Raw genomic sequence first — 72,089 nt, 5'->3', positions numbered from 1 at the left:
CCCCCCCCTGTCGTATAGTAATTTTTTTTTAAATACTTTTTTTTATATATATACTTAAAAGCCCCAGCCACCCTGGGCCGGGCGCAGCAGCAGCCGACAGCTACAGGGTGCCGCTGTCATGGCCTAATATGACGCCAGAGTCGGACACCACCGGGTTTCTCATCCCTAGGACCCGTCCCGGCCTGTGTGGGTGACGTCATGATGCTGCGTCGCCCGCGCGTCTGCTGCAGAGGGAAGAGCAGCGCTGGGAGGAGATGTAGGCGAGGCAGGCAGCCGCGGCGCTGGAAAATGGGAGAGCCGGCAGCCGCAGCACTGGCCAGCAGCCTTGGAGGACCCGAACTGTGACAATCGTGCATTCTGAGTCCGCTCCCCCCAGTGACAACCAGTGATGATAGCATGGCTATCAGAGGAGGCCCGGGGTGGTGAGTCTTACTGGGGAAATTGTGTCAGCAACACTACAGGGGGCAATACTGGTGCTGCTGACACAGAATGCCCCCAATAGCAGCACCGCTATTGGGGGCATTCTGTGTCAGCAGCACCAGTATTGGGGGCATTCTGTGTCAGCAGCACCACTTTTGGGGGGCATTCTGTGTCGGCAGCACCACTATTGGGGGCATTCTGTGTCAGCAGCACCACTTTTGGGGGGCATTCTGTGTTGGCAGCACCACTATTGGGGGGCATTCTGTGTCGGCAGCACCACTATTGAAGGCATTATGTGTCGGAGCACAACTATTGGGGGCATTCTGTGTCGGCAGCACCATTATTGGGGGGCATTCTGTGTCGGCAGCACCACTTTTGGCAGCATTCTGTGTTGGCAGCACCACTATTGGCGGGCATTCTGTGTCACAGCACCGCTATTGGGGGCATTTTGTGTTGGCAGCACCACTATTGGGGGCATTTTGTGTTGGCAGCACCACTATTGGGGGCATTTTGTGTCGGCAGCACCACTATTGGGGGCATTTTATGTCGGCAATATTGGAGGCATTCTGTGTCACAGCACCACTATTGGGGCAATCTTTGTCAGCAGCACCATTATTGGGGCATTCTGTGTCACAGCACCACTATTGGGGCATTCTGTGTCGGCAGCACCACTATTGGGGGCATTCTGTGTATAAGTGACACCTCAGGGAGCATTCTGCAAATAACACTACTCTGGCCATTATGTGTAAGTGGCACTATTACCAGCATTATGTGTAAGAGTCACTACTCTGGGCATTATGTGTATCCTGCAGTAGTCTGGGCATTATGTATATATGGTATTATTGTGGGCATTTTTTATAAGCAGCGTACTGTGAGCATTACTGTGAATATGTGTAAAAGGCACTACTACTGTTGGCATTATGTGTATAAGGGGCATTACTGTGTGGTGTAATGTATATAAGGGGTACTACTGTCTGAAGTAACATAAATAATGGGCTCTATTGTGTGGTGTAACATGAATAAGGGACACTAGTGTGTGTGTGTGTGTGTAAATAAGAAGCACTACATGATGAAATGTAAATAACACTGTGCTACAGGCCCTTATTCAGATCTGATCGCAGTACAAATTTGTTCAGAAAATGGGCTAAACCATGTGCACGGCAGGTGGGGCAGATGTAACCTGTATAGAGAGAGTGAGATTTGTGTGAGTTATTTTGTTTCTGTGCAGGGTAAATACTGGCTGCATTATTTTTACACTGCAATTAAGATTTCAGTTTTAACTCAGCCCACCCAAATCTAACTCTCTCTGCACATGTTACTTCTGCCCCACCTGCCGTGCACATGGTTTTGCCCATTTTCCTAACAAATTTGAACTGCGATCAGATCTGAATAAGGGCCACTGTGTGTTATAATTTTAGAACACACTCCTAGTGAGAATACACCCCTTTTTTGTGGAACATGCCTCTGGATGTGTAGTGGGCATTATGGCATGTGCCATAATGTGTAGTGGGCATTATGGAGTGTGACATAATGTGAAGTGGGTATTACGGCATGTGGCATAATGTGTAGTGGCCATTATGGCAGGTGGCATAATACGTAATGGACATTATGTTTTGTGGCATAAAGTGTAATGGGCATTATGTTTTGTGGCATAATGTGTAATGGGCATAATGTGTAAGAATCATTATGGCGTGGAACATAATGTGTAATGGGCATTACTGTTTGTGGCATAATGTGTAAGATTGATTTCGGTGTGTGTGGCATAATGTGGCCATGCCCCTATTTTAATGTAACCACTCCTCTAGTTTCATTATAACCACACCTCCTCAAAACAAGTGACCACGCCCAATTTTGGGGCGCGCGCCTGCGGCGCACGCTATTAGTACAACCAGGGCTATTTTTCAGCAGGCTCCAGCAGAAACAGAGGCCCTTATTCTAGTTCACTCTTTCTGACAAAATATTTCTTATATGGACAAAACCATGTGCACTGCAGATGAGGCAGGTGTAAAACCCCACCCAAATCTAATTATCTCTGCACAAGTAACATCTGCCTCACCTGTAGTCCACATGGTTTTGTCCATCTAAGAAATATTTTGTCAGAAAGAGTGAACTAGAATAAGGGCCTCAGTTCCTGCTGGAGCCTGCTGAAAAATAGCCCTGAGTACAACTAAAATTTAGTTTTAAACTTGCCTCACTGGGTACAGCATTCCCTTTTGAGGCCACAGCCATGTTTTATTAGGCCATATACTCTTTACTAGAAACCTGCTCACACAACAACACTTCCCTTTATTAATTGTGGTGCCCCCCCTGTCATTTTTTCCTGGATCCGCCCCTGCCTGTAGGCGCCTGTAGCCTGTAACCAATGCCTGGTCATTCAGGTTGCAAAAGTGTGATGCAAGGTAATTGTTTTCCTCCTAGACCCCGCCCTTAGATTAAGCCACACCCCTTTTTAGAATTAAGCCACACACCCTATTTCGGCGCTGTTGTGTATTTCTGTGTGTGTGAGGGGGGGGGGGCGCATTTTTTTTTTCTTCGCCCTGGGTGCTAAATTGTCTAGAAACGGCCCTGTGTCTAGGTATCGTGTGGACTTATCTGCTATCACTGCTGTGTGGAATAAGTGATAGTTGTTATTTGGACTGTGATGCTACAAGGACTTTGCTACCCGGATGTTTTTATGCTACCATTTGAATCTTGTTCCTGTCTTTATCTACATGTGTGTGCTGTGATAAAAATAAATCATATTTTGGTTTCATCTGCTCGGTGTCTGAGTGATTGAGGAACCCCGTATCTTCACATTTGGCGGCAGCGACAGTGGGATCATTCAGACACCAACCATCGAGCACAGAAAGCACAGAGAACAGAGGATCAGACCATATGTAAGGAAACGGAAAATGCAATAAGGTGATGTTCAGCAAGTGAGCAGGTGTCAGTCCTGTGAACGGGAAAATGTTTCCAAGGAAAGAAAATCGATGCCTCAAGACCCCTGCAGCAGAGGAGCTCAGGGACGGAGGTTCTTCAGTGTATCGGCAGGCTGGGAAGCCGGATCTGTTATTTATTGTCAGGAAAATGCAGTATATCTGGGAGTACTGGGAAGAAGCTCAGCAGATGATCAGTGGGTGGAGAGTATCCAGCATACAGGACAAGTTGTGTTACCTGGGGGATGCATTCCTGCACTGTAAAGGTGAGGCCACCTCGTGGAATCTGCTGGGGGAGCCAGAGTTTGTAGAATTTACAGAGGAAGTGATTGCTACAGTTACCCAGATGCTACAAAGAGGACAATATTCTGAGGCTGAAGGACAAGTCCAGAATAAATTGATGCCCCAGATAGAACCAGAGGAAGGGTCTAGAAGGGGGCTACTGCAATCTGGGCAGACAACCGAGGGGTCTGCCACGGAATTAATTGTTACCGCAAGAGAAGGGTCGTTGTCAGGGGGGCCCCTAACTGCCCTAGAAGAAATGAGTATGGAGGAGCTGATAGCAGAATGTCAGCTGCGAGGTATACCCATCCAATCCTGCACTCGCGGGGAAATCCTTCAGCAGATCCTTCACGATCAGGGAGATCCTACAAATGCATTTGCTGATTATCGGCCATGGATCCTCCATTTCGGTGCACAGTTGAGTGTGTGGGAACAATTGCAGTGTCTGGAGGAGTGCTTCGTGGTGGCAGAGGAAGAGGCGATTGATCGCGGGCTCCTGGATACCCCAGCATGGCAAGATCAGTGTCGCAGGGGGCGTGATGAAAGGCACCGTTTGCAACTGCTTCTCCCCCATCCTAGGGAGGAAGCTGCTCAGTGTTCTCTGCAGGGGGAGGTTATCCCCAACGTGAAGGAAGTGAGGCCTCTGAGCCAGGCACCCCGGGAGGAGCTGCACTACAGCTTCCCTTTTGCTGAGGTGGGAGATGCAGAATTATTAACCTGCTGCCAGGGGATCTATGAGGACTGCGTCCAGGAGGAGATCACCGTGGTTAGAGGAGTATCCGACAACATCCAGGCCACAAGCATACCAGTCGCAGATGATGTCGTGCTTCAGGCTGCCCAGCATACTCAGCTGGGGAAGGTGGTTATCCTGGAGACTGAGGACTGCGCAGAGGAAGCGGCAGGTGAGACCCAGGCTTTTGAGGGGGTAGGACTGGCCTTGGACCAGCCTGCCCTGCAGCCACCAGCGGAATTGTTCCTGATGGAGGGTCCCTTCTCAGCCCTGGGCATTGAGACCAAATGCTGTACTGAAATTTGCCATGCCCCTAGTTTGGGTTTGAGGGAGGAAGGACTTGACATAGTGGCGGAAGTGCCAGGGCCAGAGCTCCGATATTGGGCTGCCGATTGGCAGATGTTCCTTGGGCAAGAGGGGGAGGTGGAAACTGCTCCCTGCCCCATTGTGCCAGAGGCAAAAGTATTAGCACACCCTATAGGTGTGCCCGGTGTGAAAGTTTACGATGTTGCAGAGGGGGGGTACCCAACATTTGAGGACGGGGGATTGCTAACTCACTTGTTAGTTAACATGCATAACTTATATTGTGATATTGCCCTTGCTGCTTCTGCAAACCAGCCGCCTTTTACAAGATGGGTTTGGTATGATGTCACTCTGTGGGACTCAGGTGGTAGATCCAAACCTCAGATTCTCTGCTCTGCATCCCACTACAGGTTGTTATTGGTTCCAGAACAACTTGGTACAGGAACTAAAATAGTAGGGGAAGGAATGTGAGGTTAGCAAACTGACCGTAAGACTGTAATTATGATATTTTATTAGGTGTAGTAATTAATGTACTATTTTAGTCCGTCTGTACCCTCTTATTCTCCATAGATGTTTCTATCCCCCAAATCTGTGTGTATTTCCAGATCATATAGTATTAGGCTGTAGAACTCCACAGTAATTAATGTACATTTTAGGCCTCTTGTTCTCTGCAGATGTTTCTATTCCCCATATCTGTGTGTACCATAGTGTTAGACTGTATATTGCCAAATATGGGGCCTTATTTTGGTTCATTCTTTCTGCCAAAATCCTTCTTAGATGGACAAAACCATGTGCACTGCAGGGGGGGCAGATGTAACATGTGCAGAGAGAATTAGATTTGGGTGAGTAATTTTGTTTCTGTGCAGGGAAAATACTGACTGCTTTATTTTTACACTGCAATATAGATCTCACTTTAATTAAAACCCCACCCAAATCTAATTCTCTCTGCACACGTAACACCTGCCCCACCTGCAGTGCACATGGTTTTGCCCATCTAAGAAGGATTTTGTCAGAAAGAATGAACCAAAATAAGGCCCATGGTCTGACAGGAAATAGCCAGGAAAGAACATTGCATGGATTCACCCATATGTTATGTCCACAGGGGGTGATCCAATTCCCCTGCTATCAACAGGAAATGTTCACAGGGGGTAATCAGGACATAACCAAATTACCTTAATTGTATTTACACTCCTTTGTGCCTTTCTGGACTCTAGTAGACTCTTTGGGGCCTGACCCAGCAGGGGGGGCAGCAGCAGTACCTGGGAGGGGGGATAAACCTGACTCTTGAATCCACCAATCGAGATCGAGTGCAAGCCCACTGATGGTATGGAGACGCGTGGGAATTTAGAAGTTTTTAAAATGACTGGCACACAAGCCAGGAGGGAGATTTTTTTGGACTGTCCTGGACTAAGAGGTTATGCTCTGTCTAGGTATCGTGTGGACTTATCTGCTATCACTGCTGTGTGGAATAAGTGATAGTTTCGTTATTTGGACTGTGATGCTACAAGGACTTTGCTACCCGGATGTATTTATGCTACCATTTGAATCTTGTTCCTGTCTTTATCTACATGTGTGTGCTGTGATAAAAATAAACCATATTTTGGTTTCATCTGCTCGGTGTCTGAGTGATTGAGGAACCCCGTATCTTCACAGTCATTACTAACTTTCACATTTCCCAGACCTCCTAGTTGGTGCACAGGTTCAGTCATTACTAACTGTCACATTTCCCAGACCTCCTAGCTGGTGCACAGGTGTAGTCATTACTAACTGTCTCATTTCCCAGACCTCCTAGTTGGTGCACAGGTTCAGTCATTACTAACGGTCACATTTCCCAGACTCCCTAGCTGGTGCACATGTGCAGTCATTACTAACGGTTACATTTCCCAGATTCCCTAGCTGGTGCACAGGTGCAGTCATTACTAACGGTCACATTTCCCAGACTCCTTAGCTGGTGCACAGGTGCAGTCATTACTAACGGTCACATTTCCCAGACTCTCCAGCTGGTGCACAGGTGCAGTCATTGCTAACGGTCACTTTACCCAGACTCCATAGTTGGAGCACAGCTGTATTTCTTACTAACTGTCACATTGTCAAACCTGCTGCAGTCATTCCTACTATAGATCCACAGGTGGCCTGACACAAATGAACTGGTGGTAGATCTTGAGGACAAGTTTGGCCACCCCTGGTCTAAAGTAAGTGGTTCTTATCTTCCACCATAATCTGTTGTTACTTTTTAATTATTGGGTTTAATAATTAGCATTTCGTATAGCCACTTATCCTGACAATAAGAGATTTGGGGAAACATGTATCAAACCATGGAGAGAGATAAAGTATGAACTAATTAGCTCATCATGTAGAGTTAATAGCTGTGTGGTTGGTACTTTATCTCTTCTTAAGGTTGGATACCTCTCCCCCTAATGGAGTGAATCACAGGGCGGTCTATTGCAGTAGTGTCTGCATCTTTATGCTAATACCTCAGACAATGGCTGCCCATTTGTTTATGCCCATTCACAGCGGCACAAATCCACAGATGTGAGTACGAAGATGATCTATTAGCGCCCCTGCTCTATGGCAACGCACAACATCCAACTGACCAAGGCTGTCAGTGTTATTCACTCTTAAGATGCAGTTGTTGACACTGACATGAATGCGAAACCTGCAGGTCTGGTAATCGCCCCCCAGTTACCACCCAGGAACACTCATGGATACCGCAAGTGTCTGAATACCATATATATCAATCTGAATCTGTATGTAACCATCGGGGTGCAGTGGAGCTCGGGAGAATGTACAGTATACTTACCGGACCCCTGTCATAACTCAAACCTTCGGGATGCCAGCATCGGCGTCAGCATCCTCAATGCCAGTCAAAAAAGCGGGCAACGAAGATAGTCAAGGACCAACTACATCCTGGCCATGGCTTGCTTAACCTGCTGCCATCAGGCAAACACTACAGGGCTATTCCCACCAGGTCCACCAGAAGCCTAAAAAGTTTCTTCCCTCAAGCGGTTCGCCTGTTGACACGTGAACTCATGAACTCCTCACTGTCTAGTCGCGCCATAACCCTTTGCACATAATCTTACACGGTGTCCCCTCGGAATAACTTTCTATATGACTGTACATGTTCCCCCACCTGGTTATATTGTTTATTGTTTATACTATATGCTGTTTACTTGTTACCCTCCTGGGTGCTGCACAGCAAACCGAAAACAAATTCGTAGTAGACGCAAATATACCTGGCCAATAAAGCTGATTCTGATTTGCATGTAATCCCCGCAGAAGAGTTTCACTTACAGTACCTGCCGGAATTGCCGGAATCTTAAGAATTAGATGAAACACTGGAAGAATAAGATCCATCCTTTCATACAGATCTTCACATTCTAATGATTGTTCTCACGCTTCTGCCCAACCGGTATTCAATTAACCTCTTAATTACATTTCCTAATCTATAACCTTTTACTTAGTTAAGACAGAGCCTCTGGCTAGACCCGTTGCATTAGTTTCTGTATTATATTAGCTGCTTAATATTTCCATTGGTATTTAAAACGGAACAAAGTTTCTGTTAAAAAGAAGGAAAATGGGACAGCAGCTAAAGGTGATAAGAGAACGCGAAGCTGAAATATTAATCAGTAATCATCAAATGGCTGTTTAAATTCTTGTGTCATGCATCCTACACTGCCCTTTACCATACCATACATATTCATGCAGTCATATCAATCACGTCTGTCTGGATAAAGCCGGCTGCATCTTAAACATATTTTGAAATAAATTGTTATTCATCGGGTCAAAAGGACTGTTCTCTTGCTTTTTCTAAAGTACAGTAATGCAAAGACTGTTAAAAGAGCCACATATATATAAATGATCCTGGAAACAAGTGTAATTTCGGAGGTGCAGAAGAGATGCAGAGTTCAAGTCATTGATTTTTTTACACTGATTTCCCCGAATGTGCTCCTGTCACATGTGTACTGTTGTGTTTAATCATGTTGTGCCGTGAAATATTGTTTCATTGAATGCAACCTTTCAGTTCACTAGACATCACTGACACCGCTGAGCATTCAACCGGCAGTTGCTGAGCATGCAACCGGCAAGTTCCCTTAGAGCCGGTGGTGATCACTGAGAAGGCAGTAACTGTCTACATACTGTATGCTCTAGTACCTGGTGGCAGCACACAGGCTGCAGCCAATTCAAGCACTAGAAACCAGTGACATCACAAAGAACGCAGGCTATCTATTCACTGGGTACAGATGGAGCGCCTCTCAGCCAGCGTCGAGGCTCGGTAGAATGCCCCCACTGGCGAGATGGCGCGTCCCAGTTTCCAGGCAGCGGGGGATGCAAACTCTGTCCTTCTCTGCTTCATGGAGATGGGCAGGGTTGGGGGGGGGGGTGTTTGCGGGGAGGTGTGGTTCATCGGCGTTCATCGGCCATTGGAAGGGGATGCCCACGGCTGGTGGGGGCTGGGGGTTGGCGATCCGACCGCCAGACCCCCACTGGATGAAGCACGCTCCAGTGACATCACTAAGAAAGCAGGGTTTCCCTTCAATAGAAACCAGTGACTGAATCGGGCTCATAGTGCAAATTAATAATACAATCTTCAACCTGCTATGCTAAGGTAGTAAGCAAGAGAAAGTCCACATTTTACATACATGCTTCAGCAACTAGACAAATACAGTATACAAGCCATGAAATGGAGAGAGGATAGAGAAAGTGTAACACATTCAGTGCAGGCATGCGCCTATCAGACTACTGGAAAAGCAGCTGGAGAAACTGAAAAAGGCACGGGCATATGTGTAATGGGTGAAAAGTGTACAGTAAGTTACAGTAACATGAGTGAGTGGGGGGGTGCTTGGCACACCGCACACCCAGCTTCAATAGACTATACTTACCTATGCACTGAACTTGGCTGGTCACATTACCTTCTGCTGGGCCAGGTACCAGCCTGGGCCAATTTATAAGTCTATTCATCTGTTTGCTGCAGTTACCAGAATTTGGTTCTATTAGCTGGGAGCAGGGGTGGGCCGTGTAGAGGCAAAGAGCCCAATTCAGACTTGGTCGCAGGCCCGTTAGTGGGCGTGCTCAAAAAACGCTAGTTGTGCCTAGCAAAATGCTGGGAGTGTCAGGGAAGACACAAGCGTGCCAAGCTGGCTTAGGGGAGGGTTTGTGACATCAGCTCCAGCTTGGGTATACCTGTATTCATTGCAGCCACCGAGTAAGCCTCTGGCTAGGATGACTGGATCCCTATGTAAAAGGCAGGCTTTCACTCCAGTGGGGCAGCGTTTAAACTGAACACTGGCTGTGCAAATTCAAGGTCATTAGATCAGGTCTGAATCGGGCCCAAAGCCTTATTTATGACCATCAAAGCTAGTTCTATCCTCCCCATTGAGGATAAGGGGAAAGCTCATTGCACTCCTTCCTCTGGTTGGCTGGATCCCATCGCTATTTTGTACATAGGGGTCTTCTCTGTCTTATTCTCTGCTTCGTTTCTGAGCAAGTCTAGATGGCCTTGGGGAGAAGGAGGCCGCTGCTGATGTCAGTGATCCTCCCGTCCAGCGGCTGGACGCCGCCTGCCTTTCCATGGGCACTCCCACAAATGGCCTCTGGCTTTCAATCTTCTTGCCAACAGCCCGTTGCTGGCTTGGTTTGCAGGGGGAACTTGCGCAGGCATTCAACCCACCACACGCATGCGCAGTTGTTCCATAATTGCTCAGTCTGCGAATTTTCAGCAAATGTCTCTGAATCGGGCCCATAGTACGGCTGCTGCTTATATTATGTATCACTGCATGTGCCCATTGCTATATAATTCCTGTAAAGCAATTGCAGTTTTATAACACTATTTGGAATTAGCACAGCCCCGACAAATGATGTTATTGCTTCACATTATATTTTCTGTTATTCGTTACATGGGCCAATGGTTGGAAGTAATCTGCCTACTACAGTATAGGGTGATGTTTGCAGACTGTGAAATGAAGAACATTTGTCGTACAGTACTGTAAGTCTATGTACATAAGGTCCTGGTATATATCTGTCAGGTATCTGCACACGTTTTTTTCCTGGTTATTGAGTATAGAATGTTTATCCAAGTTAATAATAAGTTGAATGCATTCCCCATCTCCGTTATATATCTATGAATTTTGTGTGTTCCAGGTAACGAGAGTATTGTCAGTGTTAGACAAACACCAGGAAATAATCATCATTATTTTGGTCTTCAATCTGTTTGAATCGCTCTCCTGCGCATTCACATTTCTGCGCATGTGCAGCCTCTTTGTTTGAACGGGCGCGGCCAATTAATCATTCACCTGCCCATTCGCACAGAGCAGTGCGGCAGGGGGCGGCGGTCATGAGTTGCACCCATGGGAATGCCTAGTGGCGTAACAAAAGCGCCGCAGACCCCGCGGTGGTGGGGAGGTGCCAAGTAAGTGTGGGCGCCAGGGGCTATTGTTACTCTGCCACTACCTGAAGGGTACCTGTCCCAGCCGCCACGCTGTGTCCGCCGGCCGGGAGCCACAGATCTACTAGTCCGGCGCTCCTCCTGGCTCCATATGACAAAATGTAATTCACAAAATGGCCGCGCCCTTAGAGCAGACAGTTTTTTTTAAGATGCTAGAGGAGGCAGCGGCGGCCTTCTCTAGCATCCTTAAAAACGGCCATTTTGTGATGCATATTTTGTCATAGGGAGCCAGGAGGAGCGCTGGTCTGCTAGTAGATCTGCGGCTCCCGGCCAGCAGACACAGCATGACGGCTGGGGCAGGTAATGTAAGACAGGGGGGACGCATGGTTAAATTTAGGGGGAGGGGGGGGCGCCGATACTTTCCCTTGGGTGGGCACAAAAATTTACGCTACGCCACTGGGAATGCCCAGCGTTTCATGGGTGTTCCCTTGAAAATGCTGGGTGTTCCCATGGTAATTCGCCCATGATGCGGGTGCCAGGGACAGGCAGCTGACATCTCTGGCTGTCAGCTGCCCGCCCTTGCATGGGATGGCGCAGCAGATCTAAGTCAGGCACTGACTTAGATTTGCGAACGCTTGAGAAATCATTAGATGGTCTGCGACATAGGTCGACATGAACACCGTATAAGTGTACCGCGCCCCTCGCAAGGCTTGTTGTGCTCGCCATGCTTCGGGCACTATATTATTCGCCCTCTATGTACATTGGGATGGTAAGTTACGAACAAGCCACTTCCTTGTCACTTCCTACCAGGTTCCCATCGATCTTTAGCTTGTATCAATCTTTTGTTGCTGTAGATGCAGGTGCCTATTTATATGCGTCCAATAACGCGTTCAGGAATTAGTGCTTGACCACATGACTGTCGATCTATACAGCGTTGATCCGTTCGACCGGGGACGGTGACGCCACTAATGCTCACTACTTTGATGCAGAAGCAACGAAAGTCCTTGGTTTTTACAGCAACAAAATACTTTTTTTTTCAGGAGCTGAAAAACAAAAAGGCATTTTTAGCACCCTGACATTTTCCGCACCCTGTATTTTCAGCACCCTGTATATTCAGCACCCTGTATTTTTTCCACTTGCTGGTACTGCCGCCACGCAATGCCCTTCACATTTAACCAATTGGATTTTTACAGAAAAGTTTGAATGATTTTTTGTTTCATTAACAGGTACGGGTCCAGCTGAGTGACACAGCATCTGCTTTTTGGAGATTTGCTATGTTCTAATCAATACACTGTAACACACAATTCCAGCACACTGTCCTCTGCAAATACTGTAACGTGTAATGATTTATTTTTTCACTGTAAAATGACAGCTGGTCCATTGCTCTCTGATTGCCTTTTTCTCCATCCCCAACCGCTTGTAACCCACTTTGCCCTCGCACAGTTCAGCCTGAGTGTCCGCGTGCCTTCATTCTAAACTGAGACCAGGGGGCAATTTATTATAATTCATCTTGGTCTGTGGGCCTAATTCAGACCTGATTGCTGAGCTGCAAAATTGCAGAGCCCTGTAATCAGGTATATGCCGCCCGCCAGAGTGGAATTCCGCCGTTTTCCCTGACACATCCAGAAAACAGTTGGTTACCACCCGCAAGCGCTGGATTTCTGTCAATCAACTTGCGAACGGCCAGCGGAAAATAAAGTAGCAGTATTTTATCACAGGACAGCCCTCGCGCATGTGTACTGTGAGCCGTAACTATGCTTAGAAAGAAGTGTGGGAGACCCCATCTCAAACTTGTTGCTTAGATATATTAAACCAACATAGGCCCTTTTTCAGATTTGTTCTCAAAATGGCCAAAACCATACTGCACTGCAGCTTACACCTCTAACTATTGGGGAGGTACCAGACTCCTCATCACCGATTTCAGGCCTTGAGAAAGGAGATCCAGAGATTTTTTTTCCCGCAGACTGCACTCTTTGTGGTCGCAATCCGGCAGGAATTGGAGTGGTGGTAAGACCCCTATTAAGGGGCTGATTTCAACAAAAGCATATAATTTTTTGATTACTATCCACTTTATATCCCTGCCTGCATAATATGCCATGTATCAAGATTAAGCGTTGGAAATTATACTATAAAACCCATTGATTTGTTGATACATATGATCTGTGACTTTTCTGCTAAAAATCTCTAGGAATAACTTTGAAGATAAATTACCTATATGAGTGAATTTAGACATTATTGTTTATCTTACAGCGAGAGAGATTATTGAATATCATTCAGTAGACTTTTTGATATATTGTATAAACCTAATGAATTTATACAGTTGAAAATTGATATATATGTACACAACTTAGTGGAATCCAGATATTACTTTTTCTTCTTTTTTGAGAGAGATTATTGAAAGCCATATCTCAGACCTTTGACTTATTAGTGAAACTTATTCTTTTACTTTTTGCTTATTGTCTTTTCTTCTCATCTGTGGGGACTTGTTCAAGTTACACTCAAGGGTAAAGTGCACCGCTCATCGCCCACCAATACTGAAAAGCAAGTGGGAGAAAGCAGCGTGCACATATGCCCAAAAGTGCAACCAATCTGCTCTTAAAACTATACACTTTCAGGGCAGAAATCTCACTGATTGAGGGTAGACCTCTCTGCAAGGGCATTGCCAACCAGGGAGTCACCCACTCTAACATTGAGACATTTCATATCCTTATTTTTTCACACCCAAATCTGCAACTGTCACACGGACAGACTCGCTCAATTGTAAGGACTGGTTGAGCCAGCCCGGTGAGAGCAATCAGCAGCAGTCACCGTGGTAACAAACAAACTGCAGGGGTGTACTGACACCAGTTTGTTTACCTCTCTTTCCTTTTTTGGCTCACAATATATATACTTACTACGGGCTGTATGATAAAAACTCTCTCAAGCAAAACTGTTTGAAGTCTGAATTCTATGTTAGTAGAAGGGACTCTCGCCCTTAGCCTTTCTAAATAATAGCAAGAGAAAAGGCCTGACTAAACGTTTATAAACTAACGATTTTAGGTGTATTTTTAGTAAAAATATTCGCGGTCCACTTCATATACTGTGGTACCTCCTTTTTGTGTGATTGGTAACTTCCAATCAGAACTTTTCTCTAGATTGGTAAATAAATTTTCTGACCAAGACCAATTCACAATTATTACAGAACTCCCACAAAATAGAGTTCTCAGCAATTTATATGTTTAATGTGTGTTCGTCCTGTCATGTCATCAAATAAACCTTTTTAATGAATTGAAAATTAAACGTTAAGTTTTAAAATCCAAGCGTGCCCCCAAAAAAAGAGAGTACTTTTCTTTTCTTCTGCTTGTACCATATATTACTCTCAGGGGAGCACCTCCACAGCGTCTATTAGTGCAGAGGCACTTGATACATAAAAATAGTGGACTATTACATACATCATATATACTATACTTCAAATTATATGTGGTACTGGTGCACAGGTTAACAATCCCAATACCCCTTCCCCATACTGAAACTGCAGATTGGGCAGATGTAACATGATTTTTATTTCCGCTGCTGTTTGTCGAAAAGGAGGCGGGCGCTGATGTCACGTGATGTCAGCAGCCTGGCCTGCGCAGGCATCGACCCGCTTGCGTCCCCAGGGTAAATCCCACGTTTTCACATGTTGGGGGTTGAGGTTTAGCCGACAGTTCAGGGTGCTCTTGCTACTGTTCCGGTTTGATAACAGTTTTGGACTTGGGTGTTAGAGTGTGAGTTCCAGGTCAGTGCAACTCTAGTGTTGATCATCCTGAGGTCCTTATTTCTGACTTCATGCTTCAGTTCTTTTGTTCATAATTTCAGGTTTGGTACTATGCTCTGATGGGTCTCAGTTATATATATATATATAGTCCTGGACCCGGAGATGTGTTCTTGCAAATGGTTCCAGGCCCTCACTCTTTTGGTTTTCCTCCCAAGTTTTCATCTGCTTCAGCTGGTCCCAAGGGTCCTCAGTTGGATCACAGACCACCACAGTCCTCAACATGAAGCTTGTGATCGGCCTTTTTGTTTCCTAAATTTCCCTCCCTCCCCTTTTTGATATGGGACAGAACAGCACCTTAACAGCCATCTTGCAGCACTGATGAATTCTGCTCGCCATCAATACATAAGCTGATATCACTACACCCAGGGCTATTTTTCAGCAGGCTCCAGTAGGAACTGAGGCCCTTATTCTAGTTCACTCTTTCTGACAAAATATTTCTTAGATGGACAAAACCATGTGCACTGCAGGTGAGGCAGGTGTAAAACCCCACCCAAATCTAATTATCTCTGCACAAGTAACACCTGCCTCACCTGCAGTGCACATGGTTTTGTCCATCTAAGAAATATTTTGTCAGAAAGAGTGAACTAGAATAAGGGCCTCAGTTTCTGCTGGAGCCTGCTGAAAAATAGCCCTGACTACACCTGGTCAGTAAGGGGTTATGGGCCAGATTCATCAAGCTTCAAAAAGTGATCAACGAACCAATCAGCTCCTGTCATTTTTTTAAACCGAGCCTGTAACATGGCAGCTAGGAGCTGATTGGCTGGCTATATATCACTCTCCATTTTATAACTTTTCAAAGCTTGATACATCTGGCCCTATGTGTGTTAATGGTGTGGGAGTTTGATATCTGTCACTTCTCTACCATTGTCGCTACAGTAATCGGCCCATCCAGCTGTTTTTTTCTTGTGACCTTGCAATAAGTCACGTGGCTCCTCTGATTTGCTGATCTTTTTTTTTTTACATAATTCGGACTGGTGATTCACAGTATTTTCCCCCCAACCTGCCTACTTCAGTAGAAAGTAGGTGGGATGTGGGAGATCCACCCACTCTATTTGGGGTGCGGGAGATTTCTCAAAAAATTGGGAGTCTCCCACACCTTCCAGGAGGCCCATCAAATTACATGGCAACATTAATTTAATTCCTTGATGAAGTATAGGATAAAGCATTTAACATTAGCACATGGCATGCCACAGATATTTTGTAAACAATCACTTTTTGCCTTAAAAACACCTCTAAAGAACAAAGATTTTTAATTCCCTATCCAAGATATCCACTGCTGTTTTATTTAACTTTGATGCTGATTTGTGATGGCCCATATTGTTCAGGAATACCTGCTGGATTGACTACACAAGATCAAGTTGGCGTCGGCTGTGGCAGCGGCTGGGACGAGTGCGGTGTCCGACGTCTATCCACCTAGACGCCTGAGAGGTAGTAACAACGTGTGGCTTAGTCGGCTCCCAGCACCAGCTCCCACTACATCGGAGCCACGCTGGTTGTCAGCAGACCGGCCACCACCTCCGGAACTACTGTGTCTCCTCCCGGTACCGGCTCCCTCAACATCGGAGCAACACAGGTAGTAGCGGAAGGACTAGTATTAATATCACCGCTCCCAAAATTATGCACATTTGGAACATTGTAACTTGTGTGGTCATATCAGTGATTTAAATTAATATATAATTTAAATACTGATCACCTTTAAACATCTATTGATTAATTGAGGAAAATTAATCTTAAGTGAAGTGGGAGCTCCCTATATAAAATATTTCCCATAATATCAATATATATATGGGTCATTTGAAGGCACATTATTAATTATCAGGATCTAAGTGGACATTGTTGGATACTATTAACTGATTTTTTTTTTTTTTTTTTTTTTTTACTATTGCTTAATGAATTGGTTCTGTAAATGCTGATTTATTATTCTGTATGTTTTTAATTCAAATTTTCATATTGGGTATAATAAGAATAAATTCTAAATAAGATCAACACGGTGCATTCTCTCTTTTTTTTTAGCTTTTCTCTAAAGAACAAGGCTATGGCCTTGGATCTACGTACTTTATTCATGATGATGACAACAATCATAATGCATTTGTAGTCAAATAAATGGAAATACTGTTTCTGAAGCAGCTCATTGTTTTTTCCATCCATGTTGTTAGCATAAGTAGACACAGGGAGAGCTGAATAGAACGGTTATGTTGAGTTGTATGCAAGGCACATTCCTGGCTCTACAGTATGTTCTACAGCGAATCTCTTGTGGCCAGTTTTTTAAGGTCAAACTATTTCACTGGCCTGTGTATGACATGATCGCTCACCCTACGACTTTTCACAGTGTTGCACAAAAATCCTTTTCACCTTGCTACGCAGGCTTACTGTATGATTCTGTAGCTTTCAGCGATTCCATTCTTAGAAGGTTAGAGAATAATTGTGCAGCCAGATGTGCCACATAATACTTTCTTAAGGGAAGAGGAAGGCCACTATGTGACAACACTTTATTATTTGTGGAATATATAAAACTGAAAGTAGCTATTGTGAACTGGTACACAGGGATGCCACAATGCTTTGAGAGAATTTCATTTTTGAGCTGCTGAATTACTGAGTGTTGCACCCTCAGTAGCAGCTGAACCTAACTGCACTGCAACCCTCCCCACACACTACACTACTGCCCCTCCCCAGCACCCCCTCCCCACACACTACACTACTGCCCCTACCCAGCAACCCCTTCCCACACACTACACTACTGTCTCTACCCAGCACCCCCTCCTTACACGCTACACTACTGCCTCTACTCAGCACCCCATTCCCTACACACACTACAGCCCCAACTCAGCATCCATTCCCTACACACACTACCACCCCTACCCAGCACCACCTCCCAACACACTACTGCCACTACCAAGCACCACCTCACCACACACTACACTGCGGCGCATACTCAGCACCCCCTCGCCACACATTACACTAGTGCCCCTACCCAGCAACCCCTTCCGACACACTACACTACTGTCTCTACCCAGCACCCCCTCCTTACACGCTACACTACTGCCTCTACACAGCACCCCTTCCCAGCATAAACTACAGCCCCTACTCAGCATCCATTCCCTACACACACTACCATCCCTACCCAGCACCCCTCCTCACAAACTTCACTACCACCTCTACCCAGCACCCCCTCCTCACAAACTACACTACTGCCCCTACCCAGCATCCCATCCTTACAAACACTACTACCCTTACACAGCATCCCTTGTCTACATACATTACACTACCGCCCCTACCCAGCATCACTTCCCTAAACATACTCACTACCACCCCTACCGCGTATCCCATCCCTACACACATTGCACTACTGCCCCTACCCAGCACCCCCTCCCCACAGACTACACTACTGCCCCTACCCAGCATCCCTTCCCTATACACACTACACTACCACCCCTGCCCAGCATCCCTTCTCTACACACATTACACTACCACCCCTAACCAGCATCCCTTCCCTACACACACTACCGCCCCTACCCAGCATCCCTTCCCTACAAATATTACACTACCACCTCTACCCAGCATTCCTTCCCTACAAACACTACACTGCCGCCCCTACCCGGCATCCCTTCCCTACAAACACTACACTACCGCCCCTACCCAGCATATCTTCCCTACACACACTACTGCCCCTACCCAGCATCCTTTCCCTATACACACTACACTACAACCCCTACCCAGCATCCCTTCCCTGCACACACTACACTACCACCCCTACCCAGCATCCCTTCCCTACACACATTACCACCCCTACCCAGCACCCCCTCCTCACAAACTACACTACAGCTCCTACCCAGCATCCCTTCCCTAGACACACTACCACCCCCACCCAGCACCCCCTCCTCACAAACTACACTACTGCCCCTACCCAGCATCCCCTCCTTACAAACACTACTACCCTTACCCAGCATCCCTGCTCTACATACATTACACTACCGCCCCTACCCAGCATCACTTCCCTACACACACTACACTACCACCCCTACCCCATATCCCATCCCTACACACATTACACTACCGCCCCTACCCGGCATCCCTTTCCTACAAACACTACACTACCGCCCCTACCCAGCATATCTTCCCTACACACACTACTGCCCCTACCCAGCATCCTTTCCCTATACACACTACACTACAACCCCTACCCAGCATCCCTTCCCTGCACACACTACACTACCACCCCTACCCAGCATCCCTTCCCTACACACATTACCACCCCTACCCAGCACCCCCTCCTCACAAACTACACTACAGCTCCTACCCAGCATCCCTTCCCTAGACACACTACCACCCCTACCCAGCACCCACTCCTCACAAACTACACTACTGCCCCTACCCAGCATCCCCTCCTTACAAACACTACTACCCTTACCCAGCATCCCTGCTCTACATACATTACACTACCGCCCCTACCCAGCATCACTTCCCTACACATACTACACTACCACCCCTAGCCCATATCCCATCCCTACACACATTACACTACTGCCCCTACCCAGCACCACCTCCCCACAGACTACACTACTGCCCCTACCCAGCACCGCTTCCCTACACACACTACTGCCCTACCCAGCATCACTTCCCTATGCACACTACATTACCACCCCTACCCGGCATCCCTTCCCTACAAACACTACACTATCGCCCCTACCCAGCATCTCTTTCCTACACACATTACACTACCGCCCCTACCCAGTATCCCTTCCCTACACACATTACACTACCGCCCCTACCCAGAATTCCTTCCCTACAAACACTACACTACCGCCCCTACCCGGCATCCCTTCCCTACAAACACTACACTACCGCCCCTACCCAGCATCTCTTCCCTACACACACTACCGCCCCTACGCAGCACTCTTTCCCTATACACACTACACTACCACCCCTACCCAGCATCCCTCCCCTGCACATACTACACTACCATCCTTACCCAGCACCCCCTCCTCACACACTACACTACTGCCCCTACCCAGCATCCCTTCCTTACAAACACTACTACCCTTACCAAGCATCCCTTCTCTACACACATTACTCTACCACCCCTACCCAGCATTCCTTCCCTACACACACTAGACTAACACCCCTACCCCGTATCCCATCCCTACACACATTACACTACTGTCCCTGCACAGCACCCCCTCCCCACAATATACACTACTGCCCCTACCCAGCACCTATTCCCTACACACACTATTGCCCCTACCCAGCATCCCTTCCCTATACACACTACACTACCACCCCTACCCAGCATCCCTTTCCTACACACATTACACTACAGCCCCTACCCAGAACCCCTTCCCTACACAAACTACCACCCCTACCCAGCATCCCTTCCCTACAAACACTACACTACCGCCCCTACCCAGCATCTCTTACCTACACACACTACCGCCACTACCCAGCACAGCTTCCCTACACACACTACCGCCCCTACCCAGCATCCCTTCCCTACAAACACTACACTACCGCCCCTACACAGCATCTCTTCCGTACACACACTACCACCCCTACCCTGTATCCCATCCCTACACACATTACACTACTGCCCCTACCCTGCATCCCCTCCCCACAGACTACACTGCTGCCCCTACCCAGCACCCCTTCCCTACACACACCACCGCCCCTACCCAGCACCGCTTCCCTACACACACTACTGCCCTACCCAGCATCACTTCCCTATGCACACTACATTACCACCCCTACCCGGCATCCCTTCCCTACAAACACTACACTATCGCCCCTACCCAGCATCTCTTTCCTACACACATTACACTACCGCCCCTACCCAGTATCCCTTCCCTACACACATTACACTACCGCCCCTACCCAGAATTCCTTCCCTACAAACACTACACTACCGCCCCTACCCGGCATCCCTTCCCTACAAACACTACACTACCGCCCCTACCCAGCATCTCTTCCCTACACACACTACCGCCCCTACGCAGCACTCTTTCCCTATACACACTACACTACCACCCCTACCCAGCATCCCTCCCCTGCACATACTACACTACCATCCTTACCCAGCACCCCCTCCTCACACACTACACTACTGCCCCTACCCAGCATCCCTTCCTTACAAACACTACTACCCTTACCAAGCATCCCTTCTCTACACACATTACTCTACCACCCCTACCCAGCATTCCTTCCCTACACACACTAGACTAACACCCCTACCCCGTATCCCATCCCTACACACATTACACTACTGTCCCTGCACAGCACCCCCTCCCCACAATATACACTACTGCCCCTACCCAGCACCTATTCCCTACACACACTATTGCCCCTACCCAGCATCCCTTCCCTATACACACTACACTACCACCCCTACCCAGCATCCCTTTCCTACACACATTACACTACAGCCCCTACCCAGAACCCCTTCCCTACACAAACTACCACCCCTACCCAGCATCCCTTCCCTACAAACACTACACTACCGCCCCTACCCAGCATCTCTTACCTACACACACTACCGCCACTACCCAGCACAGCTTCCCTACACACACTACCGCCCCTACCCAGCATCCCTTCCCTACAAACACTACACTACCGCCCCTACACAGCATCTCTTCTGTACACACACTACCACCCCTACCCTGTATCCCATCCCTACACACATTACACTACTGCCCCTACCCTGCATCCCCTCCCCACAGACTACACTGCTGCCCCTACCCAGCACCCCTTCCCTACACACACTACCGCCCCTACCAAGCATCCCTTCCCTACAAACACTACATTACCGCCCCTATACAGCATCTCTTCCGTACACACACTACCACCCCTACCCTGTATCCCATCCCTACACACATTACACTACTGCCCCTACCCTGCATCCCCTCCCCACAGACTACACTGCTGCCCCTACCCAGCATCCCTTCCCTACAAACACTACATTACCGCCCCTACACAGCATCTCTTCCGTACACACACTACCACCCCTACCCTGTATCCCATCCCTACACACATTACACTACTGCCCCTACCCTGCATCCCCTCCCCACAGACTACACTGCTACCCCTACCCAGCACCCCTTCCCTACACAAACTACCACCCCTACCCAGCATCCCTTCCCTACAAACACTACACTACCGCCCCTACCCAGCATCTCTTACCTACACACACTACCGCCACTACCCAGCACAGCTTCCCTACACACACTACCGCCCCTACCCAGCATCCCTTCCCTACAAACACTACACTACCGCCCCTACACAGCATCTCTTCCGTACACACACTACCACCCCTACCCTGTATCCCATCCCTACACACATTACACTACTGCCCCTACCCTGCATCCCCTCCCCACAGACTACACTGCTGCCCCTACCCAGCACCCCTTCCCTACACACACTACCGCCCCTACCAAGCATCCCTTCCCTACAAACACTACATTACCGCCCCTATACAGCATCTCTTCCGTACACACACTACCACCCCTACCCTGTATCCCATCCCTACACACATTACACTACTGCCCCTACCCTGCATCCCCTCCCCACAGACTACACTGCTGCCCCTACCCAGCATCCCTTCCCTACAAACACTACATTACCGCCCCTACACAGCATCTCTTCCGTACACACACTACCACCCCTACCCTGTATCCCATCCCTACACACATTACACTACTGCCCCTACCCTGCATCCCCTCCCCACAGACTACACTGCTACCCCTACCCAGCACCCCTTCCCTACACACACCACCACCCCTACCCAGCTTCCCTTCCCTACAAACACTACACTACCGCCCCTACACAGCATCCATTCCCTACAAACACTACACTACCGCCCCTACCCAGCATCTCTTCCTTACACACACTACCGCCCCTACCCAGCATGGATTCCCTACACACACTACACTCCTGCACTATTTCTGATACTCTAGGTTGCCGTGATTAAAAAAAGTAGGGAACCACTGGCTTAGTGCATCTCTCCCACAGTCCTTCCAGTATTAATGCACTTCCAAATGATGTTAGTGTGACACAGTTTATTATATAGGGGAGAAACGCATTAAGAGGTACCTATACGGTATTTACAGGTAGATTTTATGTATGCATAATGTAAGATTGTTTCCATAATAGTTTTATATTGTGACAGTTATTATTGCAATGCAAGCCGGTGGATATTTATAATATTGTGAAGTGTAATTAAAGCATATTGGCCCTCCTTCATTACCAATTGGAAGGGGTCGAATGGTGGGTGGTTTGTGCAAACCTCAGAACCGGACAGGCCGTTCGGCAGTCACACACTTGCTGGGCTGTTCATTGCGGATATGGGCGGAAACGGACTGGAGCAAGGGAACGCCTGTATTTTTTTTATCCCCATAAAGAGGGGGATATGGCTGAAGCGGGCAGGCGATTATTTCAGCTGGGCAGCGTTTTAGGATTTGCTAAGCAGCAAATGACCTCTGCTTAGCTAGCGGTACTGATACTGTATGTCGCATAAATCACCATTAAATACTGAAATCAATATAATTTATTGCAAAAAACATCATGGTAGAATGTAGAATAAGGCTATCCGGCATGAATAAATGTCCTTTGTGTGGTTATTGAATCCTGAATACACTTTGCATTACAATTTAAACTGCTTTGTATCTGAAAAATAATTATTGCTTCAATTATTAAACAGTTCCTAAGTTGACCCCAGAAGAGGTTCTGTTCCTTCTGGGACTGGCAAAGCCCGAATCGGCCAAGATAATACTCTTAATTGTTTCCATGTATATTTCTAATCGAGGAGAGCATCTTTGTATCTTTTCATTAAATAGTAAGTCTCTATATAAGGGCGATATACAATGTGATGTCAGGAGAGGAGGTCAAATCTCCGATAGAGAATGCATGTATATATTAACCTATCTGACACCACATTTTACATCACACCTTGTTTGTATATTGAACACACTTGATAAGAAGACTCGGTGAAGAGGTTAGTCCACCGTCTGGAATATTAATGAACAGGGAAGCAAGGTTTAAAGCTTTTAAGTCCTTTTTTTTCTGAGAAGAGTGGAGAGGAAAGCAATATCAGGTTTATCTTTTTGGATTTGGTTACTACATTTTTTCAATTAGTCTTCTGTACCGGTCTGGGACATATTTTATTCATACCGTGACATCAAGTAGAGAAGTCAATTCATGCCATATTTTAAGCTCGTGTTTTGTTGTAGCGGAGAGTACCTCTAAGTCTACTTGAGTTTTAATGCTTATTGGTTAAGACAGACAATCAATAAATGCATCTCTAAAGACCCATATATATTGATTCTGGTCTAGAAAATACTTTATACAAAGTAATCAGAGGGAGTGTGTCACTGTGATTTGAATGGTGAGACACTAAATTCATCACAAAATGGATTTTTGAGCTGAAACGTTTCAAAATAGCACGATGTGATTAATTTCCTGAAATTTTAATTTTGGGGGAGACTTCCAATTAGCTGCGACAACGCGTTCCGCGATCGCGGGTAGTTATCACACAGTGGACCAGATTTATTAATTAAATCTTAACAAGAGATAAAGTGGGGGTCATAACGGGTGAGAAAGAACAAGGCAATCAGCCCCTAACTGCCATGTTACCGGCTGTGTTTGAGAAATGACAGTTAGAAGCTGATTTGTTGGTCCTTTGTCACTCGTTATCATCAACCACTTTAGATCTTGTTAAGGATTAATACATTTGGCCCATATTGCCCACAATGCTGATTGCTGGTATGTGCGCACCCATTCACGAAAACAGGTGACCTGCAATTTGCTATCTAGGGAAAAATGAAGGTGAAAGTAGGGAAATCTGACTGTCCCCCAAAAAATGGCAATGTAACATAAGATAACATTATAAAACTATATTAGAGGACATAAAAATATATTTTGGTTACCATATATACTCGAGTATAAGCCTACTTTTTCAGAACATTTTTTATGCTGAAAAAGCCCCCCTCGGCTTATACTCAAGTGAGGGTCCCACTTGAGTCAATAAGTTTTTTCCCAGTTTTTTGTTGTAAAATTAGGTGCCTCGGCTTATATTCGGGTCGACTTATACTTGAGTATATACGGTATTTAAAAATGTGTTAAATGGCTGCCATATGCATTTTTTTAAAAACACTGAAAAAAAGATGAAATGCAACACTCCACCTTTCGCGACCTGTCTGGGAGAAGCCTATTCTGAGAACTCTGTGGGTATCTCGTTGCTCTTGGGTCAAACTGCTGGCTTCAACAGAATAACTCTCCTGGCAAAAGGGCCCCTTGAAGGGCTGGGGACCTTTAGGGAAAGACTTTTGGGCAGGGCTGGGCAATTGCAACCCTCCATATGTGAGGAACTACACATCCCAGCATGCCTTGCATCAGTTTCAGCATGGCCACATAGCAAAACTAATGCAAAGCATCCTGGGATGTGTAGTTCCTCAACATCTGGAGGGCCGCAATTGCCCAAACCCTGCTTTTGGGCCTAATAGCAGAATTTAACCTCATCTATGAAGTCAGGGCTGAAAACTCAGAATTTTATTAGGTTTGAGGCATCCACTGGCGCAGGAGTTACATTATTGAGACCTGTGCTTGCTTGACAGCAGTTTTGTGGGCACTTTAAATAAAATCAAAGGTCTGGCCAATCACCAGGGTAGCTCTATCTCAATAGGGCCATATGGAAGCGGGGGCTCCGCTGGGACCCCTTCTTTCTCTGCCTTTTCTGGGGCCAATGATAATGGACTGAGAAAGCAGGGCCAATCTCTGGGGCAAATAGTGCTGGGATATCAGGAATGCCTGTGTGGTAACAGAGAACCATCTGCCCTCCTTAATGAGGGCTGCAAAAGCCAGCTGGGTGAAATTATACACCTGAGTGGAGTGTGCTGTGTATAGCTGAGATTGGGCATATTGCTTGCCAATGCCACTCAGGCCATTTGCAAATCACTATATTTACCTCTGTGAGGGGATGCACTGGATCTTGTTACTTCTTTCAACTGCCAATTTACTGAGGTGGATGGGGACTGTGCAAGGGGGTGTCATACTTGTTGTCATGGGGAATTACTTGCTTCTTGCTATGAGGGATTAGATGTTTGTTTCACAGGGGTTTCATGCTCATTGTCATGTGGAATTACATGCTTGTTGTTAGGGGGGATTATATGCTCTGCCAAGGGGGTTTCATGCTTGTTGCCACGGGGGAGATAAGCTCGTAGTGACAGCTGCCAGCCTGACAGTATGGAAGCAGTGTGACAGCCAGGCATAGAGGGGTGGGCAGGCCCGGCTGTCTTCCGAGTGGTACACAGTGGCAGAATTGAACCAGTGCGACAACCAGGAAGAGAGCGGTGGGCTGCCTGGCTGTCTTCGGAGCTGGTCCATAGTTAGTTGAAATCTTGCACCGGGCCGCCATGGCAGCCAATCAGGAGCGGCAGTGGTGGCTCCTGATTGGCTCCTGGGCCACAAGCTCCTATTGGCATGAGGTAAACAGTGATCCCATGTGATAAGTGTCTTACATTTAATTCTAAATGGAATTCTAAATTATTAACTTTGACCTGTATTCCTTCTGCTGATGTTACATTTTGCTGTCAAGCCCATGTAAGCCCATCCTTAAACACAATTTGTATTTCTTTCAGGACTGAGAGGAGCAAGATACATCTAGAACACATTACTCACATCTATCAATTTTTAACATAGTGGTTACAAGACTGAACGTTGTGTTGTGTGGTTATAATTTCAGAGTGATAGATAGAACAGCCTTGTGAGGAAGGGAATCTGCCAGTCATTTCCCTGAGTCAGCACATTACGTCAAACGCCGACTCACTTTTATTTTCTCAACAACTTCATGGTAAACATTGGGGGAAATTTACCAATATGAAAAACCTAGTTTTTCGTATTGGTATTTTCCCTACGACTGCATACGACTGTTTAAGTCGTATGCAAAGTCGTGTTCCGGAGGATCAGTTACAAAGCAGTCATATACGACTGCTTTGTAACCCTCCGATGGTGTAATGATTCGTATTAGCGGCCGTATATACGGCTGCTAATACGAATTATTTCTAGCAGTCTGCACGGATCAGTCAGATCCGTGCAGGCTGCATGGTGTAAAAAAAATAGAAAAAAAAATAAATTAAAAAAAAAAACGGCGTGGGGTCCCCCCCACAGCCGAAACCAGCACCAGGCTGACAGAGCCTGGAGCCGGTAATTAAAAATCAGGGAACCCGACAAATAGGGGTTCCCCGATTTTTAACAACCAGCCCCAGGCTCCTGCTCTGGGGCTGGTTCCCAAAATACGGGGGACAAAATGACTAGGGGTCCCCCGTATTTCAAGAACCAGCCCCAGGCAAAACCAGCCAGCGGGTAATGCCACAGCCGGGGGGAGACTTTTTATGCAAGTCCCCCCGGCCAAAGCATTCATCCCTACCGACCAGTCAGCCTGGCCAGGGGCCCTGGGGGAGTGGGGACCCCCCCAATAAAGGGGTCCCCCCCCTCCAGGACTTACCTGACCAGGCTGAAGCCTGGTGCTGTCCTCGATGCCCCTGGGCGGTGGGCATCGAGCTGATGGTTTTGTGTAAAAAATAGAATAAAAACCATTGTTTTTTACTGTGGCACTACAAGTGCCAGCAAGCCTCCCCAGCAAGCTGGGACTTGGATAACCACAAGTCCCAGCCTGCTGGGCATTAAAGGGCCCGCTGGGTCTTGTAGTGCCACCGTAAAAAAAATAGTTAAATAAAACACACTGACACCCGTTTTAAATAAAAGTTTAATACACACATTACATACATACTGATACTTACCTTTCTTGATCCCGTAGGTAGCCCTGGTCCTGATGTCCTGTGTCGTCCTCCAGGTCCATGTCGGCTGTCTGCGTCGTCCTCCAGGTCCATGTCGACGGTCCGTGTCGTCCTCCAGGTCCATGGCGGTGTCCGGGTCCGAAGAAATCCATGTTGGAGCTGTGGAAGGAAATCCTACTCACCTGTTCCTGCGCTGAAGAAGTCTTCTCTTGATCCGACGTAGTCCAGGTAATCTTCCTGCTGTCGCCGGTCCCCGCTGTCTGCGCTGTCCGTGCATCGCGCTGAGGAGAGATGCTGAAGTTTCATATTCGGCGCCTCTCCTCAGACTGAATTCTATTGGCCGCCTAGCAGGCCAATCAGGAGCCGACTTTCTCGGCTCCTGATTGGCCCGCTAGGCGGCCAATAGAATTCAGTCTGAGGAGAGGCGCCGAATATGAAACTTCAGCATCTCTCCTCAGCGCGATGCACGGACAGCGCAGACAGCGGGGACCGGCGACAGCAGGAAGATTACCTGGACTACGTCGGATCAAGACAAGACTTCTTCAGCGCAGGAACAGGTGAGTAGGATTTCCTTCCACAGCTCCAACATGGATTTCTTCGGACCCGGACACCGCCATGGACCTGGAGGACGACACGGACCGTCGACATGGACCTGGAGGACGACGCAGACAGCCGACATGGACCTGGAGGACGACACAGGACATCAGGACCAGGGCTACCTACGGGATCAAGAAAGGTAAGTATCAGTATGTATGTAATGTGTGTATTAAACTTTTATTTAAAACGGGTGTCAGTGTGTTTTATTTAACTATTTTTTTTACGGTGGCACTACAAGACCCAGCGGGCCCTTTAATGCCCAGCAGGCTGGGACTTGTGGTTATCCAAGTCCCAGCTTGCTGGGGAGGCTTGCTGGCACTTGTAGTGCCACAGTAAAAAACAATGGTTTTTATTCTATTTTTTACACAAAACCATCAGCTCGATGCCCACCGCCCAGGGGCATCGAGGACAGCACCAGGCTTCAGCCTGGTCAGGTAAGTCCTGGAGGGGGGGGACCCCTTTATTGGGGGGGTCCCCACTCCCCCAGGGCCCCTGGCCAGGCTGACTGGTCGGTAGGGATGAATGCTTTGGCCGGGGGGACTTGCATAAAAAGTCTCCCCCCGGCTGTGGCATTACCCGCTGGCTGGTTTTGCCTGGGGCTGGTTCTTGAAATACGGGGGACCCCTAGTCATTTTGTCCCCCGTATTTTGGGAACCAGCCCCAGAGCAGGAGCCTGGGGCTGGTTGTTAAAAATCGGGGAACCCCTATTTGTCGGGTTCCCTGATTTTTAATTACCGGCTCCAGGCTCTGTCAGCCTGGTGCTGGTTTCGGCTGTGGGGGGGACCCCACGCCGTTTTTTTTTTTAATTTATTTTTTTTTCTATTTTTTTACACCGAAGCCTGCACGGATCTGACTGATCCGTGCAGGCAAAAACGCAAATACGACATGAAAATGGTGTTCTATTTTCCTGTCGTATTTGCGTGGGTGTTTTACACCACTAAGCAGCCGTATTATCCATACGGCTGCTTAGTAAATCAGAAACCACCATTCTTTTGAATGGTGATTTCTGTCGTATTCTATCGATGGTGTAGACATTCGTATTTGTAACTACAAATACGAATGTTCCATCTTTAGGACTACGAATTGTTGTATTTTTGGGATTGTAAATCCCGAAAATACAAATTCGTAAAAAAAAGGTGTATTTCTCCCTACGAATACACCTTTTTTCTACGAATCCATTTTGGTAAATGTCCCCATAATGTGATGTTCCAAGGAAGAGCACTGATTTACTAAGCAGTAATTTCAGGAAGCATAGAATATCCAGGTGTGGATTGTCATCGTTAGTGTGTTGTACTTCTTCCAAAAAGCAATCTGTCAGAGGAATTCCACTGTTTGTAATGAATTATATTTAATATTCTAGATGCATCTACCGCCTCCCAATTGCAGCGTGGCATGGCGTCCCAATTGCAGAATTTTGCGGCATAGAGTGCGCCACGTCATGCAATACACAGTTGAACCACAGGGTGGCGAATGCTTCACAGAAGCAAATGTTAGTACTGAAAACATTACTGTATCAGTCGGTAATCCTTGAGTCCATGATAAGCTAAGCAGTCACATTCAGGTAGTGTAAACGGGCACTCAACTTGGCACCTCCCCCAAAGCTTCAATAGTATGCCACTAAGCTGCATTGGACTGTAAACCACTGTTGACCTTGTAGTGTACAGTACCTCACCGAAGCAAACTACAATACTGTAGCTGTAACATTGGTGGTTAAAACACGCAAGCTCAGCATTTTACAAAGTGAGTTTCAGTCATGTTCAGTAATGCTCTACTGCCAATGGCGTAACTACGATAGGTGCAAGTGGTGCAGCTGCTATGGGGCCCAGAGCTGAAGGGGGCCCATATTTACGATCTAATTAATATGTTTTACATATATTTACTTCAGTTGCTAAATAGGGGCCCCTTACATACTTGGGGCCTATGAATATATGTAGGTACGCCTCTGTCTAGTACTCTGCTGAACTTTCTCCATTGCTGCTGCAGGCACATCACCCCAAACTCTTACTTTGATTCTACTGTATGCTCCGGAGCTGCATTGGACTCTTAAACCACTGTTGACCTTGAAGTTTACCTTACTGTAGCAATTCCACAAACTATGCTGGTTAAAGATGGCTATGTCGTGCTATGCACATGACATATTCCAGATTCATTACAATGCCAATAGCGGATTACAATCTAATACATCTGGGTGGCCAAGCGTAGAGAGGAAGGGAAGCGTAAAGTGTGGAGTGATGTATAAAGTTGAGCAGAGCACTTGAAGTGTATTGAATCTGAAACAATATCTCCTTATAAACCAAAAATAGAAATACACAATGACTTTGACCCTTCCCAGGACTTGAACCAGGATATGTCCCATCTTAACAACCCCCTCTGTCTTTCCATCTTGGTACCACTTTGACAGCTGGACACCAAAGGCCAGTAGTTACACTGTCTCCTGGAGTTAAGCCACTGGACTGAATTGCGTCATGTGTGCATGCTATGAAGAAGACCTACGAAGAAGAACTATGAAGAAGAAGAAGAAGAAGAAGAAGAAGAAGAAAAAGAATGAAGAAGAAGTGCTACAAAGAACGAAGAAGAAGTAAAAGAAGAAGAAAATCTAAAGGCTCCCATCCACTACTGTGTAATGGCCATTTTTCATCCGATTTTGAGCTTTCAGAACAAGGGATCCGATGAAAAGTGGCCATGTCATATGTTATTTTGCTCTGACTCCGATCTGAGGTACGTTCCCATGCTCCATAGATCAGAGTTGCAGATCGTATATTTATTGGATCGGCATGAATGGGGTCACATACCATACATTGTATGCAATAAGACCACATATGATGTATCGTATGTGGTCCAACTGACGGGTGGGTTGGTGGTGTTTTGCATACAATAACTCGTGCTAGTTGATGGGAGGCCTGAATTCACCCCACTCTCAGTACAATCATCTGGTTCTTCATGCAGTGGGCCATCATCTACAACATCTACTAGTTCTACCTACCCCTAAATAGATGCAAATAAAACATCAATCTCAGTCCTGTTTGTGGTTATAGCATGCCCTGATCTTCTTTAATGACCATACTTAGTAATAAGCTGATTTTTTGGGATGTGCAATTACCAATGAGTCTTTCTATCTGATATACATCAGCTGAACAACATAAATCAGATGCTGGTTACATGTATATTTCTGCAATATGGTGTAACCCTGAGAACACAGCTGCTCTCCAGAACTCCATGTGATTCTCTTTTCTCCGTGTTCCATCCTTCCGCGATATAAAAAGTACAATGGGCTCACCGGGTTCCAGTGAAGATGGCTGTCCATTCATTAGAAACCAAAGTACATGTCTGCACAATGTCATCCCTCTTTGCTGCAATGTAAATCCTTGATCTGAGAAAAGCACAGCAGTAATAAATCCATCAGTGACAGTAATTGCAAGACAGCCACTTAACGCGTTTCACTGCTCTCCTGCAGTTTCATCAGAAATCTTTGAAATTGAAATCAATGGATTAAAGTTTCCAAAAATAATTAAAGGGCAGGAATTTCGGCAGAACTACAGTATTAAATCAGTTTAACTGTGAATTATCCCAGTAGGAATTGCCATTGCATTGCCTCAATTAACCTCAAGATAGAAAACAAATGATCCATGAAACAACCAACAATTATTATTATAGTATTGATTAGTCATTACTTACAATAAAGTAAGCCTTTATTGTAATACATTACTCTCCCTATTTATTTTCAAATATTTTTCATATTATACTAATTTTAAATAACCCCCCCCCCCAAAAAAAAAAAAAAATGGTACAGCTGAACAGATATGCAGACTGCACTGTATATAGCTACACATTTTTCAGCACTGTGCACTTAGTACCTTTTAGATATGACATTTTAAGTAGAAAGTGCATCAGATATTAGGCGATACATAGGGAGATTTTCTATTACTGATAACGATACCTTTCAAAGTCTGGAAATTTCAGAAAGGTAGATGGGAAAGTGTATGTCAGTCATACGGAAAATTACATGTTTATCCTGTAATTCTGTTTCAAGCCGTCAATCTTATTTTGATTGCTTTGATCTTGTTCAGCCTCACTCTTAGGTGACTGATTCCCACCGGTTCCTCGCTGTTCCAACATGGAAAAAATGCCTGGATTTAGAGATGGATATTCAGTGTGTTATTTTTTTTGCACAGCTTTATATAAATATGTACAGACTTCAAACCCTATGATATGTGTTTTAATTAATTATGTTACATTATTATGTTCTTTCTGAAATGCTTTCTCATACCAAGTGTGATTGATACAAGATCAGTATTTCCGTATTACCATATTGACTCTTCCCAACAAGTTCATACTTTTTATGTGCATTTATCTTAAGAACCCACCAACAGGTGCAACGTTTTGGCTTTGGTTGATACTGCTTACCCTTTTGTGCTACCCAGTGGCTCCACCCTAGGGGAGGTGTGTGCATGCAACAATGTCACATGACCACCAGCAGCTCGTTGGTGCCTAATTTAAACCTCTTGAGCCTATGAAATCCATCTAGTTACTAGGGATGGTTATAAACATGTTAACCATTGATAGCCAGTAATTTTTAAAGATAGGGGGCTGCCCAAGCAGGACACAATGGAGACAGAATATAGGCAGAAAGATGAACATAGCTAGCACCAGGAGAAGCACAAACACCACTTTAAGAGCTATGTGTGCAAATGCTAGGAGCTTAGGAAATAAAATCCCAGAACTTATTGCCATAATGACAAGGGATGAACTGGATACTGTGGCTATTACAGTCATGGTGTAATGGAAATCATGACTGGGACATAGCAATACCAGGATATACTTTATTTAGGAAGGACATAATGGGAAGATTTGAAGGATGGGTAGCAATGCATGTGAAAAAAAGCAGAAAGACTACCTTAATACAAACTATTAAAGAAAAAACGGAGGCCCTTTGGGTGACCATAGAAACAGGGGACAAGGCGATTCTTCGTATAGGAGTGTTCTACAGACCACCAGATCAGGAAGTGGAACTTGATGAGAGCCTATTGCAGGACATCAATAAAATGGCATTAAAAGGAGAGGTGATAATCATGGGAGACTTTAATCTACCTGATGTGAACTGGGAGGTGTCTGTTTCACCAGAAGTAGAGACATTCTGAATTCCTTGCAAGGAGCATCCCTCCAGCAATTGGTGAGGGAGCCCACTTGTAAGGATTCAATATTAGACTTAATACTTACAAATGGTGACATAATATTTGACTCTGAACAAAGATAGAGACCGACTCATCACACACAAAAACAAAGGTGTTAGATTTTAGGAAGGCTGATTTTTCAGAGATGGGAAACTCTGCAAGTGATTCTTTGGCAGATTGGAGGAGCTTCAAAGGAGTGCTGGAGAAGTAGGAAAAATTAAAAAGTCTTATACTAAAAGCAACAGAACTTTATGTCAAAATAGTTAGGAAAAACACATGGAAAAGAAAGCCATTGTGGTTTGCGAAAGAAGTAGCAAGCACTGTGAAAGTAAAAAAGTTGGTCTTTAGGAAATATAAGCAGATGCATAATAATGAAGACAAAGAGGTGTATCTTCTTAGACAGAAGGAGGCTAAGAAGGTAACCAGATGTGCAAAAGCACAGACTGAGGAGAAAATGGCCCAGTTAGTGGGTAAAGGGGAAAAAACTTTGTTTAGGTATAAATGAAAGAAGAAAAACAAAAAGTGGAGTAATAAGACTAAAGTCAGAGAGTGGAAGTCTTCTTGAGGGAGACAATGTAATAGCAGATCATATTAATATTTATTTGTGCTCTGTGTTTACTACTGAAAGATAGGGGAAAGGGCCACAGTTAAGTTGCAAGTATATTTAGAAAAATTAGGGAGAAACAAGTGCATATACAGAGGAGAGGTACTTGTTTAGTTTCAAGGCGGCAGATATCGCATGCGATTCGATGCGATTTTGTACCTATTCATAAACAAACTATCCACTGCGCATGGAGTTGATTTTATATAGTGTGACGAGCGCAGCGAGCCACCGAGCCCGAAACGTGGCGTAGTGGGGGGCGCGGATTACTTTACATGTATTCCGCACCGAGCGCAGCGAGCCCCGTAAGGGGACGCCGAATACTCGATGCGTAGTGGATAGTGGGGTTATGAACAGGTACAAAATCAAATCGCATCCAATCGCATGCAATATTGCATCTGCCGCCGTGAAACTAAATAAGTACTGAAAGTCCTAACAGAACTCTCAAAACTGAAAGTTGATAAATCAATGGGGCCATATTGGATACATCCAAGGATACTAAAGAGCTTAAAGAGGAGCTGGTAAAACCATTAACAGAATTATTCAACAGTCACTAGATACTGAAGTAAACCCAGAGGACTGGAAATAGCAAATGTAGTCCCACTGCACAAAAGTGGAAGCAAAGAAGAGGTATGCAATTGTCAACCAGTCATACATAAGTAGTAAGGAAATTGATAGAAACACTATTAAAACAAATAGTTGTAGAATATCTCAAAAACAAGCAATTTACAGGATCCTAAACTGCATGGGTTTACTGGGGGGAGGTCATGTCAAGCAAATCTTATTGACTTTTTTGACTAGGTGACTAAAGTAATAGATCAAGGGGTGCTGTAGATGTAGATTATCTAGACTTTAGTAAGGCTTTTGACACTGTCTCACATCACAGACTGTTAAATAAATCTGAAAGCTTAGGTTTGGATTCTAAGATGGTTGAATAGATAAGATCTTGGTTGCAGGACAGAAAACAGAGAGCTGTAGTAAATGGAGTACAGTCACAGGAGGAAAAGGTTACCAGTGGAGTACCCCAGAGTACTGTGCTTGGACCAGTGCTTTTTTTATATACTTATTGGAGACATTGCAAATAAAATTAATGGTAAAATGTGCCAATTTTGCAGATCACACAAAGGTATGCAACAGGGTAGACATACCAGGAGGGGTAAAAGAAATGATTGATGGTCTAGGTAGAGGAACGGTCAAGAGCATGGCAACTCCGGTTAATGCCAAAAAATGCAAAATCATGCACTTGGGTCTCAAAAATCCAAAGACTAAATATAGTATAAACTAGGTGATTTATCGCGCCCTACGGGCGCTCTTCACACCGTCGTAAAGGGCTGCGCCCCCTTAATTTGCGAACATTTGCATATGAGAAAGATGCTTAGAATTGTATGAAAGATGGCCAACTTGAGTTATAGGTGAAATGTGTTAAATAGAGAGCATATGATGTGGAAGGGGGTGTGTATTGTTTTGTTTAATTAAAAAGCGGTTACAGAGTAAGATGTACATTGATAGTGTGGATGGTACAGTGACCTTTGTGGGTGTGTGGGGGGGCTGTGTGTGCGTGTTGTTTAGGTGTGTGTGTGCAATAGTATAGTAGGGTGTTTCTGAGTCAGCGGCTCCCCACTGGCGGAGGTCACGACACAGGAAAACAGGAGGCTCTGTAGTGATAGGGGTGTGTGGGCATAAGGGGGACTAAAGAGGAGGGTGGGAGATACTGTGCAGCTTCTGCCAGTGGGTGAGGGTCCAGCGTGGCAGTACAGGATGGTGGCCCTTAGTCAGTGTCTCCTCCTACTGGGTGGGAGTTCGGGTGCATGAGAGCAGGAGGCTGGGCTATGAGGCATGATAGGGGCATGTGGGCAAAACAGCGTCAGCGACTCCCCAGTGGTGGAAGTTACGGTTCAGGAGAGCAGGAAGCTGGGTAGTGATAGGAGTGTGTGAGTATACGGGGGACTAAAGAGGGGCTTAGGGGTGCTGCCGTGGGTGGATGCCGTGAATTGCGGGAGGGGGGGTCGCGGGGGGGGTGGGGTGTTGGTACCGCAAATTGTGGGAGGGGGGGCGCGGGGGGTTGCGTTGAATCGCGGGAGGGTGGGTCGCGGGGGCGGGGGGTTGCCGCAATGACAGGAGGGGGGGTCAGGGGTGGGGAATCGCAGTATGGGGGTCGTGGGGGGCACCGTGAACAGCGGGAGGGGGGGCCCGGGGGGTTGGCGCGAATCGTGGGAGAAGGGGTCGCGGGGTGCCGCATTCGCAGGAGGGGGGGTGTCACGGGGTGGGGCCGCGAATCGCGGGAGTCACCGGGGGTGCCGCGAATTGCGGGGGGTGTGCTGCAAATCGCGGGAGGGGGGTTGCGGGGGGTGCCGCGAATCGCCACAAGAAAAAATCAACACAGAAAGTTCAACACGTGTAAATGTTGACATACTGTAAGTGTGGCACTTCATCGGTGTCCATGTCGACACATGAGAATGAATATGAAAACATTAAAAAAAAGAAAAATAAATCTTCAAAAACTCATGTCAACCTTTTTCATTGTCGACCATAGCCGTGCCAGTGTTTTGCATGTGCCATTTAATCCTGGGGTTGCCGTGAATCGCGCGCGGGGGTGGGGGGGAGGGAGGAGGTGAGGGGTGTCCGCGAATCACGGGAGGAGGGGTCGTGGGTGGATGCCGTGAATTGCGGGAGGGGGGGTCGCGGGGGGGGTGTGGGTGCCGCGATTGTGGGAGGGGGGGCGCGGGGGGTTGCAGTGAATCGCGGGAGGGTGGGTCGGGGGGTTGCCGCAATGACAGGAGGGGGGGTCAGGGGTGGGGAATCGCGGTAAGGGGGGTCGTGGGGGGCAACGTGAACCGTGGGAGGGGGGGCCCGGGGGGTTGGCGCGAATCGTGGGAGGGGGGGTCGCGGTGTGCCGCGAATTGCAGGAGGGGGGGTGTCACGGGGTGGGGCCGCGAATCGCGGGAGTCACCGGGGGTGCCGCGAATTGCGGGGGGTGTGCTGCAATTCGCGGGAGGGGGGTCGCGGGGGGTGCCGTGAATTGCCACAAGAAAAAATCAACACAGAAAGGTCAACACATGTAAATGTTGACATAAGTGTGGCACTTCATTGGTGTCCATGTCAACACATGAGAATGAATATGAAAACATTGAAAAAGTGAAAAATAAATCTTGTCAACCTTTTTCATTGTCGACCATAGCCATGTCAGTGTTTAGCATGTGCCATTTAATCGTGGGGATGCCGTGAATGGGGGGGGGGGGGAGGGAGGGAGGTGCATACCTCCCAACATGACCCTCTCCAGGAGGGACACATTGCTCTGTTTCTGGACTTTCTTCTTAATTTATGGATTACCATCACCTGTGCTTAAACACCTTTCTTCTCAATTACCCTGTTTAAAACAGGTGATGACAATCATAAATTAAGATGGAAGTCCACAACCCAGCGTTACAGCTCCAGACACACTTTGAGTGACAGATGTAGCCAAATATATAAGAGATGGCATTCTAATGGAAACTATGGAGGAGGAGAGGGATCTAGTTGCCACTATTTCAAGGTGCTTAAAGGTAGGTAGGCAATGTAGTAAAGCAATGAAGAAGGCAAGTCAGATGCTTGGTTGCATAGGGAGAGGAATCAGCAGTAGAAAGAAAGAAGTAATAATGCCACTGTATAGGTCATTGGTGCAACCTCACCTAGAGTACTGTGTTCAGTTCTGGAGGCCACATCTCCAGAAGGATATAATACATTAGAGACTGTACAAAGAAGGGTAACAAATGGTGCATGGCCTACATCACAAAATGTACCAGGAAAGAGTAAAATATCTTAATATGTATAGTTTAGATCAGAGAAGGGAAAGGTGTGGCATGAAACTTGTATCAAGGGTTTTAACAAGGTACACAGGAAGAGAAGAACACGAGGACCTGCACTGAAACTAGAGGGAGGAAGATTCAGGAGAAATTTGAGGAAAATTACTTCACAGAAAAGGTAGTGGATAAATGGAATCACCTCCCAACAGAGGTTGTAGAGTTAAATACAGAAGAGCAATATAAACATGCTTGGGATAGGCATATTGATATCCTTACAAAGCAATAAGGGTCAAATAGGCTTTGAGGTAACATGTTTAAAAAAGGGGCATACTAGATCGGCCAAGTGGTTCTTATCTGCCATTGAATTCTATGTTTCTATGAGACAGTGGCTAAAGATGTGCGGTACTGACATGTGATTGGCTTTTGCCATGAGAACTTCACCATCAATAGCAAAACTTTTTGCGATAGGGTGGAAACCATCAATGGTTCCGAAATATTGATGGTAAAGGGACATCCCTACTCCATACACAAACCTGTTCAAGAGTATTTGGTCATTATCCTAAGCTCCAGTATCTGTAGTCTTTGTACATACCCTCTGTGTTCCAGTCCCTTGCTTGCTCTTATGCAAATGGGATACATACGATATTGTGGCGGTGGGGATTCCAGCAGTCAAAAGGCCAAAGATCATCCTGACACATGAAATACCGACAGGGGCTCTGTAGGGACCTAGCCCTCTTTGTCAACCCCCTAATCCTTCCTGCTTACTGCCTATAACTACCCCCCCCCCCCCTAGTGCCTAAGCCCTTTACCCCGCAGCCTAAAAATAACCCCCTGCCTCGCTGTCTTACCCTAAACAACCCCTCCCCTCCAATAAGTTCCTAATCTAACACATCCCCCTCTGCAGCATGATTGTCTAGTACTTTATCCCTGCTCTTTTATCTCAATCCAAGGTTTAGTAATAGACCACTATGTTATAGTAGGTGAGTATCTTGTTTGTCCAAGTGGCTAAAGTTTATGTAGTTACCGATGACTGAGTTGCTGACAACTAGCTGACAAAACCCTATAATATATAATGGATGGCAGAATGCAGATGAAACCCATCCGGCCTCGATAGTCATTTCTAAATTCTGCCCAAAAGTCACTTTCAAGGATAACAATAGCTGCTCCTTATATACACTTGATATTTACGACATATTTTGCTTTGATGTTGAGATGAAATCCTGAAGCTCAAACAACCTGTTCCTTGTCTCCATCTACAGCAGAGTGACCCATAGCGTTGATATGTTATGCATGATTTTGCTTACTCGGATTATTAGAGAAACAGAATGACAGTTTCCATTATCAACTAACACAGGAGTTCCAGCTGCATGCATGGGTAGGTTCTACACGCAGAGATGCCACTGTGGTTTCTGGCTTACGTTGCTCAGATGTGTCTTCAAGCATACACGCAAAGACTTAACTGATAGCCCCGGTACATCAAACTTTCATGGACTTTGTGAATTTTCTTGATACACCTTGAGGCTATAATACAGTACATGGAAAATTGTAAATACGTACAGAATTTTGTAGCCAAGAGGTAAATGGCATTTAGGTTGATAAGCAATGTTGTAGAGAAATTGGAAAGCCTTAGAGAACATTAATGGAAGAGGTAATATCAGCAGAACGGAAGAGGTAATATCAGCAGAACGGTGGTTACACTGCCCCCTTGTAGACCACAGGTGGGACTGGCCCTCAAGAACTTTGTGCTTGCCTGCAGGACCTACTCTATCTTCTGAAACACAATTATAACCGTTCGTAGCAATATCCTGCTTATAAAGAAACTTTCAATGTACGTAATATCGAGGCTCCCGTTTTTCTAATGAGACCGCGTCCCCTTGCTACGCTTCGGGCACGGTGGCTCGCTGCGCTCGACACACTATATAAAATCAACTCCATGCGTAGTTGGATAGTAGGGGTATGAAAAAATGGGGTGCATTTAACATGGGAGTCCAGATAATACATAAGTACCAAAAACTCTCACTTGTCTCTACATAAATTCATCCATCCAACTATATTAAATTATAAATGGTAGAGGAACAGATATTTAGAGGTACATTTACTAAGATGGGAGTTCTTTTTGAAGATGAGATGTTGTCCATAGCAACCAATCAATCTTCTAGAAGGAGATAAATATGTAAGAAGTAGAATCTGATTGGTTGCTCCTGGCAACATCCTATCTTCAGTAGAACTCCCATCTTAGTGAATTTACCCCTTTGAATGTTATGTCAAAATTCCCAATACAAACAAGATCAATCCAGTGTTTTAACCACTTTTATGTGGTCTATAACCACTTCCCAGGTACTGACAAATGTGAGGCAACCTCAACCAGGAGCAGAGGCGTAGGGAGGGCGGATCCACCGGAGCTCATGCTCCGGGCGCTGATTGGTGGAATGGCGCCGCCGGCCCGCCCCCCCCCTCCTCAAATGATCCATTCCCTGCACAAGTTATTTCAAGTATAATAACAGGCAGCGCGCGCCGGCGTCTGCGCTGCCCTACCCGGCGCTGGCGTCTGCCCTACCCGGCGCCTGCCTCCGTCCTGCCCTTCTCGCCCAGTCCCTGCCGCCAAGCGTCACTGATGCTTTGGCCGGGCGGCGGGCGGACAATCTTCTGTCTTTTCTAAATTGCTGCTGCTGCTCGGTCCGGCTTCCGGGCAGCGCAGCGTATCAGCACTAAAGACTCCTCCCAGAGTCACCTGACTCACTCCCTCCTCCGTGGCTACAGCAGCGTCATCAGCCATCCCAAGCGCTGGCTGTAGCCTGGAGGAGGACAAGGTGTTCAGCAGCCGCCCGTGCCGCCCTGTAATTCAAGGTGAATTTTTTTTACATTTATTTATACAGCTAATTAATGTTAATAATAAACATAGTAATAAACTTGGGGTGGGGTGGGGGGGGGGGTGAATATCTCTGGCATCTGCTGCCGCCCCGGCCCTGCTGTGCTGTATATGTCTTTATTCTTTATCTGCATATATATTTATTTACAGCTGTCAGCATCTTATATAGTACAGCAGATTCCGTTACAGTGTCTTATATATTGCAGCAGATTCCGTTACAGTGTCTTATATAGCACAGCAGATTCCGTTATAGTTCCTTATATAGCACAGCAGATTCCGTTACAGCGTCTTATATAGCGCAGCAGATTCCGTTACAGTGTCTTATATAGTGCAGCAGATTCCGTTACAGTGTCTTATATAGCGCAGCAGATTCCGTTAAAGTGTCTTATATAGCACAGCAGATTCCGTTACAATGTCTTATAGTGTCTTATTTTTTAAGTTTTTTCTTTTCAAATGCCAACACATGTTAGCCATGCCCCCAAATCATTACAGGGGGGGGGGGGCGCAAAATATGCCCTTGCTCCGGGCACCATGGCACCTAGCTACACCGCTGACCAGGAGTACCTTCCTCCTCCCCATACTCTACTGTACACTACTTTAAGGTGAGAGGGCGGGGCTATAAAGGAGGGATAATGCTTTGGTACTGGGAGTGGAGAGCTGGGTCAAGCAAAGACGTAGCAAAGCATCCCAGCTGTTACGCATTTGCCTCTTAGTTACAAGTAAAATCGTACCACCATTGTTAAGGTGCCCATACACTGCCTGCAACGTGTCGCAGCAGTGTACGGATACCCGATGGACTGAAAGCCACCGGGACCTTCCCGGCGGCAGGGACACATGCGATCCGTTCTGATGGATCGCATGCGTCCCTGCTTCCCGCCCGCCCCAGAACGGGTGGTCGGACGGCCAGCTGGTCCGACCACCTAGTCGGGTCCGATGCGCACGGGACCGCGCATCGGACCCGACTACATGTTATGGAGAGGTGATTTGGTCCAATTTAACGGGCCGATTGATCGCAAATCGGACCAAATCGGCTCGATGTATGCCCACCTTTAGATTGACATGCTGGCAGGACCCTATGGGGGAAATTTACCAATATGAAAAACCTAGTTTTTCGTATTGGTATTTCCCCTACGGCTGCATACGACTGTTTGAGTCGTATGCAAAGTCGTGTTCCGGAGGGGAAATTACAAAGCAGTCAGATATGACTGCTTTGTAACCCTCCGATGGTGTAATGATTCGTATTAGCGGCACATATATACGGCCGCTAATACGAATGTTTCTAGTAGTCTGCACGGATCAGTCAGATCCGTGCAGGCTGCAGTGTGTAAAAAAAAAATAGAAAAATAAATAAATTTAAAAAAAAATCGGCATGGGGTCCCCCCCACAGCTGTAACCAGCACCAGGCTGAAGGAGCCGGGGCCGGTAATTAAAAATCAGGGAACCTGACAAATAGGGGTTCCCCGATTTTTAACAACCAGCCCCAGGCTCCAGGTCCGGGGCTGGTTCCCAAAATACGGGGGACAAAATGACTAGGGGTCCCCCGTATTTCAAGAACCAGCCCCAGGCACAACCAGCCAGCAGGGTAATGTCACAGCCGGGGGACACTTATTATATAAGGTCCCGTGGCCAAAACATTAACCCCCTGACCGGTCAGCCTGGCCAGGGGCCCTGGGGGAGTGGGGACCCCCCCAATGAAGGGGTCCCCCCCTCCAGGACTTACCTGACCAGGCTGAAGCCTGGTACTGTCCCCGATGCCCCTGGGCAGTGGGCATCGGGCTGATTATGGTGTAAAAAATAGATGAAACTATTGTTTTTTACTGTGGCACTACAAGTGCCAGCAAGCCTCCCCAGCAAGCTGGGACTTGGAGAACCACAAGTCCCAGCCTGCTGGGCATTAAAGGGCCCGCTGGCACGTGTAGTTCCACAGTTAAAAAAATAGTACACAAAACACACTGACACACATTTAAAATAAAACTTTAATACATACAAAGCCCACACATACTAATACTTACCTATCTTCTTTCCGTAGGTAGCCCTGGTCCTGATGTCCTGTGTCGTCTTCGTGATCCATGTCGACGTCCTTCTTCATGTCGACGTCGCTGTCGGCGATGGCGTCCCCGTCCGGATCTGACGAAATCCATGGAGGAAGCTGTGGAAGGAAACCATACTCACATGTCCCAGCGCGACGTAGTCCAGGTAAGGGTCTTGGCAAAAAAACAAACCGACACCCCGAAACCAGCCGGACAGAGAGCCGCACGTTGATTGTGTACATCGTGCGGCTCCGCCTCCCGAATGCCGCTATTGGCCGCCATGCGGCCCAGCGGCTCCTGATTGGCCGCTAGGCCGCAAGGCGGCCAATAGCGGCATTCGGGAGGCGGAGCCGCACGATGTAAACAAACACCGTGCGGCTCAGCTGTTCGGCTGGTTTCGGGGTGTCGGTTTGTTTTTTTGCCAAGACACTTACCTGGACTACGTCGCGCTGGGACAGGTGAGTATGGTTTCCTTCCATAGCTTCCTCCATGGATTTCGTCGGATCCGGACGGGGACGCCATCGCCGACAGCGACGTCGACATGAAGAAGGATGTCGACATGGATCCCGAAGACGACACAGGACATCAGGACCAGGGATACCTACGGAAAGAAGATAGGTAAGTATTAGTATGTGTGGGCTTTGTATGTATTAAAGTTTTATTTTAAATGTGTGTCAGTGTGTTTTGTGTACTATTTTTTTAACTGTGGAACTACAAGTGCCAGCGGGCCCTTTAATGCCCAGCAGGCTGGGACTTGTGGTTCTCCAAGTCCCAGCTTGCTGGCACTTGTAGTGCCACAGTAAAAAACAATAGTTTCATCTATTTTTTACACCATAATCAGCCCGATGCCCACCGCTCAGGGGCATCGGGGACAGTACCAGGCTTCAGCCTGGTCAGGTAAGTCCTGGAGGGGGGGAACCCCTTCATTGGGGGGGTCCCCACTCCCCCAGGGCCCCTGGCCAGGCTGACCGGTCAGGGGGTTAATGTTTTGGCCACGGGACCTTATATAATAAGTGTCCCCCGGCTGTGACATTACCCTGCTGGCTGGTTGTGCCTGGGGCTGGTTCTTGAAATACGGGGGACCCCTAGTCATTTTGTCCCTCGTATTTTGGGAACCAGCCCCGGACCTGGAGCCTGGGGCTGGTTGTTAAAAATCGGGGAACCCCTATTTTGTCGGGTTCCCTGATTTTTAATTACCGGCCCCGGCTCCTTCAGCCTGGTGCTGGTTACAGCTGTGGGGGGGACCCCACGCCGTTTTATTTATTTAATTTTTCTATTTTTTTACACTGAAGCCTGCACGGATCTGACTGATCCGTGCAGGCTTAAAGCAAATACGACAGGAAAATGGTGTTCTATTTTCCTGTCGTATTTGCGTGGGTGTTTCACACCACTTAGCAGCCGTATTATCCATACGGCTGCTTAGTACATCAGGAACCACCATTCTTTTGAATGGTGATTTCTGTCGTATTATATCGATGGTGTAGGACATTCGTATTTGTAAATACAAATACGAATGTTCCATCTTTAGGAAAACGAATTGTTGTATTTTCGGGATTGTAAATCCCGAAAATACAAATTCGTAAAAAAAAGGTGTATTTCTCCTTACGAATACACCTTTTTTTCTACGAATCCATTTTGGTAAATGTCCCCCTATAGGTCAATGATTTGGTCTCAATGCCTGTTAATGTGTCCACATGAATTGAGGTCACGAGGAGGACATGGATAGAATGAGCATTACAGCCGTATACAAGCTCTGAGCATGTGTGGCAAGACCAGTAATGTCAACACGTTTCGTCACGTTGTCAACGTTGGCTCCTTGAATGGTTGCTATATTTATACTGCCTCTTTATTAATTAAAAAAGTTACAGTTCCACATTAAATATAACTGACAATCGAAATGCAGCAAACAGTTTCCTTAAAGTGTATTGTGCATATGAGCCTCTTGTTTTAGCAACCTGTGCCGAATACTGCATTTTGATCTTGAATGGTACCAGAAGTCACATTTTTAGAGGTTGTAATGTGTCAAACCTTCTAAAGAGTGGAGAAATGGACCAGTAGAGAAGTTGCCCATAGCAACCAGTCTCCTTCTACGATAGCATTTATCAAGTACATTGTATAAAATGATTGGAAGAAGCTGATTGGTTGCTATGAGGAGCTTCTACACTCATTCACCAGTCCTCTCTTTGATACACCTTTATAGAAACCAGGAGAAGACAGAAAAAAGGGCCTGATTCATAAACAGTCGCAGTTTTGCTTAAAATGTAGGGGGGCGCGTTGCGGTCTACCGGCACAAAATGAAATTGCATCCTTTCTGGGGTGCGATTGCATCCTTCAGGTATGCGACCACAGTTTGTGCTTCATGTATGCACCCTACGGTGACTGCTCATGCGCAGAAGTGTGATAATCGCCTAATATCGATTTTCGCACTTCTACGAATTTTACTGAATCGGGCCCAAAATGTATTCATTTCCAATGCATGAAACTTTTACGCTAATTATTCTTCTACATGGCCAGAAAAGGAGAGATTTGCCTCTATTCTATTCTCCCGTATACTAAGCTACAGTACAAAAAACAGGAAGGACTGGTGTCTGTGAGTTCATATCTTAATTATAGGAAAGTGTCCAATCATAAACTATTCACTGTCACCGAAGACAGCCTCAAATATGATTACAACGCAGTTCTAAGTTGGATGCAGACTTTGTTCCAAAGAGAATTGTGCTTTATGAGAGATTTTTCCCTGTCAAAGGTCTCAGCAGCCAACAGAAGCTGCAGAGCGCTTTATAAGACGCCCGTGTCTGATTTAGCCAAACACTGACGCTTTGCTTAAATAGAGAACGTTTCAGGGATAGACTGAAACACGGAATCCCAGATAAAAGTCTGTTGGGAAGATTTAACCCTTCGCAAGGCAAACAAAATGTGGAGGAAAAAAAAAACTGAAATGAATGATAAAATGTAAAATAAATCTATTCAAAAATTCGGAATAAAAAATATATATAATTTCTCCAAAAATGCATACCTTTCAATGCACTGATGATGTCTGTACTATAGAGGTAATTCAGACTATATATAAATATAAAATGAGTGGGTGCTCAAACCATATACCGTATATACTCAAGTATAAGTTGACCGGAATATTAGACGAAGCACCTAATTTTGCCACAAAAAAACTGGGAAAACTTATTGACTCGAGAATAAGCCTAGGGCGGGAAATGCAGCAGCTACTGGTAAACTTCCCTGTATAATAATACCAGGACACCACAGGTTGCTCCCCCTTTATAATACCAGGACACCACAGGCTGCTCCCCCTGCATAATAACATACACCCAACCTCTCCTTCCCTCTATTATTTCTTACTCCTTTCCTACACCTTTCAATCCCTCTTCCACCCTCCTTCCCTACACTATTACTTCCCAGTGTATCTTTCCGTCCTTCGGCCCCAGCTGCAGGCAATGTACCATAGGTGCCGGATACAACTGTCGCCTGTGGTTCCGGCTGTCGGCAATGTACCGTAGGTGTGGGATTCAGCTGCCGCCTTGGGTCCCGGCTGCAGGAAATGTACTGTAGGTGTGGGATGCAGCCGCCACCTGTGTTCCGTTGTTTCCTGGGGTCTTAGCTGCTGAAGCCTGCGGTGCAGGATGCAGCTGCTGCTCAGTCCCGGATGCAGCAGTGCAGGATACTGCTGCTGCCCAAGGTCCCGGGCTCAGGCAGTGAAGGTACGACAAAACCTTCAATGCTGGCAGACATGTCTTCGGTGCAGGAGGCTGGTGGCCATTTCCCCAAAGCCACTGATTAGAGTATAAGCCGAGGGGGCTTTTTCAGCACAAAAAAATGTGCTGAAAAACTTAGCTTATACTCGAGTATATAAGGTAAATATTTGTTAAAGAGGATAATTAGAGGCAGGCAGGTCATGGTCTATAAAGTTCAAAAAAGTCTCTTTTTAAATGTAGAAAAAGTTCAAATAGATACAAGGAAAAAAGTATTCCAAAACAATCCATCTGCAGTAGATGCAGCATCAGGCTTAGAAATATTTAAAAAATCCATCCTTATCAATGGGCAGAAAAATGATGCAAAATACTGCAAGTCAGCCATGCTCTACAGCTGTTTGTGTGTCACCTTCATCAGGAACATATAAGACTGGCAAATGTAGCAGATGTCCGTCATGGACCGCCGCCCGAACGGACTCCCGCCTCCCAGCATGGACCCACGCCCACTCACCTGTATCCTGTGACCTCCTCCTCCCTGCACTGAAAAACCTCTTCCGGGTGCAGGGAGGAGGAGGATAGCCTGCCCCCCACAGCAGCAGCAGCACAAGAAGGGTAAGGGAGGGAGGGGGAGCCGCCGGGATCCACTAACTCACCACAAAAGACAGCTCTTAATGCAAGAGCTGTCCTTTGCCATAATTATCGCATATGTTAGAGCATATGCGATAATTATGTCAGCGTTACCCTGGGAAGTGCTGCAAAGGGCAGCACGGATGTTAAAGCATCCCACCCATAATTCGATAAATGAGTTGATTAACAATGCTCACCTGTTAACAAGCACATGGGAACAAATCGTGCAAACAATGCCCATTTCCATCACTCCCCACGCCCGCAAGGTCGAGCCCACCAGAAATTATGTAGCGCTGGACTCGGCTAACGCCGATAGCCATGTCCGTCACTGCGTCAGCTGTATCACCGGAAATGACAGATCGCAGGGCTCGGCAAATGCTGGCCACCACGTCCATCACCATGGTGATGCCTGACAGTTCAAATCCAGGCAGCGAGACACAGAGCACTGTGTCCTCTACTCCAGCAGCAACTATCATGAGGCCTTGTGGGCCAATTTTGTGCAGAAAGTTGCTGTGATGTCTCTGTGTCCTCACAGGGACAGATTAGGGAGGGGAGGGGCGAAGGGTGTGGTCGCCCCCGCCAGGCAGTTCATAAACATAGTACAGCTGTGGCATACCCTCCAACATGACCCATTCCATCAGGTACAAAATGCTCTGTTCGTGGACTTCCCTGCCAGTGGCATTGACAGAGTTGGGGCTGCAGCACAGTCCAATATTGACTGTACTGGAGTCCAACCTCTGTAACTGCCACTGGCAGAGAAGTCCAGGAACAGAGCATTTTGTACCTAATGGAATGTGTAATGCTGTGGGCACTGCTGGGGAGATGTCCTGCCCCAGCCGCTCTCAGTCTCCGGCCCCGCCCCCATGCCGGTAAGCCAGCCCTCATTCAGCATGATTTAGTGAGAGGAGTAGGATCATCACCAGTGCAGAATACAATACAGTAGCCACAGTCGACCTGGCTGCTGTCCATCGTCATCCCTGCTGCTGAATGTGAAACCCCTAGCCTGTCCTGCTATTCAGGTCAGCGCCTGCCATGTCCCCGCCACCGCCCATGTGTGTGACGCTCCCCCCCCCCTGCAGAAGCCACTGGAATTCTATAGATGTATTGTTGAGCACTACAAATCACGGGATTGACCCGGGTGCTGCGCTGTAATGTGACCATTATCCGGCTGTGCTGCAGGGATTACCAGTCTGTTGCCTCAGGCCTCATACCTCCCCCCATGTACCCAGTGCTGTATATCCCCTTATGCTGTATTATAGCCTCAGTGTAGCCACATGACCTCCTCCCAGTGCCCAGCTCATAGTGCCCCCTCATACCCACATACAGCTGTGCCTGTCCTGCTAATGCTGCCCCATGCTCCCCCCACATTATTCCCATCTCAGACCCTCACTCTCTGTGCTCTCACCGCGCCCTGAGGCCCTCAGCCATTATTTAGCGGCACCTCTGGGCTAAGGGGAGGACATGGATGGCGGTGGTGATGCGGGCACCTGGCTGGTGGGAGGATTTCCTGCCGTATTACTCTGTTGTGTAATAACTGTAATATGACAGGAACTGGATGACTTGTATCAGGGCCATCCACATGTAGTCGGATCCATCCTGGCCTGCATGTTGTGCCACAGTGCGAGTTAGTGTCCTGGTCTTTTTTGGCTAGTCATGATTCCTGACCCCTAACCTTACCCTGCGCACCTCTGAATTATCTCTGTTGCCTGTGACTGAGACAAGGTCAATTTGCACCCAGCCTCCAGCCAGCAGGAATAATTGTGATACAGTGGTTTGGTGCAGCGCTCTGCCCCTTTTGCTTGCGAGGGTGTATGCGAAAACGGAGTTTCGGTAGGGTATGTGAAAATGAGGAATAGGCAGATGTTAATGCAAAGGTTTTACTGGGTAATACAAATACACATACATAAACTGTAACAATGATTAGCAAGCGATATTTCTCATGACATGGTATACACACATATCATAATAGGCAAATGCATTGATTGATGAATCAATCTAATGGAGTGCTTGATGGTAGCACTAAGAAGGGCTGGGGGTGTGGGATTGTGCTTGGCTCCTAGAGCCCGGTGTCCAGTGGTGGTAGGGGGAAGTGGGGGTGGTAGCCCGTCCGTAGGGATGAAGTTCAGGGGGGCGCAGATAAGGCTGCCTGGTGTTGGTAACTCAGGTGCGGCGTCCCGCTGTGCTGAGTCTCAGGTGCTGCGCTGTTGTTTGGCCGGTGCCTTCTCCAGACGGTCGGAGGTGTGTGAATCCTCCTAAATCGCGGTGGGGAGTGTTGCGCTGCCGGGACGGGGGGGACCTTGTGGAGTGAGAGCAGGTCCGGGCTCTCCTTGTGTCCTTTGCCCGTACAGCCGACAGTGCAGGTGTCCGGTTGGACCGTATCCCTTCACTGTCCGACGCTGCGGGTGTGGGGACGTGGAGTGTCTGACGGGGGCTGTGGGCAGGTGGAGCTTTTGATCGCTCCTTCCCGCCCCGGTGTCCTGTCTACGGATCTGCCTACTCACCTGATCCCGGTCCCGGCGTGTTCGTCTCTCTGTGCGCGCTCGATGTTCTTATTAGTTGTCTCTTCTCAGGTCGGGCTGCCGGCGGTGATTCTCCTGCTTCTTTCACTCGGAGCGGGTTTTATGTCGGGTACGGGGTGATCAGCTGTTCTTCCTCCAACGCGTTTCGGCCCTGTGTTGGCCTTCTTCTAGGGAGTTTTACAGCTGTTTTTGTTCAGTCCCTCTGTTATAGCCGAGGGGCGGGACCCATGTGGCGTGTTGATTGCTGATAGGTCCTGATTGTGCGTCTGTTGTCCAATTGGACAGCGTGGGGGTCCTGTATTTCGTTGGTGCTTTCTCTCTCGGGGAGCGAGTGTCTATGTGGGGAATAATAGTGTGATAGTATTGTACTATCGCATGGGAAGAGTCTATATCAAGGGGATGACTTTATTTGCGGGGTGTGTAATGCTGATATTGGCGGCTTATAGATTAAAACCCCACAAATAAAGTCATCCCCTTGATATAGACTCTTCCCATGCGATAGTACAATACTATCACACTATTATTCCCCACATAGACACCCGCTCCCCGAATGCAACAGCATCAAGCCGGCGAGTCAGCAAGCCACGAACTATTACCATGGCAACCGCTAACAAGACATGCAAATGAGAGAGAAAGCACCAACGAAATACAGGACCCCCACGCTGTCCAATTGGACAACAGACGCACAATCAGGACCTATCAGCAATCAACACGCCACATGGGTCCCGCCCCTCGGCTATAACAGAGGGACTGAACAAAAAAAGCTGTAAAACTCCCTAGAAGAAGGCCAACACAGGGCCGAAACGAGTTGGAGGAAGAACAGCTGATCACCCCGTACCCGACCAAAACCCCGCTCCGAGTGAAAGAAGCAGGAGAATCACCGCCGGCAGCCCGACCTGAGAAGAGACAACTAATAAGACCCGCGAGTGGAGAACATCGAGCGCGCACAGAGTAGGGTGACCAACTCATCCCTTTAATCAGGGACACATATTAATTACACAGGTTCTGTGGCAGTTTAAAACCAGGTGAAATGGAGTCTTGAGGTGTGGCAGTTTAAAACCAGGTGAAAGCCAGCCACAGAACCTGTGTAATTAATATGTGTCCCGGATTAAAGGGATGAGTTGGTCACCCTAGCACAGAGAGACGAACACGCCGGGACCGGGATCAGGTGAGTAGGCAGATCCGTAGACAGGACACCAGGGCGGGAAGGAGCGATCAAAAGCTCCACCTGCCCACGGCCCCCGTCAGACACTCCACGTCCCCACACCCGCAGCGTCGGACAGTGAAGGGATACGGTCCAACCGGACACCTGCACTGTCGGCTGTACGGGCAAAGGACACAAGGAGAGCCCGGACCTGCTCTCACTCCACAAGGTCCCCCCCGTCCCGGCAGCGCAACACTCCCCACCGCGATTTAGGAGGATTCACACACCTCCGACCGTCTGGAGAAGGCACCGGCCAAACAACAGCGCAGCACCTGAGACTCAGCACAGCGGGACGCCGCACCTGAGTTACCAACACCAGGCAGCCTTATCTGCGCCCCCCTGAACTTCATCCCTACGGACGGGCTACCACCCCCACTTCCCCCTACCACCACTGGACACCGGGCTCTAGGAGCCAAGCACAATCCCACACCCCCCGCCCTTCTTAGTGCTACCATCAAGCACTCCATTAGATTGATTCATCAATCAATGCATTTGCCTATTATGATATGTGTGTATACCATGTCATGAGAAATATCGCTTGCTAATCATTGTTACAGTTTATGTATGTGTATTTGTATTACCCAGTAAAACCTTTGCATTAACATCTGCCTATTCCTCATTTTCACATACCCTACCGAAACTCCGTTTTCGCATACACCCTCGCAAGCAAAAGGGGCAGAGCGCTGCACCAAACCACTGTATCACTGTCCTATCTCAAACCGGGTCGGTCACCCGGTTAGTGAAGCAGCTAACCCCGAAACAAAGGGACCAGTGCGCAGGAACTACAACAAAACAGACAGCAGGAATAATTGTCATGGCCCATAATAATGTGTAATGGGCATTTGGATTGTGTCATAATGTGTAATGGGCGTTACGGTGTGTGTCATAATGTGTAATGGGCAAAACTGATTGTGTCATAGTCTGTAATGGGCATCACAATGTGTACCATACTGCGTAATGAGCATTATGGCGTGGATCATAATATGTGATGGGCAATACAGTGGGCGGCAATGTGTAATGGGCATAATGGTGTGTTCCATAATGTGTAATGGGCATTACAGTGGGTTCCATAATGTGTAATGCCTCCTTTTTGTGATGCCACGCCTCCTTTCCATGCAAGGGTACTGCCTGATGCAGGTCGGCCTGTGTGCTCAAAATGCATGGGATTTCTAGTCCCAGTCCGGCCCTGCATGAGGCTGAATGGCTCGGAAAGGAGAGAACCCATCAACAAGGGGAGAAAAGCTAATATAGTAGATCATTAATAGATATAATACATATAATCTCAATGCTCTTCTGTGGCTGCAAGATACAACATGCAACATTAACAAAAAAAAAACAACACACTAAAAATTGTTGACACAATCAAACTATCATAAGAAGCAATGTAAAAAAATGTATTCATTTAGATCCATCAGTGAGATACAGCCAAGAGAGGAATCAAATAGCATTCCTTCTGAAGTAATATTTTTCCAAAGTCTCCTCCCCTGCGTTATGGAGGGACATGATCTATGGGTAAGAAACAAAAGTCTTTCAGTTAATTTTTATGATGTACAAAATGTTTGGCAACTGGGGGGGGGGGGGGGGAAGCACCAGCAGCCGGGTCACCACAGTATAGACGAAGGATTGCATTACCATGGAAGCAAGGCTGGCGAGCTGAGGCTCAAACGAACGCACTACTGTACACTTTATCCTATCTACCTCTGACTGGCTAGTATTGGTAACTAACAATTATTCACCTTTGTTGGCATGCAAGCATTATTCAAGTTAACCATCTAACAGCTGTGAGAGAGCTTGTTGATCCGCTTCTAAAAAACTGGATTTACTATCACACTAATTCCATTGCCCACTTACCATAGTAACAGGAAGTTGATTTATATTTTTTAGAGAACTTAATATTTATTTTTTATAATGTTGTGTACTTGCTGTATTTTTTTTTAAATTGTGCTGAACGTTATTTGCTGTCTACTGTCTGTGCTATTAAGTAAAAATTAGCTCTAGGAATGGCCATCGAGCATCGATAATTAGAAATCATTGATGGACATTGGCCATTGACTACTTTTACCAGATGGTTTCCCTACATTGATATCAAATTAGAACTAATATTTCCTTTTTATTTTTTTTAAGGTGCAAGGACACGGAGGTCCCACCTCTGAGTTCTGATTTGCCCACAGGCCATTCAGTCGAATATAATGGATGACCATCGATAGCTAAAGGTATCATTGATTATCCATCAAATAGTTTACGACTATTGATGGCTGGGTGAAGAATCACTGTCAATGGTAACCATCGATGGCATCTGCACCAATGGCCATCCCTAGGCAGCTCCCGCTACTGCAGTTGTAAGCCGCCTCTCTTCTCCCCTCCCAAGTCCCAGATGCGCCGTGGCTGCAAAAATTCTTGTTAGGGGGGGAATTAAGTGCCAGCTGCCCCCCAGCAATCGATTGCCGGGCACCTGAGTGCAGGTTTGAGTGGCAGCTGTCCCCTTTGACCCCCCCTGTAGCCAGGCCTGGGAGGAAGAGACAGTGAGGAAAAAATAAAATCATGCAATTCCGATCATTACAGCTATTTAATAACATAGATATATAGGTATTGTTCAGAGATGGACTGTGTAATGCCATTGCTGTGGTCTCAAAGCCCCTTTTCCATACTGCCCCCCCCCCCCCCCACAACCCTTCATTACACCCCATTTGTACACTCTGCAAAATCATATTCCAAGCCCATCAAAGCTCTGTATTTTTCTGAGCTTCTGCATACATATCAATCAGACCCAGAGTACACTGATCAGCTCCAGCGATTCCGGAAGTCATTTCATCACCGCCACTTTTATACTTCAGACAGCAGAAAGCCGCACGTCGGAATCAAACAAGCTGTCCCTATGCCTGCCCTCTGTAATATATGACAATGTTTCTGCTGCGGATCCTCTAGACTTAGTCATTAATCTGATTCAAGGAATTGATATGAAAATACTTTCGCATTGCCCGTTTCACAGTGTAACCGTATAACTTGATCATCACATATTTAGCCTCTGGCAAACCAGAAATAGAGGGAATTAACAATCACAGCACTTGGTGGTTATTGCTTTTTAGCATGGAAAAAATGAGAAATAATGTAGACAACATTGGGAATTATTGAAATTCCTTTTTCTAAGCTGGGTTTATGAGGAATTATATACATTTCAAACATAAATCTAGCTATGTATCAAATATCAAAAGCGACAGTACAGTCTACACTAATTGGGGTCCATGTTGACAGGTGTTGACATTGGCACCAAAAACCCATAAAAACCTCATTGACGTATTCAGGTGTCAACCTTTTCTTGTGTCGACCTTTTGGCAAGGTCGACATCTTGTCATTGTCAATCTTTTGGTGTTGACATACTGATTGTTTATCTAGACACTGTAGACCTACTTTTGGTGATACCTGATGTGGGTGGAGATGCTGTTTGGGGCATACCGTCAAAATGAAGCATGCCCTCGCAGGTAGGGGGCATGCCCGGGTGGCTCAGATCCCTATTTTGTCACTCCAGGGGCCCTGGAGATGCGGACTGCCCCCGGAGATCAGTTGGTGTCTAGTGCCAGCTCCAACACTGTAACAAAAGCCAGGTTCTGTATTTAATGTTACAGGGTCAGGGGGTAAATGACACCTGTTGCGCCCAATGAAAATCTTCACAATCCCAAAAAAGTGAAAGAGGAAGTGGCCACTACATTATCTATCTTCTACATTATTTATCTTTTTTTTTTTACCTATGTGCTTGTTGCCAGGGGTTACAGTATGTGCTTGTTGAAAGGGGGTTTCTTGCTTGTTGACAGGGGTTTGCTGAAGCTACATATGCTCATTGCCTGGGGTTACATATGCTCATTGCCTGGGGTTACATATGCTCATTGCCTAGGGCTACATATGCTCATTGCCTGGGGTAACATATGCTCATTGCTTGGGGTTACATATGCTCATTGCCTGGGGTTACATATGCTCATTGCCTGGGGCTACATATGCTCATTGCCAGGGGTTACATATGCTGGTACTTGTTTCCTAGCACGGCCACAACGATTTAGATCGTTGTGGTCGTAAGATAAAAAATCGGATCGATCGCATCGCATGCGATTTGGTCGCATACGATGCGACCGATCCGACCGACCGATTTTTCACCCGATTTTTTTTTTTTTTCACCTGATTATTTTCAATTGCCCCCCCAAATGTTACTAAGTGGGCTAGACCCCACGATAGACGTCAACCCGAAGCGTGGCGAGCGCAGCGAGCCCGCGAGGGGCGGCGGTGCGCGTCCTCCGACCTTTTCATTCCCCTACTATCCACTAGGGCGTGGAGTGAGAATAGAATAGTGTGGCGAGCGCAGCGAGCCACCGAGCCCGAAGCGTGGCGAGCGCAGCGAGCCCCGCGAGGGGACGCGTCTAACTTCACAGGTATACGCGTCCCCTCGCGGGGCTCGCTGCGCTCGCCACGCTTCGGGCTCGGTGGCTCGCTGCGCTCGCCACACTATTCTATTCTCACTCCACGCCCTAGTGGATAGTAGGGGAATGAAAAGGTCGGAGGACGCGCACCGCCGCCCCTCGCGGGCTCGCTGCGCTCGCCACGCTTCGGGTTGACGTCTATCGTGGGGTCATGGCGGGCACATAAAAAATGTGAAATGGGTCATATTGGGCCATTTCACCTTTTTTATCATTTTACCCTATGTGAGATGGACTTAATCAAGTCCATCTCATCTTGTGCCATTATAATGGCACAAGACCGACGCGATCCTCCCGATTTCAATGTTAAAAGATTTTTTAACATTGAAGTCTATGGAAAAATCGGGTCAATCGGTCGGTCGCATCGCGGCCGATTTTAATTGGTCGCGACCGACCGATTGACCCGATTTCTGTCATTCAAAGGGAAAAAATTGTAAAAAATCGGCCACATCGTGAGGATCGTGTCCCTTAATTAAGAGCCACGATCACTCACGATTGTGGCCGTTCTAGGAAACAAGTACCCATATGCTCATTGCCTGGGGTTACATATGCTCATTGCCTGGGGTTACATATGCTCATTGCCTGGGGTAACATATGCTCATTGCCTAGGGCTACATATGCTCATTGCCTGGGGTAACATATGCTCATTGCTTTGGGTTACATATGCTCATTGCCTGGGGTTACATATGCTCATTGCCTGGGGCTACATATGCTCATTGCCAGGGGTTACATATGCTCATTGCCTGGGATTAAATGCTTGTTGTCAAAGGGGTTACATGCTCGCTGCCAGGGGAGTTTATGTGCTCATTGCCAAGAGCACACACATGCTCGTTGACAGTAGTTAACTGCTCAGAGTGCATCAGCGATCCCGGAATCCGTACTTCCACGTAGTGCTGGGCGCGCTGCCTTTCCCTTACAGACACTAGTGGTCTGGTAGAACCATCAGCGTTGATCTCCTAGAAGGTGGCACCCATTTTTGGGAGGATGTTTGTGCAGATTCCATGCTGTCTGGATGGAATGTGCAGAGACCCAGCTCCACCTGCCACACTGCGGCCCCCCACTTCCCCCTTAGGTCCCAGCTCTCCAGGCTGCTGCCTATTAGTGGATCAGGCTCATTTCAGTGGCGCTATCACAATTAAAACAACATCATTAGAAATGAATATGCAAAAAGCATCTAATAGTCCACAGTCATTTCAATAGAAACCACGGTACTTATGTAGTATCTGGGCTGCCGATTTTTTGATTGTATGCCTTAAGTTAAGGCATACAATCAGATGCGATGCGATGCGATATCGCATCGCATCGCATACGACCATGCGATGCGATGCGATGACCCGATTTTTCCATAGGATTCAATGTTAAAATGGACTGAGTCCATTTTAACATGGAATTCAATGGGAAAAAGGGGTCCTTTTCATACCCCTACTATCCAAGTGGGCATGGAGTTGGATATAAACCTGTGGCGAGCGTAGCGAGCCACCGAGCCCGAAGCGTGGCGAGCGAAGCGAGCCCCGCGAGGGGACGGTATTCTGTGTCCCCTCGCGGGGCTCGCTACGCTTGCCACGCTTCGGTGGCTCGCTACGCTCGCCACAGGTTTATATCCAACTCCATGCCCACTTGGATAGTAGGGGTATGAAAAGGACCCCTTTTCCCATTGAATTCTATGTTAAAATGGACTCAGTCCATTTTAACATTGAATCCTATGGAAAAATCGGGTCCATCGCATCGCATCGCATCGCATCGCATGCGATATGGTCGGGTGCGATGCAATGCGATGGACCCGATTTCAAAATCGGCAGCCCAGTTACTACATAAGTACCGAAACCACTTCCGTACAGAATACACCACACCAGCCCGGCATTTCTAATCTGACGGCCAAAAGGAGCAGCTTATGTCTGGACATCAAAATCCTTATCGGGGTGATAGATCAATGCTGCCTAGATCGACAGTGACGAAAGATTGACGCAATCGTAAGGTGGATGGGAATGTGATCGACAGTCACAAGTTTATCCTGTTTTCTTTGCTTAGACCAGGGGTTCTCAAACTCGGTCCCCAGGACCCCACACAATTCATGTTTTCCAGGTCACCCGGCAGGTGCACTCATTACTCATTGACACATTTTAAAAGATCCACAGGTGGAGCTAATTTTTTCACTTGTGATTCCGTGAGGAGACCTGCAAAACATGCACTGTGTGGGGTTCTGAGGCCCAAGATTGAGAACCTGTGCTTTAGACCAACTTGGTTTGTATTTTATTATCCATGTGGGCATAGAGTTAGATTATAATAGTGTGCCCAGCATATCGTGGCACCTTGCCTGAAGCATGGTGAGTGCCGCTAGCCATGCAAGGGGACACGGTACGCTTATACGATGGCCAACCCTTTGTAGACATAGACCCCCCCCCCAAAAAAAAAAAAAAACTGTAACGGTCGAGCACGTTCCTGTAGATCTAACTCTTGTGTCTAACTTTCTTTACTGTTGACCTAGACGCTGTCGATTATTGTTAGACATCTAACTAGTTGCGTTCGACCAAAAGTGGTCACCCACCTGCTTGTCCATCTAGGCGCCGTCGATCCGTTATACCAGAAGCATCAGAATCGTTCTTTAGTAAATGTTGGCAATTTGAAATGAAAACCAGCATCAGTCTGCGGCGGTTTCTCCCGGTTCCTAAAAGACACCAACCACTACGTACGTTTAACCCCTTGTATTTGACCATAATATTTCATTTCTGCAGAATCCTCTTATTTAGCGTTAAATAAAAGATGAGGAGTTTTATGAAAACTCCTGGACCACAGCTTGCGCCATAACTGCTGATCTCTGCAGATAGGAAACATCCTCGTCTGCCAACAGCCATTAGGAATTGTCTCTGGCCACTAACCTCCCTTTATCATTTAGAACTTTTCTTTTACCTTCGCTTTAAATATTACTGCTGTCTGACTTCTATCTCTGTATAATATATAAAAGGAATGAGCGAAGGTGCCTGCAGTCTGTATTATACCGTTCCAATGCATTTATTGGAAATGGCTTTTGATCCCCTGAAACAGAACATTAATAGCCCCTGCGGTAACGGGGAAGCCAAGTGCTCTGACGTTGAGGCCCTTATTCTGATTGACGCGGACTTTACCGCGTACTTACGGATCGCGTCTTTACGACGTCTGCGCATGCGTGGAGAACGCTACGCGCATGTGCCACGCCTTGACTCGGTACCAGTTCGGGCAAATCCCGTCCAAAACTGTTCACCGCTATCAGTCTGGAAATAGGGGCGTATTATGGGCGTCATGCGGAATGACACATGGGCGTAGTTTCAAAGTGGGCAAAACGGGGCGGAAACATGGGCGGACACGGGGGAGTACACTTATGTTGGGGGGCGTACATTCGGAAACCACTCCGAATGCACGCGATTAAAAAAGGGCAGAAATGTGCGGTGTCCACAAGTGTACTATTGCTTTGCGGACACCACTCGTTCATGCGGTAGGCGAACGTACGCCTAATGACTACAACCATTAACACCTGAACCCAATAGAATCTACTCCTTTACTCATTACTCACTAATAGGCCGCTTGTCAGTGCTTTAATAGAAACCATTGCACTTACATTGCTGTAAGGGTTAATGTGTGCTATGCATGTGTTAGGCATGCTTGTAAGGATATATTGGAATCTAATTGATTCCAATTCCAAATAAGCTGTTTTTTATGAGGGTAGGTAATTGAATAAGTGGGTCATGTGATGTATTGCAGAAGATACTTCATAGTGGGTTGTTTGGCGGAAATCCTCCGCTTACGTGCGGTAGCACCGCTTGGCTCCCGTTCGGATGCGGTATTCCCGAGCATACTCTGTAATACTCTGTAATACCGTGACGAATCGGAGTGTTTCTCCCGCACACGCATGATTTGTATGTCGTCCGTAAACACGCCCTGTTCTTAAAGAGTGAGTCCGTCCGAATGCGGAGGACACGTGGGCGTTTCTACGGACGATGGCCGCATGCGGAAAAACACCGTGGCGTGCGGACCGCTCCGTAAGAATGCGGGAATTTCCGCACAGATCAGAATAAGGGCCTATGTGAGAAACATGCAAACTATCATAAAATAGAAAGGTGAATAAATTACTTTTTATTGAGCTTTTCCGCAATTTCTGAGTTCATAGATCCCTACATAAGTAGAGCTGAGATTCTGTTCCTGCAGTAGGAGGTTTAATCCCTCGATTAGTTAGATGCAACATATCAATTTTAAAGCCTTTTAAAGCACTAAATAAAGAGGGCGCGGCTACCTGCAGGGGCAAATGCAGGATTTTCATGGGAGCTTTCTGTATATGCATGTACATATAATAAATATATTCAGTTGTATACAGGCGGCACTCCAACAGACCTGAAATGCCTTTATTCTCCAATGGCGTTTCGGGACCCTGTCCCCATTTTCATGGACAGACAGCACATAATGTACTCAACCACATATTTTAACTAGGCTTGCCTACCCTCACGGAATGGCCGGGAGCCTCCCGGAAATCGGGTCCTTTTCCCGGCCCCCCGTGAAGGTGGGCAAGTCTTCCGCATTCTGCTAATTGCCCCCGCTCCCCCCTTGCCCGCTGGTGTAATTACCTGAAATTGCGGGTCCGCGGAGAGGGGGCGGGGCTAAAATGACGTGAGCACTGCATTTTGCGTCATTTAAGCCCCGCCCCCTCTCCGAGGCCCGCAAATTACAGAGTTTTCCGGAATGGGGGGCGGGGCCAAGTGATGTCAGACTTGCTACCGCACCCCCTGATGTGTTGCCTCTCCGGGCTTCTCCCGGAGAGGTGAAATTAAAAGTAGGCAAGAATGATTTAAACACAAAAAAATCTCACCCCCCCCCCCCAAATCAATTAAGGCACACCTATACTCACCACATCCTGGCTCTACATCCGAGGCCACGGACATCCGTCTCAGTAAGTGCTGAATCAAAAGTCTGCCCCCTGGAATGCAGCATCGTTTACTGGGTTCCCATTGTAAAATGACAGCAGAAACCAAGCACGCACAGTATGTCCTACCGAAGGTCCATGTTTTCCAAATCATACAGCTGGTGCACAGGTGTAGCCATTACTAACTGTCACATTTCTCAGATCCTCTAGCTGGTGCACAGGTGTAATCATTGCTAAATGTCACATTTCTCAGATCATCTAGCTGGTGCACAGGTGTAATCATTACTAAATGTCACATTTCTCAGATAATCTAGCTGGTGCCACAGGTGCAGTCATTACTAACTGTCACATTTCCCAGATCATCTAGTTGGTGCACAGGTGTAGTCATTACTAACTGTCACATTTCCCAGATCATCTAGCTGGTGCACAGTTGTAATCATTACTAAATGTCACATTTCTCAGATAATCTAGCTGGTGCACAGGTGCAGTCATTACTAACTGTCACATTTCTCAGATCATCTAGTTGGTGCACAGCTGTAGTCATTACTAACTGTCACATTGTCAAACCTGCTGCATTCATTCCTACTATATATCCACAGGTTGCCTGAGACACATGGACTGTTGATAGATCTCGAGGACAGGTTTGGACACCCCTGATTTAGGTAGACAATCAAAAGGTCAACAACAATTGGATGATAGTCTAAAGGTCGACATGGTCAAATGGTCATGAAAAAAGGTAGACGTGAATTTTTAAAGGTCAACAAAGGTCAATATGCATTTTTCATGATTTTTTTTTTGTAAAAAAAAACTTGTTCATACTATACCATCCACATGGGCATAGATTTAGATTATAATAGTGTGCCGAGCGCACGTGGGAGTATCATGGGTATGTAGCCGAGTTGTGTGTGTTCCGGGAGGATGCCGGATCTCTTGCATCTGGCACAGACATACTTGCTAAACCCTGTTATCTTACCCACGCTCCCCGCTGTACAATGTAATCTTGGCACTGCATTTCTGGGGGCATGGATATAATGATGTGATCATAAAGCTACATTATGCCCCCCACGTACACATCACGCCCACTATAATATGCTATTCATCCCCAGCATCTCTTGTTGTGGTGCCCACCTCGGTGCCCCCTCCTGGAGGGGACAGTGTGAAAGCATGGGGGGGATCAGTGGAAGGCGATCAGGGCTTGTTGCGGGCATTGAAGCTGAGTAGTTTTCAGGGGAGGCTCCAGAGGTTGGGCTGCAGCACAGTTCAAAATTCAAATAGGGGAGCCACACCCATCACCACCAACTGCCATTCCAAACTGACTCACTGACAGTGGATGTGGCTCCCCTATTTGAATCTTGAACTGTGCTCTAGCTACACCACTGGTACGGTATTTTTAATGGGATTTTAAACAGACTGGTGTGTACAGGTTGGCAAGGTTTGGTTCGTGGAAGCTGAAATTTTAGGCCCATAGCAACCAATCAGCTATTACCTAGCATTTTATAAAATGTACTTGTTAAATGCTAGCTGACTGGTGCTTTAGGCAGCTCTTCCACTTGCTTTGGTTTGTTGGAGGCCAGTTTGAATAAATGGCACTATGGGACTGATTCAGCAGGGATCGCTAATCGAACGATGATCAACTGTGCATGTGTACCATTTGCATTGTGCAGGCACAAGGGGAAAAAAAACGACTGAAAATGCCTATGGATCCTCAAAGCAATGAAGCCGCAGTTTGACAGACAGAAAGCCGGCGTTTGGGGGTGGTGCCCTGACATTTTCTGGGTGTGGTTGGAAAAAAGGAGGCGTGCTCAGGTGTTTTTGAGGAGGGTCTGTGACGTCAGCACTGTCCATTTCCAGCCTTTCTCAGTTGCAGAATAATGGAAGCCACAGACCTACTCACATGTGCATCGATGGCAAAGTCTCTTTGATGCTCTGAGAATTGCTCCCTACACCCTTCATCACTGCTCCACACAGTAATCCATACTCCAATCCTGGGATCGCTAAGCGTTTTTCAATCCCAAATCCTGAAAAAAAATGTCCCATGGTTAGCCTCCATAGTGGCAGATCCAGAGGTGGGGCTGCAGCACAGTCCAAAATTCAAAAAGTGGAGCCACACCAACTGACACTCTAGCCATTGCCACCACTGTCCGGGACTCACTGGCAGTTGGTGCAGTTCTACTATTTGAATTTTGTTCTGTACTGCAGCCCCACCCCCTGGAGCCGCCACTGTTTGCATCATCTAGAACCTACAATAGAGTGTAGAAAGATAGAGCCATGGTTGGTTAGAATTACACCGGCTGACAAATTATTTAAACGAGAAAAATTGAGCCAGCTACACACAAACATGTTAAGATCTATGCGCCACCTGTACAGTCAGCAATTTTTAGGCCTGCGCAAACTTCTACCAGCAAATAAAAATGTGAGATTATCTCCTGTCGTATAAGATATTAGGAAAACATAACATGGATTTATCTCCGGCTTCACAGGACGGTGTGTTCTGTAAAATGGTTTAAGAGGGGAATCTCAATTATTAATTAGTTTTAAGTATTCAGATACATAATTCATAGGGCAAAATTATTATTCCTAAAATATGGATTTAATATTAAATTGCTTCTTATTGCCATTCTGACATTTCCATCTCGAAACGACTATCAAAGTCATTAAAATCCAATTGCATAAATGAGACATTGTGTTTGCCTTTTTTTGCAGCAGGGTAATAGGTGAAATGGTGCCATTTATCCAAGAGATTATCTGCAATTTTCAGATCGGGATGCCAGTAACTGTTTTATTTTAAAGTTAAACAAAAGGATTATCATAGCGACAGACTTCGTTATAACACCATCATTTTATGCTCAAAGAAAGCTTAACCCGCATGTCGGGTGACAAAGTAATCACTGACCATAAACTGCAACAAACAGCTTAAACACTTTGGCATTTTAAACTATACTGTATAAAAAACATTACAACTGTGTGCCGTCCATATAATGGGTGAAATTTAATAGGATGAGAGATTCAGAAAGTGAGAGATTTGATAAGAAATCTCCAGTTTTTTTAAAGCGCCAATCATTTACATTGCAAAAGCAGTTTGATTTTGAAGAGTGAATGATTGCCGCTTTAAAAAAAAAAAAAAAAAATGGAGATTTCTTACCAAATCTCTCACTTAATATGTTGGATATATGACCTTTATTTATATACATAGAAGTGTTACCACAAAGTTCCTATATCAGTATGACAGTAACCTCACAAGTTTGTAGTGTTGCTGCGGGACCCTATCCATCGTGTCAGCTGCCTCCATTTCCCTCCTCATGTCACATGCAGCCCTGTTCTTACTGATACATAACTCAACTCCTGATAGACTCTGTGCTGCTGGGGATCCTGCTCCTCCCACTATATAACTCTCAGTCTGTGGCTTCCGGCTGTTACCATTCCCCTCCTCATATTATGTCACTGCTCCTGTCACATGCAGCCCTGTCCTCACTGACACATCACTCATCTCCTGATATACTCTGTGCTGCTGGGGACCCTGCTCCTCCCACTATATAACTCTCAGTCTGTGGCTTCCGGCTGTTACCATTCCCCTCCTCATATTATGTCACTGCCCCTGTCACATGCAGCCCTGTCCTCACTGACACATCACTCATCTCCTGATATACTCTGTGATGCTGAGGACTGTGGGCCAGATGTACAGTATCAAGCTTAAAAAGTAATAAAATGGAGAGCGATAAACAACCAGCCAATCAGCACCTACCTGCCATGTTACAGACTGGGTTTGAAAAATAACAGATAGGAGCTGATTGGCTGGCGGTTTATCACTCTCAAGCTTGTTTAATAATAATACATTTAAACCATTTGTAAAGATCATCCAATCTTCCAAAACCTATTTTTTAATTAATCATTCCTAGCGCTGCGACAGAAATTATCTTTGATAATGTGACAGTTAGTAATGACTACAGCTGTGCACCAGCTAGGTGATCTGGGAAATGTGACAGTAATGACTACAGCTGTGCACCAGCTAGGTGTTTTGGAAAACATGGACCGATCGTACGTCTCAAGGACTGGTTTTGCCAGCCCTGGTCTAGAGTGTGCCCCTGCATTTTCTCTTTTTTACCATCCGAGAAAGGTCTGCATCAGAATCACGCAGATAAATAGTAAATCTCATCTGACTGTATTAGTCTCTGGCACTGGCAGTTTATTACCCTCAGATAATATTATTCTCCTGTCATTCCACACAGCTGCCTCTCCCAGGTGATAGAAATATAATTATTGGCTACATATCTTGACTTAATTATAACGGAACTGCATGGATTGCCTTGTGGGTCAACTATAATGTAGTTCTAATTAGACAGTAAAAAATAATAATTGCAGCTATGTTTTGTATACTCAACAATCTCACGTAAAATCTCAACAGCCCAGGGCATTAAGGTCCTTATTCTGGTTCTCTCGCAAAGGCAAAGTCCTTCTCAAATGGACAAAACCATGTGCACTGCAGGTTGGGCAGATGTAACATGTGCAGAGAGAATTAGATTTGGGTGGAGTTTTACTTCAAAGTGAGACCTATATTGCAGTGTAAAAATAAAGCAGCCAGTATTTACCCTGCACAGAAACAAAATAACTCACCCAAATAGGATTATCTCTGCACATGTTATATCTGACCCCCCCCCCCTGCAGTGCACATGGTTTTGTCCATTTGAGAAGGAATTTGCCTCAGTAAGTGAACCAGAATAAGGGCCTAAGTCACAGGTTCTCAAACTCGGTACTCAGGACCACCCAGACAGTGTATGTTTTGCAGGTCTCGGTACTTATGTATTATCTGGGCTCCCATGTTAAATGCACCCCATTTTTTCATACCCCTACTATCCAACTACGCATGGAGTTGATATTATATAGTGTGGCGAGTGCAGCGAGCCACCGTGCCCGAAGCGTGGCGAGCGCAGCGAGCCCCGCGAGGGGCCGTGGTCTCATAAGAAAAACGGGAGCCCAGATATTACATAAGTACCCAGGTCTCTTCACAGAATATCAAGTGAAATAATTAGCTCCACCTGTGGATCTTTTAAAATGTGTCAATGAGAAGTGAATACACCTGTGCACCTGCCGAGTGACCTGTAAAACGTGAACTGTGTGGGGTCCTGAGGACCGAGTTTGAGAGCCCCTGCATTAAGTGAGAGTAACATCTAAGATATACAGATGGGGCAGGCCTCGTCCTTGCTGGCGAATCGCCAGAACGTCACCGCTGGCGATCCGCCAGCAGCCTTACCATCTGACTGAGACGCGCGTGCGTCTCACGTGCGTCTCAATCTCCGTCGGCGCTGCGACGGGAACCCTGTCCGTCTCCGCCTCAGGGAGACGGACAGGGTTAGGGGGGGGGGTGCGGGCAGGCGGCGGGGACCCCGGGTTACCGCCGGCAAGCCGGCGGTGACCCGGGGGAGCGGCTGGAAGCGCCGTCGGAAGGGGATGCGCACGCCTCTCGTGCGCGCGCGTCCCCTTCTCGCTATGCAGATGGCGCTGGTGGGGGATGGCGGCTTGCGTCACCATCGCCATCCCCTGCCAAGATGGGACCTGCCCCATCTGTATATTACAACTCATCATTAGATACATGTATGCATTGTGGATAAGGGGGAACTTTGCCACGTTCTAATGTTCATTACAGGATACGTTCCCTGAGAAAAGGTCGACCACCAAAAAAAACATGAAAAACTCCACCTTTTTCCATGTCATTCTTTGTCATGTTGAACTTCTTGTGTCAACCTTTTGTCCATGTTGACCTAAAGTATGCCTTCCTTTTTCCATTTTGGCCTTCTGACTTTCGACCAATAGTGGTCCACCTTAAGTCTGTCGACCTAGAATGTGGACCTTACATACCATAACCAGAACAAGGGCAGACAGTGCTAAGGATCCTGCTGTTACCTGCAGGAAGGCTTCCACACGCAGCTGCCCTACCTGCGTCTGATTGGTCTGGGATGTATAGAGGTGATAAAAATAAGTGTGGGATCTGGTGGGGCCTGAATAGCAGCCGGACAATAGCAAGGGCCGATGGGAGAGCTAGTGTCAGGACGCCACGGAATGTTTCAAATATTGTGTCACAATCAGTGGTATCAAACGAGGGGTGCAGGCCTTCCAAGGGGTGTCACCTGCCAAGGGGTAATACCAAAATGCCGGCTTCTGCTCAGTGACGGGAGCTGCGTGCTGCACTGTAACATTACGTCCAGCACTTGGCTCCTGTCACTGTGTGGGAGCCTGCACTGAAGTCACAGCATTTTTCGGGGCAGCCTGCATCTTCCGGACCTCTGAAGTGCTGAAAACAGGGGTTCCGAGCTGCGAGTTTGAATCTTTGACCACCTCAACGCCTTTCATCAGGGTCAGAGATGCCCCTGGTCACAATGGATCCCTGATGAAATAAAGGACCAGCTGACTAAGCAGACCAGAGTGAGACGTCATATGTAAGCAGATCGTTACGGTATGTATGATACGTCTGTGCTAGTCCTAGCAGGTTTCCTATTTCCACATGTGTTACGCTGTCGATGTCTTTGATCAGAGCAGCTGTACAGTATGTTGTATGTTTTCATTAATCTTCTCTTCAGGTTCATTCTTATATACTGTATGTATGGAAACAATGTATTTGTACAATGACAGACATTAGAACAACATAATGAAAAATGTATAAGATTCCAGATACAGCTTTTCACTATAGCGCACAGCACTGTAACCATTGGCTGCACCACACTGTAATCACTGACTACACAGCACTGTAACCACCACCGACACTGCACTATAACCAGCAGCTGTGCCCCACTATAGCTCACTGTAACCACTACCTGCACTGCACTATAACCACAAACTGCTCCTCACTGTAACCACCACTAGCACTGCACTATAACCAGCAACTGTGCCCCACTATAGCTTCCAGCTGCAACTCACTGTAATCACCACCTGCACTATAACCACTAGCTGAACCTCGCTGTAACTACCACCCGCATTGCACTATAACCACTAGCTGCACCTCTTTGTAACCACCACCTGCACCGCACTATAACCACTAGCTGCACCTCCCTGTAACTGTGAGAGCCACAGGGGGAGGGGCTGGGTGACCTAAGCCGTGGCTCGCCACACGTACTCACCTCACCACTCTCCGGTTCTAGCCTTCGGGCCGATGATGGTACAGGCACGGTCTCCGGCTCCCGAAGCAACGCCACCTGAAAGGGGAAAAACGGGGAAGGAGAATCCCACTATGGGGGGGAGGGGATGGTCATCATAGGCACAGTTGGCCTCAGACTGGTTACACCCGCTTGTGGAACACGGCGGGCGTAACTCGGGGAGGGGACCGCTCCGGGGAGGGGAAGGAGCACAAACAACACCACAACAGATTCAGTACAGGTTATACTCACCCGGCTCTTACCGGTCTCCGAACTCGGACTAGTCTCGGTACCTGTGGATGGAAACAGCCGCCGCCTACCGCTCCCGGAGGCAGGGCAATACAACTACACTAGCAAGTTAACTAAAGCGGCCTAGTGCGGAGTGGGGTGGCCTGCGCAGTCCTGCGTAACCTGTGGCCTAGCGAAGTTCTGGCCAAACGGGATACAGGGGCAATGTTAGACAGTACACCCGCTGCTAGGCCTATGGGTTTAACCTAGTCTAACTACGCATGCAGGGCAGGCTAACTTCAATGGACACACAGCCTAGCTACGCATGCAGCGCAGGCTAACTACAATGGACACACAGCCTAGCTACACATGCAACGCAGGCTAACTACAATGAACACACAGCCTAGCTACACATGCAACGCAGGCTAACTACACTGAACACACAGCCTAGCTATACATGCAACGCAGGCTAACTACACTGAACACACAGCCTAGCTACACATGCAACGCAGGCTAACTACAATGAACACACAGCCTAGCTACACATGCAACGCAGGCTAACTACAATGAACACACAGCCTAGCTACACATGCAACGCAGGCTAACTGCAATGAACACACAGCCTGAAGACACCAGAGATACAGTACATAACCACACGAGATACAGTAACGAAAGCCTCACTGAGGGCTTACCTGTTCTTCCCTTGCGATTCGCTGCTCTAGGGCACTACTGCTCCGTCCAGTCGGGTACAGGATCCAGCTCCTTCACCTCCACGTGGGGAGACGCAACAGGGCTTCCTGTGGGGGGTCTTCCCTTACATACCCCGCCGTGGTGGCTGCTGGGGCGGGGCGCGCGCCGTCGACGGGTGAGCGCGCGTCGCCCGCTGATGACACACCAGATGACGTGTGCACGCTCAGCCGTGCGGGGGCCTCGGGCGGCTTCTAAGCATGGAGCCGCGGCTGGGGGCCGGGGGGAGGAGACACCTCCGTGCCCCTCCACACTCCCCCCCTCCTTTTCCTTTGTGGTCCCCACAAAGGCGTGGGTGACGGACCAATCGAAAGATGGGTCGGCAAACCGGGGGGCGGGAACTGCCCTTGTGGTCCTAAGTGAGCGCCGGGCTGGGTCAACCATCGGTGGGGTGCTGTCTTCTTGGTGCCGGGCGGTTGGCGCCGGGGTATCTGGTCCCGGCTGGGGGGGCTCTGGGGGGTTGGAGGGGGAGTCCGGCATGGGTGGGGTTACCGTGGGCGCGGGTGGGGTCCCTGTCGTGGCGGGGATCCCCGGGCGGGGTACAGGCCACCAACAGAATGAGTCTGGAGCGAGGCGGTCGCTTTCCGGGTTGGTTTGCGGCAGACAGGGCGCGGTTGTGCTGCAGGGACGCAGCATGTTACGGTGGAGGATGCGGCTGCTCCGGCTGCCGCCCTCAGTGCTCACCTCATAGACGGGGTTATCGGGGGACAACTGCCGTTGGACCACCGAGGGCTGGGTCTCCCATCGGTCGCTTAACTTGTTTGGCGGCCGCTTGTCACGGACACGGACACTTTGGCCCACGGTTAGAGGCCCTCCCAAGGATCGCCCTGGTTGGGGGTGGGCGGTTGCCTCCATGTTACGCTTGGCAATCTCTCCTGTTGTCCGGAGGCGGCTCCTCAGCTCTTCCACCCACCCACCGGGTGTTCTCTGTCCTTCTGTGGCCGGGGAGAGGTCAAGGTCCTGCACTTCCCTTCCCGGTCTTCCGAACATCATGAGGTAAGGGGAGAAGCCGGTGGTGCGCTGGACCCTGTTGTTGTAGACCCAAACCAGCTCCTGGACGAAGTCCGGCCACCGCCGTTTCTGTTCCACCTCCAGGGTCCTGAGCATCTGAAGGAGGGTCCGGTTAAAGCGTTCACAGGCCCCGTTGCCTTCCGGGTGATATGGCGTGGTCCTGGACTTCTGCATGCCGTAGGTCTGGCAGAGGCGTTCCATTATGCGGCCTTGGAAACACGCCCCCTGGTCAGAGTGGATGCGTTCAGGGCAGCCGTACCGCCGGATGAACTGGTCGACGATCACCTTGGCGGCGGTGTCGGCAGTCTGGTCCTGGGTGGGGGCGACAACCGAGAACTTGGTGTGGTGGTCGGTCATCACGAGGGCGTACTGATACCCCTGTACTGACTCCCCGATGAGTACGTAATCGATCATGAGGAGTTGTAGGGGTTGGGTGGTGACGATGGTCTGCACGGGGGCTCTCTGTTCCGTGGGTTTGGTGACCTCGCACCTTTCGCATGTTCGACATGCGTCTTCCACCACCCGTTGAAGCCCCGGGCAAAAGTATTGTCGACGCAGCCATTGGAGGGTCTTGGCAACTCCCAGGTGGGCGCCCTCCTGATGGGCTTCCCTGGCGAGCTCCTCGGCGGCTTGTCTCGGAACCACGATCTGCCACACTGTGCGGAGCTCTGGTTCTAGGTAGGTGCGACGATATAACACCCCCTCCTGGACCATAAGTCGGTCCCACTGGTGTAGCACCCCCTGGCCAGCACTTCCCAGCTGGTTTCTCTCGTGGGGGGAGGGCCAATGCCCTTGTTCCTTCCAGTTGCGAATGGCCCTCAGGGTGGGGTCTTGTTCCTGCTCTGTGGCCCAACCTTGGAGGGACCGTTGCAATTGTAGGCCACACGCGGTGGCTTGCCGGATCGCTGGTGGTGGGCCAATCCTGGCAAAGTGGGGCATCTCGAGCGCCTCCCGTTCCTCATCCGTGGGACCGGTGGGGGCATCCACTGGGAAACGGGACAGGGCATCCGCATTCGCATTTTCTTTCCCCGGCCGATAGCGTATCTTCAGGGGGAACTTGGCGAGGCGCGCATTCCAGCGTTGTTCCAGGGCCCCCAGCTTGGCCGTGTTTAGGTGGGCTAGGGGGTTGTTGTCAGTGACCACCTCGACTTCCCCCGCTGTCAAGTATTCCGGGAATTTCTCGGTGACCGCCCACACCAGGGCCAGCAGTTCCAATTTGAACGAGCTGTAGTTGTCGGGGTTGCGCTCAGTGTCCCGTAGGCTTCGACTTCCATAGGCAATCACCCTCTCCTGGCCTCCTTGCACTTGTGACAGGACGGCCCCCAGTCCCTTGTGGCTCCCGACGGTGTAGAGTATAAACGGCTTGTCGAAGTCCGCATATGCCAGTATCGGTGCCTGTGTAAGGGCATCCTTGAGCTGGTGGAACGCGTCGTCCTGCCTGCGGCCCCACTCAATCACTCTTCTCCGGGTGTCAGTGGCTACACCTTTTAGCAGCTCGTGGAGGGGGGCCGCTATCTTGGCGAAACCCTTAATGAACCTCCTATAGTAACCTACTAGGCCCAGGAAGGCCCGTACTTCGGTTACGGTAGTTGGCGCCTTCCATCCTTGTATTGCGGCTAGCTTCCCAGGGGTTGGTTGTACGCCTTCCTCGGAAACCACGTGGCCGAGGTATTCTAGGCTGGTCTTCAGCAAGTGACACTTCCGGGGTTTCAGTTTGAGGCCATAGTTTTCTAGCCGCTGTAGGACCAAATCAAGCCTCCGTAGGTGTTCGTCCATCGTGGGGGCGAAGACGATGATGTCATCTAAGTAGATTAGGATGGCCTCAAAGTTTAGGTCCCCCAGGCAGCGCTCCATGAGGCGTTGGAATGTGGCGGGCGCATTGGAAAGGCCGAACGGCATCCGGCAGAAGTCGAAGAGTCCCATGGGGGTGATGAAAGCAGTCTTGGCCTGATCGCATTCTGCCACCGGTACTTGCCAGTAGCCGCTGGCCAGATCTAGCGTTGAAAAATAGCGAGACTTCCCTAGGGCGGCTAACAATTCCTCGATGCGGGGGAGGGGGTAGGCATCCCTTACTGTGCAGCTGTTCAGTTTTCGATAGTCGACGCAGAACCGGAGGGCCCCGTCCTTCTTCTTGACGAGGACGATTGGCGCAGCCCAGGGGCTCTTGCTCTCCTTGATAACCCGGTTTTCCAACATCTGTCGAATCATGGTCTTTACTTCCTGGTATAACCGGGGTGGTATGGGTCGGTAGCGTTCACGGACTGGAGGGGTGGGCCCCGTGTTGATTTCGTGTTCGATCTCACGGGTGTAGCCAAAATCCTCTTCACTGCGGGAGAACGCCTTCTGTCTCTTCCACAACAGCCGCTCCAGCCGCTTCGCATCTGCTGGGAGAATTTGGTCCAGGGTCACGTCCGTCTGTTCCAGGATGACCCGACCGTTCCAGCTGGCGGTGGGGACTTCCTGTTCATCTACGGCTACGGACAGTGTCCAGGGCACCTTCGCGTCTGGGTGGAGTGTCACACCCCGTTGGGGCATGAGGCGTTCTGCGGGGATGGCGTGCACTTGGGCCATGATGGTCCTGGCGGGGATCGGGGCCGGGTGGTTCCCCAGGTTACAGATCCGGACGGGCACCGTCCCACCTTTCACCATGGCAAGGGCCCGGGCCACAACGAGGCCGGTTTCGGTTTGTCGCAACCAACAGGGCTCGATGAGTACTTCCTTCCCTTCCAACCGGCACTGTGACCTGACTGGCAAGTCCGGGATCACCTCCTGCCGGGCGGGAATCTTCAACTTCTGTTTATGCTGTGTCTTGACATGACCAATCGGCCCCGTTCTTCCGGCGGCCTCTGGCTCTTCGCACAGCTGTACCACTCTCTGGAGGGCCTGTTGGACTGGCTTCTGCACCTGGAGGTGTTTCCAA

The 72,089-nt window shown here is 47.7% G+C and overlaps 1 long non-coding RNA gene across 1 annotated transcript; it reads right to left on the bottom strand.

The window, feature by feature from the left end:
* Window positions 1-31,246: 31,246 nt before the first annotated feature.
* Window positions 31,247-59,729, bottom strand: LOC146062450 (uncharacterized). The gene is made up of 3 exons (XR_014471324.1): window positions 57,717-59,729; window positions 32,139-32,328; window positions 31,247-31,571 (listed from the first exon to the last, which is right to left on the bottom strand). It is a non-coding gene; the product is annotated as an uncharacterized LOC146062450 (long non-coding RNA).
* Between the last annotated feature and the right edge of the window lie 12,360 nt (window positions 59,730-72,089).

This window comes from Crinia signifera, chromosome 3 (genome assembly GCF_055691185.1).
Source record: "Crinia signifera chromosome 3, ASM5569118v1, whole genome shotgun sequence".
In the NCBI taxonomy this organism is placed as follows: Eukaryota; Metazoa; Chordata; class Amphibia; order Anura; family Myobatrachidae; genus Crinia; species Crinia signifera.
The sequence above is the reverse complement of the archived record's forward strand: the minus strand, read 5'-3'. Positions and strand labels throughout refer to the sequence as shown.